The 70,690-nt window shown below is 47.4% G+C and overlaps 1 protein-coding gene across 2 annotated transcripts; it reads left to right on the top strand.

Moving 5' to 3' along the window:
- The first annotated feature begins 22,381 nt into the window (after positions 1 to 22,381).
- Positions 22,382 to 68,969, top strand: AMOTL1 (angiomotin like 1). Of its 2 annotated transcripts, none has more exons than XM_042839284.1 (12): positions 22,382 to 22,524; positions 24,733 to 25,627; positions 36,837 to 37,119; positions 43,905 to 44,049; positions 45,117 to 45,206; positions 51,973 to 52,118; positions 58,316 to 58,465; positions 61,323 to 61,513; positions 62,791 to 62,916; positions 64,651 to 64,877; positions 65,330 to 65,599; positions 66,225 to 68,969. In XM_042839284.1, the coding sequence occupies exons 2-12, from the start codon at positions 24,792 to 24,794 to the stop codon at positions 66,326 to 66,328; spliced, it is 2,568 nt and encodes an 855-aa protein (XP_042695218.1). In that variant the 5' UTR covers positions 22,382 to 22,524; positions 24,733 to 24,791; the 3' UTR covers positions 66,329 to 68,969. The 2 variants fall into 2 exon arrangements, with proteins under 2 accessions (XP_042695218.1, XP_042695216.1); XM_042839282.1 differs by lacking the exon at positions 22,382 to 22,524 and having other exon boundaries at positions 24,816 to 24,856; positions 24,961 to 25,627.
- Positions 68,970 to 70,690: the final 1,721 nt, after the last annotated feature.

Genomic DNA, 70,690 nt, shown 5'->3' with positions numbered 1-70,690 from the left:
TGTTTAACCTGGTGGCTGGAAGTTTCTCATGGCTGAGCTCATAACTTTGAAATCATCTCCTGAGTACTGTAAGCTGCCAAAGATGATGGTGGTTGGAGTTGGTCTTCTGGGAGATGGAGCTAAAGCTGAGATCTGTTTCCAATTGCCTCACCTGTGACGCCTTGCTATGCCCAAGTAAGCTGGCTGTTTGCCTGTATGAGTTGGAGTGATCTGGAGCTTCACTTCTGAGAAGTCTTCATTATAAAACAACTGGAAAAAGTGAAAAATCTGATAAAATGGTGCCATGTGTGAATGTCTGCTGGAACTGTGTGCTCTGTAGTAAGGCCATATTCATCCTTGCAAGATGGCAGTGTGATCAAGGAGTTGTTTACTCTACATTTTCCTATGCTTGGCATAAGAGACTTTCCTGCCAAGCTCACCTCAGTGGTATTCCAGTCTCTTATGGTATCTATTCCTTTCTGAGACTGTCTCAGGTAGCAGTTGATTGTAGCACAAATCCCTTCACTAGTGCCACCTTCCCCCAGGTGCTTTTGACTCAACAGAAAATGCAGGAAGTCCCTCACCACCCTTATCAAGATGTAACTAGCCCAGACACGGATGCATCACACCATTTCTTCAATTCATATCACTGATGACTCAGCCTCCATTCACCATCATTCATGCACGAATCATCTTGCTTCCCTTCCCCCTGGCCAGAGTCTGTACCGTAACCTGTGCAATTCACTGAGCATTGGGCTCCAGAGGTGCCGCTGCTTCGTCCTGGCACTGCCTGCATAGGGAAAGTAGGAATGGAAGCAGACAGCCCAGTGTCTCCCTCAGATTCATGCTTGGCACAATGCACTAGTGAAGTCTCCACCACACCTGTTGGAGGCGATCTTAGTGGGTCACTGCTGACCTTCAAGGAATTCCAGTGGCTGGTCCTTGTTTTTCCCCTCCATTTCACTTCCGTGGCTTTACTTTCCCAAAGACAATTACATGACTCAGGAAGACAAACGCATACTTCACATACCTGTGGGAACCATAGCGCCGGTAGGTGGGTTAGAGTATTTTGAAGCTCTTTGAACACACAAGAGCAGCTGAATTCCCGGACTTACCTACACAACCCAAAGCAAGTCCAGGCAATGGCTGCATAGTTTTCGTGGAGCCCAAGGAGGGATAAACACCTCCCTGAGAAAGAAAGCTTTGCTCTTGGAGCACAGAGGCGCAGAGACTTTCTGTTGCTGGAGAAATACAGACATTTTGTGAGGTAAGATCTGCCATTTTTTATTTAACTGCTTTTTGAGAGATGGAGTACAAAATCAGGCTGGAGCTGGAAGGTTTCCTATTTGGAACACAAAAAAAAAACACCATAAAGTAGGTCCAGTGCTTCCCAAGAGGTACGTGAACAGCATGGATAAATTATAATCTCTTAACTAGATAAGTGATTATTATGGGTAAAATAACCTGGCAGATAATCGCCTGTGAAGATAACTGGCAAAAATGAGGTGTGGTGTGTTCAGTAGTCTTAGTTTAGCACAGGCAGATCTGTAGAGGATACAAAAGAATGCAATCTTTGCTTTAAGTGCTTTCACATCTGAATCGCTATGTTACAGTTTAATTTGCCGTATTTGGAAGAAAACAGAAGTAAGAGGAATTTTATTCACTGCAGAAGCTCGGAGGACCTTACAGATCTCAAACCACCCAAACCTCAGGCAAGGGCAGTTAGTACTGCAAGCAGCCCTGGGCATCCCAGTGTGTGCCTCGGGGCTGTTCCTGGGGGCTCCTGGGTTAAGGGCTTGGCTGACATTAAGGATATTCTTAAAGCTGTTCAGGCTACTGTTCTAGTTCCTGAGTACCTATGTAGATATGTGTCCCCAGCTAGGATTGGGCTACAGCAGTGAAGTCATGTCATGCAGATAGCCATATAGTTATTAATTTGTTCTTCATCCTTACGGCATGCCCAAAGGAATGCAGAGGAGCTTCTAGCTCCTGCCCTCACCAGTGTGGGAAACTCAAGACCATCTGCCTGAAAAATAACTCCCCTGATACCAGACTGGGTAAGAGACAAGGTGACAGCTCTTTTGGCAAAGGCTTCCTTTGGAGAAGATGATGTGTTTCACAGCTCCTGGATGGGATGTTTTTGCTGAGGCGAGGAGAGCGACACGACTTGTGGAGGATCCTGTCCTGTCACATCTGCTGAGTGTAAACCCTCAGTCTTTATGAAAAAGGCTTCTGTCCTGGGGACTGGGGAGCCTGCAAGTTCTTCTTGGCTCTGGGCTTCTCCCATAGTCGTTGGAAGATCAGATTAATGATGTATTAGTGCAAGATAACTTCTGTGAGATCATGTAATTAACTTGTGATTATGCTCTGCCAGTTGGCTGAAACACGCTTCTTTAAAAAAAAACTCCAAGTCCAGCTACAGATAGAGCTTTTTGAATGATGGTATTAACAAACAGCTCATTAGTCACCTTTGGAGCTAATTAAAGGAGTCTTCAGGGGAGAGGCAATGAAGCAGAACAGCAGGATGGCCAATGTCCATCCCAAGTGCCTCAAATTGCCAGGCTAAGGTTGATATTCTCTCTTGCTGGAAAACAGACTAGAAATGCCCAGCCTCTGCTATGGGGTTTGCAACATGAACAGAAACAGATTTCTCTCATGAAATCATAGAATGGCTTGGCTTGGAAGATCAACTAAAGATCATCTGGTTTCAGACCCCCTCATGTCCTCTCCGGCTCTAAAATGGTGCCTGATACTCAACCCTGCTCTCCTCAGAGCTGATCTTCCCTAAAGATCCCACCTCAGCTGTTGTGCAGCTCTTTCCCAAACCCTGTTTTTTGCACAAACTGGAGCACAAGAGGTTCCCTCTGTCTGCCAGAAGCACTTCTGTGCTGTGCAGGTGATGAAGCACTGGCAAAGGTTGCCCAGAGGCTGTGGGGTCTCCTCCTTGAAGATCTCCAAAGCTTGCCTAGACATGGCCCTGGGTACCTGCTCTGGATGTCCCTGTTTAAACAGAGCTTGGACCAGATGGAGCCAGACGTCTCTCCCAATCTTTCTGTGATTCTATCATCCTCCAAGATGGCCTCATGAGGCAGTACCAGCTTGGCTTGGTGCTGCACCTCTGTCGAGGTGTCCCACACTGCATCATTACCCCAGGTGGAATCCTGCTCTGAATGTTTCTCATGTGAGGTCTTCTGAAACTAAAACAAATGATTCTTAATATAAATAAACATATCACTAAACTACAAGTTCTTGTATGCAGCCCTCTGGGGGCTCAGACCTACAACATGTGTATGGTGATCAGCAAACCTAACCATGCACTAAGAGAGGTGGCACAAGCTTCTCATGGAACTGTGCCCTCCTTCATTCCTTATGCAAGAAAGAAGGACCAGAAATGTTCAGCTTGACCATGCAAGCCACCTGCAGACTGTGGCTTCTGTAAAATGCCACTGTTCCATCCTTCTCATCAAGTAGATAGTTACAGATAGAGCTTTTTCAGCAGTTCTGGAGCCGAACTGTAAACAAGGAGATACAGTGACTCAAATAAATGGGAGATCCCTCATGCAACATCTCGTGTTGGGTCAGCAGTTACCCATTTTGGTGAGCCATGAGGATGGAACAGCTTTTGAGGGCAGTGCTTGGGTGAGAGCTGCCAGCTGCTTGTGCCCTAGATCAAGCCCTGTGTACTAGAGCAGAGAGGGTTTGATTCTGTAATCTCTCGTCTGTCTGGGTTAGTCTCAAGTCAGTAACTTTTATTTTCCTCCTGCTCTGGTAATGTGCATTCTGCAGTTCATGGTACTAAAGAAGTAATTCCCAACGCAGCTGCTGGGTGCCCAGAGATGCTGTGTGGCAGATTGTTTTAAACTGGAAATATTCCCAATGACGAGCCTGAACGAGGCTTGCTCCCTCCCAGCTTCCTACAGACCAGAGGGGCTGTAAAATATTGCTGAAATGGTCATTCAGCACAACACTATTTTATTCTGCAGTTGGAAAGAGCTTTATAGGTCAATCAGAAAAGCGACAGTGGTTTGTGATCCGTGTGGGTGTCAGCTGAAGTATAATGAAGGCTGTGAAGTGAATGGGGTCTTAACTTACCCCTCCTTCCACTACTTTTTTATATTGTATCAAGATATCGTGTTATCTTGGCAGGAATGCAATGTCTTTGTTCATCTTGTGCTTTTGGAGGACTGGGTGCAAGCTGTGGGTCCGTAAAACAAGCTCCCCTGCTCTAAATGGAGTCTGAGCACAGGATCTGTGCAAAAGCACTCTGGAAATACGACATTTGTTTTTTTATCTTCTTAAAAGATGGAGGCAATAGGTGCTGGCTATTGACTGAAACAAGCTTGAGCTCTTTGAAGAGCCAGAGCATCATTCACAGCCCTGCCAGGCACTGGGCTGAGTGGTGATGCCTCTTTCTTACCTTCACATTTTAAGAAGACCTCTGCACACACGCTGCTTGCAGCTGGTGGGCTCTGGTCCCATGTAACCAGCAATTGGACTAGAGCAACTGGACTCAAGTTGCACCAGGGGAGATTCAGGATGGACATTAGGAAATACTTCTCTGAGAGAGTGGTGAGGCACTGGCACAGGCTGCTCAGGGAGGTGGTGGAGTCACCATCCCTGGAGGTGTTCAAGAAACATTTAGACGTACTGAGGGACATTGTTTAGTGGGAAATGTTGGTGGTACGTGGATGGCTGGACCGAGTGATCTTAGAGGTCTTTTCCAACCTTGGTGATTCTGTGATTCTATGATTCTACGGTCCATGCCTCCTCCCTCCCATGCCAAAGTGTTTTTCTTTCTCCTGTACAGAATGGACTTTCTGAATCAGTTAAGTTGGAAATTGTACGTTTGCAAATAATTTTCTGTCTGATGGGAGGTCAGGGCTCGTGCCTACATGGCTTCATGTCTATATGACTGAGCAGAGATGGACAGCAGGCAAAGGGCTGAGGCTGTAAGGTGGCTTCTATCTTCTGTTAGAGCAATGAGTGAATATGGAAAAGCCATTTAATCTCCTCCACTGTGTTGGTAAATTTCCCTTCTGCTCTTTCCCTCTCATACTTTTATTGAACTTGCAGAGCAACTTCTCCCTTGGCAGGTGGAAGGAATACATTGCCAACAGTACGCCTTTATGGGATGCCTTCCAGTAGTGGAGCTGTGCAAATAATAGGTTTTCCATTTCAGTGGCTGAACTGAAAAATAGAAAATATTTTTTGTTTTGGGTCACCCCCTAAAGGAGAACATTTCCTTTCTTCTCCTGGATTTTCTTATTTCTTTTCATAGGCATTGCATAAGGCATTCTAGTTGGGATTATTTACTGTTTTTCCTATCTTAAAAAAAAAGAAAAAAAGAAAAGAAAGAAAGAAAGGAAAAAGAAAAGAAAAAGCAAACTGGGTCACTCTCAGGTGGAAAACATCATTTGAAAGAACAACAAAATATGTTTCATTTTTAAAACATCAGAATGGAGCCTTGCTGATTCTCTCAGAATGCTTTCTCTTCTCTTTCAGCTAAAACTAATTGTGTATTCAACCCAGAGTGTTTCTGCACCTTGTAATTGTGCTTCAGGTGAAACTGCAACATCAAAAAACCCAATCACACCACATGCAGCAGAGACCTGTTCTAGGTGCTGTTCAGCAAACGCAGACGCACAAGGATTTAATTCTGCTTAATGAAGGTGCTGGTTAAGCAAGAGGCCTGCAAAAGTGACCTCTCACATGTCTGTCCAGCCAGGGCAGCACCAGCACAGCCATGATTCACCCCAATGGGACCCACCTGCCTCACTGGGGCATCAAGTCTACCTGGGGCTACAGCCTTAACCAAAAACGTAGCTCTGTGATGTGGCTGGGAGTTACCCATGCACAGGAGATATGGGGGGAGAGATCTTGGCCATGGGGAGAGAGCCCATCTGACTCTTTCTTTACCAGCTGTATTAAACCATGTCCTGGGTATCAATGGGTGACCAGCAGGGCGAGGGAGGTGGTTGTCCTCCCTCTGCTCTGCCCTCATCTGAGGCCCCATCTGTGTCCAAGTCTGGGGCTGTCACTACAGGATGGAGCTGCAAGAGTGAGTCCAAAAGAGGGTCACAAAGGTGATTAGAAGGTGGAAGCATCTGTTTTATGAAGAATGGCTGAGGGAGCTGGGCTTGTTTAGCCTGAAGAGGTCTCACTCTGAGGGTGATGAGGCACTGGAACAGGATGTCCAAAGAAGCTGCTGATGCCCCATCAACCCCTATTTGGGGTCGGGGTTTACCTTGGACAACGTTAAGGAGAGTCTCTGTGGTCATTTCTTCTTCACCTTCCCGAAGATGGAAAAAAAACTCAGTAGTGACTTATTGTTGCATCCCAACACAATTCAAGGAATCACAGAATCATTGGGTTTGGAAGGGACCTCTGGAGTTCACTGAGTCCAACTCCCTGCTAAAAAAGGCTCCCTATAGCAGTTTGCACAGGTAGGCATTCAGACAGGTCTTGAACATGTCCAGAGAAGGACATTCCACAGCCTCTCTGGGCAGCCTGTTCCAGTGCTCTGTCACTCTCACAGTAAAAAAGCTTTTCCCCATGTTGTATGGAACTTCCTGTGTTCCAGTTTCTGCCCATTTATGTTTTATTGTTGCTCACCACCCAAAAAAGTCTGCCCTCATCAACTTGATTCTGCACTTCAGATCTTTATGAACAGTAATGAGATCCCTTCTGTTGTGTGATTCCTCAATAAATTTGTGATTGTTGCTTCTGCAAGGGTTCCGTTGGGTTACCAGGTTGGATTCCTGCTTTAGCAAGGAGATAGGAGTTGATGATTCCCTGCGGTCTCTTTCAACCCCTGCAATTCTGTGTGGTTCTGTATGATTCCCTCCCAGATCTGTATAACCTCGCTTTAAGAAAAGGTGGATAAATGAAATACCCCCCATGTACCTTCCCCATCAGGGGTGCACAGGTTCAAGAGGCCAGGGAGGAAAAATACGAGCCACCATAGCCCTGTGCTATGACTCCCAGCCATGTCTGATGCCCTCACAGTGCACCATCCTCCTCAAAAATAAATCTCTATTCCTACAAATATTGCAAGGGATTAGGAATTTCTCAGTGTTAGAAGGAATTGGAGAAGGTCAAGGGATCAGTAGTCTTTTGACCCAGTCAACAGACTTGTCAATGTGATGGGTTATGGCTCGGCAGAAGCAGATACTCCTTGCTCCAATACTCCCTCTTGAGTCGTGAGATTTTTTTCTTTTCCTTTCCTCCTGAAATATTGACAAGACATTTTCCTCTGCTGAGAAAAGCAGGAAGTGGTATGAAATAGGACAGACATTTAGTGCATTTTTTTTTGTTATTCCCCAGAGAGAGTTGCAGGAGGCATCGCAAGCAGAGCTTTGATGCTGCTGATCAGAGATGGACCTTGGTGAAAACTGGGAGCTGGATGAAGCCAACTGGTTGTCTCATGGTGGGATCCATCCCTTTGTTGGTGTGAAAGGAGGTAGGACATCACTGTGGATCTTAATCTGTTCAGTGGTGATGCTGGGAGCCTTCACATGTCCTGCTGCCCTTCCCTGTGCTTGCGGTAGTCCTAGGGACTACATGAGGCTACTGCCAGCTTAGTGTAAAGGTGGGAAAGGTCTGATCCAAACTGCAGGGGCTGGCAGATTGATCCAGGGGCTCAATTTGCTGCTTGTCTTTATTCTTTGAAACGATCTGCTAAAAATTAAAAATAAAATAAAATAAAATAAAGTAAAATAAAATAAAAAATTAGAATTTACCCTCTGGGGAGCTGATACACCACTTGTGCTAGGTGTCACCACCCTAACTTCGCATGACTGTGGGCAGGAAGGAGCCAGGAGGAGAGCTGGTAAAATATCCCCCTCTCTCTTCAATCACATTTGTGTGGGACTGCTCAGGACAGACCCTCAGGGACACACCTAGTAGTGACAGCAGGAGCAAGGGCCACTGGCTAACCTAATATATCACACCACAACACAGAGGCTCTAAAAATTTCCACAAGTGTTCCTGGGGCAATGGGAAATAGCCAACAAACTGACCTCCTGCATCAGTTCTTCTCTGCCTTATTTCCTGACAGCAGCTGGGATTTGCTTTCCAATCCTCATTGAAACGTTAGGCAGAAGAAGCCACGTGTGTTTCTCCTTCCCCCTCTGCCAGAAGCTTGGGGTCCCCTGGGCCAACCCCAGCATCACCTCCTTTTGCATCACAGCTGAATTAGACAAAGAAATGCATGCATTATGAGTGCAGCAGCCCTGGGTGCAATCTCCCAGCTAAGCACTCTTCTGTAAATGTTATTATTTTGGAAAATTGCACTGAGTTTCTGGAATTCAGCAGCATTTGGGTATTGAATGCAGTTCTGGAAAATAAAGAAATCCCCACCATCTCCAGAAGAGCCATCTCCAAACCCTGCCTGTATTGAGGTCTGCTACCCAAGCAGCTCACAGCCCCTGCCTGCAGTGCCACAGGGCAGTGGGGTGATGGAGGGGATACTGGGGGTCTGAGCCAGCTGCTTAGGGCTGGATCCTGTTGGATCTCAGCAACCTGCAATGGCAGGGGAAAGGCACTTACAGGGTGAGCCTAAAGAAAGTTTCTTCACCTGGCACCTGCACTACATCCTGAGCTGACTTTTCCAAGCATTTCTTCTTCTCCCCTCAGACAATGAGCTTTCCGAAGGTGCACCAGCCCTGTTTGCTCAGGATCAGCTGGGTAAGTCCACATGCAATACTTTTTTTTTACAATTCTTTTTTCTTCTGTGCTCAGTAGAGCAATTAGGAGATGACTCAGTTGAAACTCAGGGCAGATGCCAAATGCTTTCCACTGCTGAAATGCATCATTACCAAGCTCTTTTTTCCATGTTGCTTTTGAACGCCATCCATCAGAGGGAAGGACTGCTCAATGTTAGAGGTGCTCAGCATCCTTCTGTGTGAAATGTGTGCAGAATTTCTCCCTGGTAGAGGAGTTGCCATTTGCCCAGTGCAGTGCTTGTGGGCACTTCTGAGATCTGGCTGGCAATTTGTGACTCTCTGACACCTTGCAACAGAGTGAGGGTTTTTTTTTAAACCCTGGGAGAGAGAAGTAGAGGTGTGGAAAGAAAGCCTAACATCAGTAGGGATCTCTGAATGAATTATAGGTGGGGCAAGGAGATGAGCTGTGAGGTGGACAGGGGAACATCAAGGCATCAGTCCCTCCTGAGACCATGCAGGAAGGTTATGGATGTAGCACATGAAAATTCTCAGGTTAGGTCAGCTGGGGAGGTGCAGGGCTCAGATCTGTGACAGCCGTGGGACTGCCCAGCATGGTGCCCATCACTACTGGCAGAGCATCAGCACTCCTCCCCAGGGAAGGATTCCCTTCTCTTCAGTTCACAGGCGATGCTTTCCCCACTGCTCTTGAAATCCATCTTGGCTCCAGTAAGAAAGCTCAGTGTGCATGTGCTGGGCTGCTCACTGCATGAGGCACATGAGATAGGAAGGTAAAAGTCCAGGAGTCCAGAATGGTGATTGTTGTCTTGTGCATTGGCGGAAATCACTGCTGCTAAGAGCCAGAATCTTGAAAATGTCCTGCAAATACCAGAATGCCCATGAACTGGCTCCAGAAGGGGTGACTGGGTCAGCAGCAGCCCTCACTGGCAGCTTCATACATACAATTGCATTTTAAAGAAGTTCTTGTGAGCCTTCTCCACTTGGTGTCAGGATAGAGACTACTTTAACGCATTTGGCCACATGAGTGTCTAACAGGGAATGGGAATAAAGCCAGCAGTTTCCCCTTGGCTGCCTCATTCACTGCCCAGGTGATTTAAAACAAATGAAGTTACTTTAAAACACATTTTCTGTGACACAGCTTCCACCAGCTCCTTTTCTTCTTGGTCTTCTGCAGCTCATCATCTCCCCTTGGCTAGAGCCTTCCTTCAGGGACATGTGCCCATTTCTTCCAGGTTTTGGCAAACGCAGTGACAAAGACAACAACATTTGGTTGGTTTTAGTGGAGTAGCACATGTTCTAGATGTGAAGAACAAGGTTTATTGCTGGCTTCTTGGTGACACCTAGGCAAGGAGCAGGACACTGGATGAGGTAGGAATGAGGGATGGAACATGGGACAACCTGGGTCCTGGCATCTTCCTTGTGCTAATGGGGGAACAGTCTGAGCCAGCCAGTGTGGGTAGTTGTCTGTGCTGGTGACGTCTCCCACGGCCTCTGCACAGCCCCACCCCCAAAAACTCCTTGGACACCACTTCCCTCTACACAGACATCCCTCAGGCTGGAAAAGATTAGTGAAACCAGTGAAACCTTACATTTCCACTCTGCCTTCCAAATGCAGCACAAGACTCCATCTGAGGTAGACAAAGCATGTGAGATAGCAAAATGAGTAATGGAAAACTGAACTCTCTCCTTGTCTTCTTCCCAGTGGGTGGACTTGCAGCTGGCTCTGCTCCTGACCTTAGTCATACACAGCTGCATGGTGCCAGTGCCAGGCGAGAGGTGGTGAGAACCAACACGTCAGAGGGGTGAAGACCATCTTGGCTGCAGCTCAGATGTACCCTGTGCTGAAGGGATTCTGTAAGCCTGAGAACACCAACTTGGTGCTCTTCTCTGGTCAAACAGGCCATCTAGGCTATTGGAATCATAGAATTGTTTGAGTTGGGTGTGACCTTTAAAGATCATTTAGTCCAACCCCGTGCAGTGAACAGGGACTCCCACAGCTAGATCAGGTGCTCAGAGCCCCGTCCAGCCTGACCTTGGGTGTCTCAGGGATGGGGCATCCACCTCCTTTCTCGGCAACCTGTTCTGGTGCTTTACTAACAGTAACACCGTAAGACAAAACTGTAGTATTGTAACACAGCTTCATTACTCTAAAAACCGCTGAGGATCCTTGCTGCCTGAAGGCAAGTCTCACTGACAAATCCACCACCTTGCTTGGTGAACCAGCCCGTGTTCAGGAGTCCCAGCGGCTTTCCCACAGATTCAGCTCCAGAGTCGCACTGCTCCAAGGGCTGGAAAGGTTTTCTTGGTATCTAATTAAATCTGTAATTTCAGCCAGTTACTCACTGTGCTGCCAAAAGCAGGCGTAAAAGGTTTGTTCACTTTCTCTTCATGTTCCACTGCGTCTTTTGTACTTGAAGGTTCTGACTTTAACACAGCTGTCTGTTTGCTGGATTAAATAACCCCAATCCCTTGTCTCACAGGATGTCTTTTCCAGCCTTGCAGTGCTTTTCCCTCCTCTTTCATGTTTCTCCATGTTCTGCATCTATCCCAAATTAGACGAGCCCTCCAACTGCCATCAGAGGGCAGAGAGCTGCAGTGCCATCCCCTCTCTGCAAGGTCTGCCCTTTTCTCAAGAGTACAATCCTGGCTCATGCATAGGATCTGCAGGTGACACAGAGCTTCTGCTTCAGTTGGCACTTCTGTATCACCAACTCCCATTCTTTTTTCCTCCTTGGCAAGCCTGCCTCAAGCTCCAGCACTGTGTCCAGCATGCTGGCAGTTCATCCCAGCCTGGTGTCCATTGCAAACATAAAAAGCTCTGCTTGGGTTCTGAGTCATTCCTGGAAATGCTGAGCAGCACCAGATTTAGGAGAGGTTTTTGTGCAACCTTGTGGCATTAGTAACTCAGTTCTGAGAAGGGTTTTGAGCAGCCATGCATTTACGTACTCACTTTCTTCTCCCTCTCTCTTCCTCTTACTTGTAATACCACATGACACAATATATAAAGCCTTACATGTATGCTAACATATAGGACATCTGCAGTTCACCCTTCATCTACAAGATTTATCACCTCATCACGGGAGATTGATTTAGTCTGACCAGCTCTGTTCTTGCTGAATCTGCGCTGGCTGTTACCCATATCCTCCTTTTCTGCACATTTGCAAAGGCTTTGATTGTTTCAGTGTTTCCAAGAATGGAATTAACAATGGCTGGAAAATCCCTTCCTAATGTTTTTTTCTTCTTGCCTCTTAAAGGCTGGAGCTCTGCTTACTGTGCCCAACTTTTGGAAACCCCTCCAAGGGTTGCTGCTGTGTGACCAGGGCATGGCTCACCCATACCTCGAGCAATGAGTGCATTTCTGGGCTTCCTGGAGAAAACTCACGGAGGGCATGTAGTGATCAGACAAGAGGTAACAGCTTTATACTGATTGAGTGGAGATTTAGACAAGGTATAAGGAAAAAATTATTCCCCATGGGGGCAGTGTGGCCCTGGCACAGATGCCCACAGAGCTGTTCTGCCCCATCCCTGGAGGTGCCCAAGGCCAGGTTGAATGGGCCCTGGGCAGCCTGAGCTGGTAGGTGGTGTAGAGAGACTTGGATGGCCTTTGAAGGTCCCTTCCAACTCAACCCATTCTATGATTCTTCAGTCCTAAGCAGACAAGGGAGCCAGTGGTGACCAAGGGAGAGTGCAGCTTCCATGAAAGCAGACACTGAGTAAACTACAACTTAGAATCACTGAGTCATTATGGTTGGAAAAGACCACTAAGTTCACTTAGTCCAACCTCAGCCCATCCCCACCGTGCCCACTAACCACAACTCTCAGGGCCACATCTCCACAAGTCTTGAACGCCTCCAGGGATGGGGACTCCTCCACCTCCCTGGGCAGCCTGTGCCTTCATGGAGTGGAGAAGAAACAAGTGAAGGAGGATATGGTAGAAGTACTGGAGTTACGAATGACATGGAAATAAATAAGGAAAGGCTTGAAACAACCCAAAGGAAGTATGCCTTCAAACATCATACAATTACATTGTGCAACCCATTGCCACAGGATGTCCAGGGTGCCAAAAGTATGAATGGGCTCAAACAGTGATTAGAAAATAACATGGAAAAAAATTGTCTATGAAGGGCTCTCAGAACCAATGATGCAGCTCAGGAAGTTCCTGCAGTGCAGGAACTGCTGGAAAATGGGCTCATGTACTAGAGAAAACATCATCTGTGTTTGTACTTTTCCTTATATGTCCTCTGCAGTTGTCTGCTTAGTGGCCATGTCAGAGAGAGGACACTGGGGGCTCTTAAATTTTGGGAAAATGCAAAGTGGTATTTGTGTCTACAGCAATGAACCGGGAAAAAGTCACAAGCAGCCCTCTCATCCTCTTCTTTCCATTCCTCTTCTCTCTGCTCTCCCACTGCTTGGCTGCTGGATTTCAGCAGATATGAGTCAGCCTGTGACTGCTGTGTTCCTTTTGTTCTTCAAATGATGAAACCAGAATGTTTCACACTCTGCGTGGTCCAACAGAGGAGCACTTCATTGTCTCCTTGGCAAACCCTGAAGAGGAACTTCTGGCTTTGGAGAAAGTGAGGTCAGGGAGGGAGAAACTCTCCCCATAGAGGAACATGTGCAGATGGCTCCTCTGCCTCTCCCCCTTGCTTTCTCCCTTCCCTTCTTCCATTCCCTCATCCCCTACCACTTTTCCACCTCCTTCCTTCCCCATCAGAGATGGTTCTGCAGCCGTTCTGGATGAGCTTGTTGAATGGCAGAAAAAAAAGTCGGATTGAAAAGGCAGGGCAACCCCAGGCTGCAGGAAACGCTGCGTTGGTGATACGGTGATACAGTGTGCTGGGGGAATGAACACACAGGGAATGAATCCCATTGGACAAGTAGAAAAGGAAGGAAAAAAAGCCCCGGTCCCCGCACTGTTTGCTCCCACTGCTCAGTGGACATCCAGCTGTTTCTTTTTCTTTGCTGCAATGACCTTATCTCGCACTGGAGTGAATCCAGGAACCAGTGCTCTGCTGAGCAGCCAGTGACCGAGCAGGTCAGGTTTAGGGGGAAATGAAAGCTCTTTGGCAGAGCTGGAAAAACAGATGTGCAGAGAGATTCCTTCAAACACAGCACTGCCTATGAAGCTCCTATCGTAGGGGACAGCAGCTTGAAGGGAAGCTGCTTGCAGGCATTTGGGGTTGCCGCAGGGCCAGGCGCCCTGGGACAATTATTTGCTGGCTTGTTGCATTAGGAATCTGAGTGATTACACGCATGGGTGGGTGCAAATGTAACGAGCATCCATACCCGGGTGTGCCTGCAGTTCAGGACAGCCGGTCCCAGGTCTGGTGGCAGCAGCAGTGCCCAGGTGCTGGAGGATCCTTACTTCCCCGTGCTGGGGAAGTTCTGTACCAAGAGTGGAGCTGCAGCATGGGGAAGGCAGAGCGGTGCTGGCCTGGTGCTGCTGGGTGGGCACGATGCACGTGGCCGAAACCTTCCTGTAGCATTCAGATTCCCTCAACTGCAGAGGGATTACAAAACTCTCTTTCCAGCCTGCTGCCCTCCATGGCTGTGTGGTTTATAGATCAAAGTGGAATCAAACAGGAAAAAAAGGCTGTGAAAACCACTTGGAAAGCTGTTCCAGAAAATGAGGAATTTTGCAGAGAATTTAAGCATTTAAAAGCTTTAATTTGGGACTAGCTGTAGGTGTCCTCACTCGCTGGAGAGGAGTTTCACTAGATGGCCTTTTAGGGTCCCTTACAGCCAAAACGATTCCACGATTTTAGAAGTGCAAGGGGGAGGCGACGCTTCCACCCCCTGCGTGCTTCCTAGGATGGAATTCAGGTCCCGCGAGCACCAGCCCCCACCCCCATGTATAAACTCCGCCCCCACACCCAGACCGCGCCCACAACATCTAGGCCACGCCCACTACAGCCCGTTAGCCCCGCCCCTTCTCGTGGCCCTGCCCCTTCGCTGGTGCCGCCCCCGCCCCGCCCCAGCGGAGCGCGCCCGGGGGCGGCGGGAGCGGCGCGGATGGCCGCGGTGCTGCCGGGGGCGGCGGGGCGCGGAGCCGGAGGTGAGCGCCGGGTGGTCTCGGGATCCGCGTGTGTGCGCGGTCGTACTGAGCGGTGGCGGGATGTCGGTGGGGTGGCCGGCGTCGTGCCGGGGGATCCGGGGTGAAAGTGGGCTGCTCGGTAGACCCTTCGGAGCCCCGTCTCCGTGCTTTTCCCCGGGGCGCTTGGGCGACTTTCTCTCCGCTTCGCCAGCAGAGGTGCGAGACGGCTGCATCCCGAGCGATGGTGAGGTGCTGTCCCGCACGAACGCGGCGGTAGGAGGAGGGCTTCCAACGGGGCTGTCCGCGGGCGGTGCTGCGCGGAGCCCCGCGGGGACCGGGAGCGGCTCTGCGCCGTCCCCAGGGGTCCGGCTCGGGGCTGGGGCCGCCGGAGAGCCGGTATTTCTCCTGCACGGAGAGAGGAGGTCGAGTTCTATGTAAAAGCGAAACGCGTTGAGACAGGAGGAATAAATAAATGGTACGCGAAGTCAACTTCTCCCCCTTCCTAGCCCTCCTGCCGTGGTTTGCGATTCGTGTTGAACTACAGGAAGGTCGCTGCTCGCCTGTTTTCCTCTTGCGATGGAAAGAAGTGCACTTTTTTTTCCTTTTTCCTGGACCGGGAGCAGCTGCGGGGCCGGGGGCAGCGCGGGGCTGTGCTGCTGTTGCCTTGCGAGTAATACGGCGGGGGAGATTGGCGGGACTGGGGAGGCTTTGGAGCTGGGCAGTGGGCTCGTTTTCCCGCGGGCAGTGCCTGGCTGTGCCCTGCCCACGTAGAGGTTTTCACGGACACCTGCATGTGTGAATGAATATTTGGTCGTTGGTAGTGAGCAGAACAACTCCAGTGGGGTTCAGTCCTCAGGGACGGCACTCTCCCAAGTGAATCTTTCAGATAAAAATGATTTTATGATAATAAAATGTCATATAGAATCATAGGACAGCTTCAGTTAGAAGGGACCTCAAAGCCCTCCCAGCTCCAACCCCCTTCCGTGGGGTGGTTGCCCCCCACCAGCTCAGCTGCCTGGGGCCCATCCAGACTGGCCTTGAGCACCTCCAGGGATGGAGCACCACAGCTCTCTTCCAGTGGAGGAAGGACATTAACCAGCGTGGCTTTGGCGAGGAGGCAGAGTCACTGTGTGCTGGGATGGTGCGTGGAGGCAAGATGTGCCCCCCCAGCCTTGCCTTCCCATGGGATGCACTGCAGGAGAGCAAGCGTGCCCCAAGGCCCCTGGGGATGGCAGCATTTGGGGTCACCCCCTTGATTCTCATTTATATCCCTGCATAATGGCAGTGCTTGGGGGTCCCAGCGACAGTCCCTGCACTGCTTGTCATGGCTCAGTGCTGAGCCCTCCCTCAGCAACAGGTCTGTCACAACTGGAGCAAAGCACGTGGTGCTGTGCCCAGCACTGTGGACTGGCTCTGGTGTGATGCTGCTCAGGGCGGAGGCAGGAGAATGGGAGGATGTGCCTGCTGCACCTCCCTATGCTGGAAGCCATCAGAGGGCTGCGAGCTCATGTTCTCACTCAACTTTTTGTTGAAACATCATGCTCGTAGGAAGAGGTTTTGTTTCTTTCTTTCTTTTTTTTTTTTTTGGTATTGAAGTGACTTTCTCAGCAGGTCGGGTTTAGTTGTATTTTATAGGCACAAAGGGGGAGAAGGTCTTAGCGCTGTCGTCCTGCTGCGGGTGAGGGCGGGAGCAGCGGGATGTGCAGGGGATGGATGCTGCTCAGTCACTTGGGAGCAGGAGCTGAAGGCAGTCACCTCATTAGCACCTTTGTGTGTAGCACCTTTATTGCGTTCCCGCACTTTGAAAGCGGCTGACTCTAAATTGCGAGTAATGATTTAATAACAGAAGATGCATAATTTTAATATATATTCTGGTGGGAAGAAGGCTTAATGTCTTTTCCCCTTAGATGGGGCGGTTAAGATAAGAATAAGGCAGCGGCTGTGCATAGGGTTGGGTTATCGCACAGTTCTGTGTGTGGATGGAGCAAAGTGCTGGCTGTGTGGCTCGCTGTGTAAAAAAGGAAAAGCTTGAGAAATATGAAGATGCATAAGATAGAGTTCAGTGCCTGCATTTTCAGTTAAAGAGTACTGTACGGTCTTTGTACTATTTTTGTTCTGTCCGTATCCCAGGCTCCTTTGTACGCTTGCAAGTTTGTGGGAATGACTCAGGGAGAAAGCTATTTAACCTAAAGGACACCACTGGCAGGAAACTGCCTGGAGAAAGAGCAGCACTGGGGACTGAGTGGGAACCAGGGGGACGTCTGTTTGCTGGAGGAACAGGAGCCCAAAGCTGCTCCCAAATGGGAGGAACTGGGGCACAAAATGCCCACATCAAGGCACAGCCCATGCACTGCAAGAAGGGAGTTTTATGACGTGGTTGCTGGAAGTGCCCGGGAACCAACCTTAATGATCCCAGTGTCTTTGCAGTCCTGGGTCCTGTTTCACTTCTGTTTAATTAATGGAAAGGCTTAAATATCCGATGAAAGTGATCGTGCCAGGGCATTTCTGTAACGAGATCGCTTTTAAAGGCAGTAAGTACAGCACAGTTAGTTGTAGCTTCAGCTCCTGCTTGGTTGATGCTTTGTCCATGTTGTGGCTGGTTGATGCTGATTCCCAAGCTCCGTGCCAGCCTTTGTGCTTCACTCCTTGTCAGAGAGTTCCTTCCTGTGCTGCTTTGGCTCTGAGCAGCACCTCACCTTTTAGCTCAGAGCAGCAACGCCAACACAAGTTGTAATCATGGCGCTTTGATCAAAGCAGAAATTTCAATTATTGATTCAATTCCTTGAATCCTTATTATTAATCCAGGCTGGCTCTGCATTGTAGACTCAGTGCTGTAGCCTCAGAGGTAAATTTGTACCTTATAATAAGTAGAGACACGTTTTTTTCTGTAAGCCGTAATGGAGCTTTGTAAAAAGCATGTCTCCTTGCTCCTCCCAGTGCAGGTTACATGGCATCCCTCTGCAAGTCAGATACCCCATCTGCAGCCCGCCTCTCCACAGCATGCCAACCTGGGAGGGTGGAAGGGAAAAAAAAAACAACCCATGAATTATTAAAATTTCATAAAAATCATGTCCCAGCGAGATGAAAGCACTGCTGCCATCTGTGCCCCCCACACGCCCATGCACCTGATCTGCGGGCATCCGCTGGGCAGGCAGCCTGGGCCCTGCGCTCACAGCATCCATGTGATCTGCTGCCAGCTCTGTGAGCTGCCTTCCAAGGGTGGTTGCTTTGCTTTGTTCCTAACTCTGGGTTCGGCCGCTTTGTTTTTGCTGAGGGGAAATGTATATGAAAATCAGTGCGTTGGGCTGAAGTTAAATGGAAAGCGTTTGGTTATATATGCATTTAAATTTCGGGGTTTGCTGCCCCCGTTGCCTCTTCTCATTAACCTTTGTATCACGGAATCACAGAATATCCCAAGTTGGAAGAGAGCCTAAAAGATCATTAAATTCAACTCCCAGCTCTATGCAGGACCACCCAAATCCAAATCCAGTGTCTGAGAGTGCCGTCCAAACGCTCCCTAAGCTCCAGCAGCTGGGGACTGTGCCTGCTGCTCTGTTGTATGCCCGCTGTCCCGTGGGGCCCGACCTTTCCCTAACATGCAGCCTGACCCTCCTGTGAGTTTCTCCCATTGTTGAGTGCTCTCTTGGGTAATGGCCTTTTTGGAAAGGGAAGTGGTAGTGCCCAGCTAGAGTCTCCCAGAGCTCTTTTAGGACAGGGGAACAGCACAATGCTGTGAGCAAAGGTTCCTGTCCCTAAGTTGCAGAGGGACTGGGTTCTTGTGCATCCTGCCCAGCACAGGGCTGGGTGGGGCATCTCGTGTCTGGGACATGGTTGTATCCCATTGGGAAATCATAGCCCAGTCTTGGTGTGGCACCAGCAGTGCTTTAACTGTCCTCGTCTCATTTTCCTTCATCAATACTTTTCTCACTGACCCGAGATAAGTGATGAGTACTTCATCCTTGGAAATACTCAAGGTCAGGCTGGATGGGGATCTGAGCACCTGATGGAGCTGTAGGTTTCCCTGTTCATTGCGGGGGATTCAACTGGGTGGCCTTTGAGGATCCCTTCCAACTCAAACTGTAATTTACCCAGCAACAGGGCAGAGGAAATATTCCAAAGGTGGAATGAGGTATTTATATTTCTTGCTGGCTTGGCTGTGAGACAAAAGGACAGATGTGGGCTTTGAAACGGTGTCATTTTTGTTCTGTCATTTTTGGATCCTCTTTACAGACCATGGATGAGTTTATGGGAAAGCGCAAAGCCGCCTTACTCCCTTCTTAATTTCAGATGGCTGCTTTGGAAGGTGCTTGAAATGCTCCAGTCTCTTTTTGAGCTGCAGCACAGCTTGGGAGGAGATTATTTGGAGGACACCCACTGCTTGTGTTTGGCAGGATGGAGGATTTTGGGAGCGGTGAATGATGGTGGAGGAGCCGCATGGAAAGCAGTGCCCAGTGCTGCATCAAAATAGCAGCAGGCCACGCAAAATGGGCATTTTTGGGGTGTTTCAGTAAAGATGTAAGTCACAGTAGGTTGGCTGGAAGAACACCGCCTACTCCAAATAGCTTTTGAGGAGGAAATGTGCTTCCTGGAAGTGCTGGTATTGCTATGAAGACGTGGCTTTCCTGTAAAGTCACAGCAGTATGCTTCCTATGAGGTTTTGGGTTAGATCCCTTTCAAAACCAGACCAAAACCACATCAGAAACAGGAAATATTTAAGCATCTGTGGGTCCTTGCAGCATTTCCAGCATTAATCTTAGTGAATGATTCATTGAAATGGTTACGAATCTTGAAATGAATTGCGTAGCTGTATCAGAATGATATGGTATAATTATGTGCTTATCTTCGACAAAGGAAACATGAATCGGTGTTGGGCAACCACTGAGATCTGGGAGAATTGGTAGTGAGGCAGAAATCATAGAATGTCTTGGGTTGGAGGGGACTTGAAGCCCACTCAGCCCCAATCCCTGCCGTGGGCTGATCGCTCCCCACCAGCTCAGGCTGCCCGGGGCCCGTCCAGCCTGGCCTCGTGCACCTCCAGGGATGGGGCACCACAGCTCTCTGGGCAGCTGGGCCAGGGTCTCATTGGAAATGAGAAATGAGGGAGGAGCTCGGCGAGGACTGACCAAAGCAGGAGATGTGATCATGTCTTGGAGGTGGATGCGATAGATATTGGGTATACAGCAGCTGAGAGGGTTGTGTCTATGGACCAGATTGTGTATAGACACTGTTGCACTACAGTGGTGGTTCAGATCAATCAAATACAGCATGGACTTCCAGCTGTTTTTAGTTTTTTCCTTGATGTTTTAAGTTTGGTTTAAGTTTATGGTTGGTCAGCACTCCCACTGCTTGTTAGCGAACAGAGTGGTTTTGTGGAAAGGTTTTGACTAATTGTGCTAATGGGTTTCCATAAAACTACTGTTTCAGCCATGCATTGTATCTCCCTCAGTTTTATCTTTAAATGAATTTAAAGCATTATATTCACCTAAAGTATTACAAAATTATGAAATTGTCAGTGCGGTCCTCTAGACTGAGGTTTCATGAGAAAGAGAGGCTCAGAGCAATGTCTCACTGCAGCATGAGCTGTGCTGGAAGAAGGTCTGTTCCAAGTGCATCCTCTGGGCAGTGCCTCAGGTCAGGGTCCTCCTGCTGGGAGCATCCTCATCCCAGTCCTCTACACGGGGGGTGGACTCAGTCCCCTTCTGAAGGTGAAGCTCCTTCTAATGACTGAAGGAGCCTGTGCTAACCAAGATATCTAAGCAAGAACTAATGATGGTCAGGTTCTAAATCCTTAAGTCCAGGATTTTTTTTCTTTGGAGGCTTCAGTAACACCTTCCTCAGCAAAGTGACAGCAGTGGATGTCGCTCTGCTTGTTTTTTCTCAAGTGACCACAACTCTGAGGAATTCTTTTGATTTCTGTACTGACCTTGTGCATGGGTATTGCAGCAGAGGAGCCTTTTCTTTGGTCCATTTGGCTATCAGAAGTTGGGTAACCCTCACTCCAGGCAGGTTGCCTTTCACTGGAACCCTCCTGGCCCAGCTGAACTGCTCTGGTGCTCAGGACATGCCTGGATGTGGGTGGCATTCCATGGGTGCGCCCCATCTCATCTCACTCCTTGTCTTTAGCTGTGATTCCCAGCAAAGCCATCTTGTTGTGCATCTCCTCATGCGCCCTTTGCTGCAGATACAGCACTTGAAGACACAACCCGAGGGTGTCTAATGACTCAAAATACAGCAAGCAGATGAATGAAAGCGAAATTTTAGTAGCAGTTTTTCTTTTAGCTTTTGTTTGCCGAGTGGTGACGCCTAGCTGATGGCTGTTTAGGTTGTCTGTAATGCCTGAAACCGTTTTTTTTTTTACCCTATGTGTTTCATCCCAATCCAGTTTTTAATTTGTAAAACAAGCCTGGGCTCGCAACTCTTTGTTTCAGGCAGAATTCCCGGTCTGAGGGCAGGGCTGTGTGTGTGTGCAGGAGCAGTGAAGGGTGTCTGGGATGTTGTTCTGTGCCACAATACAGCAGTCATGTTGGAAAATGGGGTTTGGAGGTTTTCCTTGCATCTTTATCAGCACAAATGCTAGAACAGCCTTCTGTGCTAATTTTGACAAATATATTTGGCTTATATTTACTCAAGTGAACAATCTTCTCCTCCTTGCTCTCTAAATATAGATAACTGCCTTACAAATCTGTGCATAACATGAATGGTGAAGCAATGAATTCATTAAAATTTTGCACAAACGCCTGTTTCCTCTCCTCTGGGCATAGAAGAATATAGTTTTTACAACTTTGTGCCTGTAATCAGGATGGGCTAGATACTGCTGCCCTGCTTTGTGCAGGGGGTGGAGTCAGCAATAATGTGTCAGAAGAATGTGCTTCTCTGCTTGTGCAAGCTCATCCCCATATTCATGGGCTTCCCGTCCTGCTAGGATGGACAGATGCCCTGCTGGTATGCATGGGCACTCTGCTGGTGCCACTGTGACCTGGGTCACTCTGCTCCTGCTGGACATTTTCCTTGGGTTCTCAGCTACATCCATGTTAAGAACATCTGGACAAAGGGATTGGACTCCCTTGGGGTTGTTGGCTGTATTTTATGTCCTAGTAATTTTCTGTCTTACTGAGCCGTTATTTGTGATCAAATTTTGCAGTAAAGTCTTTCGCAGACTGTAGCCCCGCTGGACATGTGGCTGTGTCCTCACCTTTTTCCCTCTTCTTTACCCGTTCCTTCTTTCAGTTTTATGCCAGTTCTGTTTGCTTTGTGTCCTGGGGCTGTGACTTGATTTGTGACCTTGTTGCTGTTCACAGAATGGTTGGAAGGGCCCTCTGTGTCCATCTGCTCCAACCCCTGCTCCAGCAGGGACACCCAGAGCGGGGTGCCCAGGGCCAAGCCCGGGCGGCATTGGAAGACCTCCAAGAAGGAGATTCCACAGCCTCTGTTGGCCAACCTGTAAGCCTGCTGGTTCTTGTAAGCCAGGCTGGGTTAGCCTGGCTGTGTTCCTGGGGTGGGCTGGGGCGTGAGATGGCACTGATGATTCATTGCCTCCTGGTTGTTCCTCAGCCTGACCCCAGCAGGGCCTCTCAGGCACCGAACAAGGCTCAAAAATTATTTGAACTTCTGTCATTAATCCGGGCTTTGTATTTTATCATTCAGATAACTTATTTACTGACATCCCACTTTTCTTCCTTGCAGGCTCCTCAGCTGCATGCTACAAGCCCACCAGCCCAGGCCAGATACTGGAGGATGCTGGCTTTCTTTATCAGGACCACCAGTTGTTTGCTGGCAGGCATGACATTTCTCCACTAACAGCTGAAGCTGTCAGTGCTAAAGAAAAAGCTGGTGAGTGAGTTGCCACTCTTCCATATGAACCCATCACAGTTATGTCTGGGTTTTCCCTAAGCATTAACTAACCAGACATCATTTTTAAATATTTACTGAGATGAAGGTCACCTCCTCATCCCCAGCACAGGCAGAAGGCAGGTTCCTTTGATGGAAGTGTTATAACCCGCTGTCATTTGTCACCTGTTTCTATTTGTCCTTCTGGATGTGGTTGCTCTTCACTGAGCAGCAGGACTGAGGTGCATAGCTTCTTGCCAGCAGAACAGCACTGCTGGTCCTTCTGAACCTCAGAAACAGGCCACCGAAGTACATCCCCTGAATACAGGGATCTAATGGATGACTAGTGCAGGAGTGAAAATCCTTCTGGTGTTTTGAGTATGTGACGTTGGCTTTATCTGCTTTCCTTGCTTATAGTCTAATAACTTGTACAGTGAGCTTTTTTGCATGTAAGAGAGGTTTTTTATTTCAAGTCTGCAAAACGACTATTATGGCAAGACTCCTGTGCAGTGTGATAACACAAATACAGCAGTATGAGTTCACCGTAGCTTCAGGGGCATATGTGGCTGGACGTTTGGCTATTGTGCAGCTAGCTGGGTGGGTTTGTATCATTGGAACTAGATGATCTTTAAGATCCCTTCCAACCTAAGCCATTCATCTTGTTGGCTGAAACACTGGTTCAGGGAGCTGGCAGACCCTCTGAGTTATGGTGGCCAGGTTGCCACCCCAGCCAGTCAGGTACTTACTGATGTTGTTCAGGGAAGGCAGAGGAGAGATGTGTTCTGCAGGGCGGATGTGGAGTGGAACAGCCTCCCCCAAGCTTTACAATCATTGTTAAGCTTTTATGGCAAAAACAGTGTTAGTGGAAATGGCCAGTTGTCACAGAATAAGAGTCAAGGGTTTTTCTTCTCCTCTGGCATCCAGGTTGTATACAAGTTGTCCCACATTATGTGCAGTAACTGGTGAAACATGGGAAAACAGCAGACCTCGGGAGAAAGTTTTGCTTTTTAACAACTTTTGAACGCCAAGAAAACAAATATAAGTACTGCTGAGGAGCTCCTTTGAGAATTGGAAACAGCGGGATAGAGAAAGAAAGTTGCCAAAAATGACCTCAAAAACTGAACTCAGAACAGCACCTCCTCCTCCTCGCCTAGGAAAATGGGAGGACTCTGCAGAGCTGAGGGCTGATTTTCACCCACCAGGAGCACTCCTCTGGATGCAGACACAAATGTTTTACACCTCTTTGGGATGGGTTCATGGGATTCAGCTGGGAGGGATTATGCCATTAGGTGCCTTGCTCCAGGCAAGCTTCACTGTGTGCATCACTTTCTATGACTTATGCTCATAGTGCTGTGTAGAACAAACAGGACTAAGATGAAGAAGGGAGCTGGAGACTGTTTTGGTATTTCACCTAACCCCTCAGCTGTGTGCCTTCACTTCAGATACAGCATCTGTAAGACCTTATCCCGTACAAACGCATCTTGTGAGGCTGGGTGAAGAAGTTATATGAAGTTGTCTCTGTATTACTTCAGTCTATGTTATGGTTGTCTGTCTGATCTGTGATGCTTAAAGCTCTGGTACTACATTGCAGCCTTAACGTCTTCCTTGTATTCACCCAGCAAAATTACAAAAGTTGGTACTGACTTGCACAGAATTAGTGTTATTGGCCAGAAGGGAAATTGCAGTTTTAAGAAAGAATGCCAGAGCACAGATTCCTCTTTAATTACGCTCCCAGAGCTCTTTTATTTTCAGTAGGATTTTAGGCTTTTTCTGTGACACATCCTGTGTTGTATCTTATTGTGGCATGCAGTGCACTTGTGAGGGGATTCAGCTCTCTAACTTCAGCTGTCAAAAATGTGCTGATTTGGTATTGCTATGGAGGCTCCTCTGTAATCTGTGCCAGGCATCTTCAGGGAGAGATTTACCCAATTCCTGTCTTAGAGGAGATCACGTTTCCCTGTCCCACCATTGACTGAGGTTGGAGCCATGGGTATGGGGCATGTGGAGAATGTTGAGGGGAGGGCTGGGGAAGGGATGGGGTCACTTAGCTTAATCAGAATTAGGGGTGAGCTGCCATAAGGAGATGAGAATGGTACAGCCGTGGGGGGTAAGAGGAGCAGAGAGAGTGAGGCCTCTGAAAGTAGAACGGTGCTGTTCTCAGGCGGCCCAGAACAAGGTGTTCTCCTAACCGCTGCCTTCTCTTCCACCCAGCCGAGGAAACCCTCTGCACCTTGCACCCTCCAGCCTTCCTCCGGAGCTCAGAGGTGGAGATGCGAGGCTCGGAGGAGGTGGCAGCCGGCACGGTCCTGCAGCGTCTGATCCAGGAGCAGCTGAGGTATGGCAACCCCAGCGAGAACATGAACCTGCTGGCCATCCAGCACCAGGCAACGGGCAGCGCCGGCCCCTCCAACAGCACTGCCAGCACTCTCTCTTCCACAGAAAACCTCGCGCCCGAGGACCCACAAATGGTCCAGCCGTCGGCGCGGCAGGAACCGCAGGGGCAGGAGCACCAGGGGGACGGTGCTGCGATGGAGAAGCAGCCCCGGGCCGCGCAGCCCCCACACAGCAGCGAGGAGCTCCCCACCTACGAGGAGGCCAAGGCCCAGTCGCAGTATTTCCGGGGGCAGCCGCCGGCGGGGCCGGGATTTTATGTCGCCGGCACCTCTGGCCAGAAGTCCAGGACGGAGGGGAGGCCGACGGTGAGCCGGGCCGGCAGCGGGCAGGCGCATAAGGACGATGCGCTGAAGGAGCTGAAGCAGGGCCACGTGCGCTCGCTGAGCGAGAGGATCATGCAGCTCTCACTGGAGAGGAACGGGGCCAAGCAGCACCCGCCTGCCCCGGCAGGCAGCAAGGGGCCGAAGGCCGCCCCAACACCCAGCAAAGGCATGGACCCGCGGGGCCCGCCGCCCGAGTACCCCTACAAGGCCAAGGTGGCGGCGGCGGTGTCCCCCAGCAGCAAGGCCCCTGATCATGGGCTCTTCTATGGCGAGCAGCACCCGGCAGGGCCGCAGGACGTCCTCAAGGCCTCCTTTGTGGCCCCGCAGCCCTCCAGGACCGAGGTGGCCGTTGTCCGTTACCAGCCGCCCCCAGAGTATGGGGTGACCAGGTAATGCCCGGGGTGCGGGCCTGGCAGCCTGTGGCCACAGGAGTCTGGTTGCCTTCAAGGCTTCCTCTTTCACCACCCTTTTAGTTCTTGGTATGGAAAGGGGGGAAAATTCCTAGCTGTGCAACCAACCTCGTGTCCAGCTCTCGTTTGGGTGTTGAAGTGCCAGGGTGGCAGCTGGGCTGTAACTGTTGTAATTCATGTGGAAGAGTTTGCAGATGAGATTTCACCTGTAACTGCACGAAGGGCGCTCTCTGAGAATGTGGGAGCTTATAACCTAAGCCCTGTATCCTTGAGATCTTCAGAACCCCAAACTAAGGAAAGAAAGTGGAAAACCTGCATGAAGCTTAATTGTGAGATAGAGACATCTCTTTATTTCAGGCCTTTCTCTTTGCTCGATGGGGGGGGGAACTGTTCGCTTTACAAAGAAGGCTAGATAAAGTGTATACATCACTTAGGCCCTACTTAAATCCTCCAAACAAAGCTTACATGAGACTTTTATGGAGCTTGGCCCCTTGTGCTGGGCCTCTGCATGAGGATGGTTTTATTCCAAGCGCATTACAAATAATCCACAGTGTTTATTTCCTGTGAGCTGATTGCTGAGAGCCACACGGCTCCTGCCAGCACCGCGCTGCCTGGCTCTAAGGCAGGGGCTGGCCTGTGCCATGTCACAGCTTCCTTCATCATCTGTCCATCCAAAGCTGTTTTTCTTGCTCTTCCTAAATGCGAGTGATTCTCCATTTCATCCTGCAGCCTCCTAGGCAGTATTTTGCCAGCCTCGCTGGGTGGGTTCAGAACCTGTGTTGTGCAACTGTGGTTTTCATTTTAGAGGTTGCTTAATTAGGTTTTCACTGACACAAAATCTGCAAAGATCTTGATGGCTCTGACTTGGTGCACTTGTTTTTCTGTAGAAAAATCAGGGAGTAAATGCTCTTGTTGGAAAAGTGAAGCTTTTACTTTGAACCAGGTGTGAATTTGCTTCAGTAAATGCTGCAAAATGGTTGTAACTTGGAAAAGACCTGTGCCGTCCCTCTGAGTGGGCAGTGCTGCAGGTCTTCCCCTGACAATCATGTTTTGCTTACCAGTGCTCCCTGCACAGAGCCTGGGTAGTTTTTCAGAGCAAAATGATATTTTAAAGAGCTAAATGAAAATCTGTTTATTCTGAGAGACATCTATAGGAACTTGAGAGCTACAGGGTCAAGTTGAGGCTGTGCTCTCTGGAAGCCCTAGCAAGGCTACAGCAGCTGTTCATTCTGCTAACAAACTAACAATCTAACAAACTAACATTCTGCTAACAATCTCCAGCACTGGACTCATCTGCACATAAGAGCAGTTAGTTTGGGGTTTTGTTACTGCTCTTGGAAGATGCGGATTCAATAACCAGTTCTGCTGAGCCTGTTCTGCTGAGTCCATATAGCCAAGCAGACCTGGGCACTGTGCTCACTTCTGTGGCTAACTGGGAATGGCACTGCTGTCAAATAAGGAACCCTTTGATGCTGGTGTCAAAACTTTTCCAGGGACCTGGTCAGTGGGGCTGATACTGAGAAATCTCATCATTGAATGCAGCTTTGCATGCCAGAAAAGAGGAAAAAAGCACAAAGCTGCATTGATCTGTAGGAAAAACCCACAGATATCAGGATTGGAAATGACCTGTAGGGCCATTGATTCCCTGCCTTGCCCCACAAGTCCTCATGTGAGGAGGGAAGTGTGGCTAGGGACCCACACATATTGGCAGGTAACTGCTGAGGGAGATGGAATAACCACAGCTGCTGCTTAATTTGATGTTTGTTTGTTCTCCTGTGGCTGGTTGTCAAAGGGAATGCTGCCTTTATAGTCACAGTGGTGAAATCTCATAACTTGTCTGTAAATAGCAGTAGGACTGAAAACAGGGTGTAGGATTTGATACTACAGACACGAGTAGTGGGGTTGGAGTAGATGATCTTGGAAGCTCCCTTCCAACAAGGCCTCTGAGATGATCAGAGGGATGGAACACTCTCCTGTAAAGAAAGGTTGATGAAACTGGGATTGTTTAACTTGGAGAAGGCTCCCGAGAGACTTCATTGTGGCCTTCCAGTACTTGAAGGGAGCATATAAACAGGAGGAGGAACAGCTGTTTACGTGGATTGACAGTGAAAGGACTAGGGGGAATGGTTTTAAACTGAGACAGGGGAGGTTTAGGTTAGATATTAGGGTGAAGTTTTTCATAGAGGGTGGTGACGCACTGGAACAGGTTGCCCAAGGAGGCTGTGGATGCCCCATCCCTGGAGGCACTCAAGGCCAGGCTGGATGTGGCTCTGGGCAGCCTGGTCTGGTGGTTGGTGACCCTGCACATAGCAAGGAGGTTGAAACTGGATGATCTTTGAGATCCTTTTCAAGCCAGGCCATTCTAGGATTCTTTGAACTCAACTATTCTATTCTAAATCTAGATACTCAGTGTTATTCTGAAGACCTCTTATTCGTAGGCTTCTGCAGAAGCCATGGTATTTATATAAATTACACTTGGTGACCTGTCCTTTGTGGAGACCGTGATTGTAGAGCAGAGCTTAAAGCCTGTGGCTTAAAAGGCCAAAAGCCCATAAGGCAAATAAAGAGGAGCCAATATTTATTCTTATTTTAAATTATCAGTATTTTTCAATTGGTTATGGTGCCTTGTGCCCTGACTCACAACTTCTGAATGCTTCAAGTTGGCCAAGTGTAATAGTCTTGAAAAAGCTTTTCCTTTCCTCGTTGCTAGTTTCTAGCACATCTGTTCCTGAAGAATATCCATGCTAACTTTCCTGAGGTGCATGCTCAGAGAGGTCACAGCTTGTCAGGTAAAAGGGGTTTGAAATAATCTAATTTGATCACACAAAACCACAAATTAATTTCGGTTTTCATAACGTTTGGTCTGGTGGTTGTAACATTCTCCAGCTGGAGAATCCATCACAGACTTGTTCCACTCGCTAATTGCCCCTTCTGGCACAGATCTGTGTCTTAGTTCCAGCCTGTATTTTCTAGTTACCAGTCTGGATTTTGCAATATCTTTGTCAGATAGTGAGGAGTGCTGTGCTGTCCTTTCCTTAATGCATTAAACAAATGGAGCCTGGAGTCCCTTAATTATTTTACTGCTTTCAAAAAAAAAAGAAATCCAACAACCCAACCCATAGCCTTTTCTCATAGAAAACTTAACCAGACACGAGGCAAATAAGACATAACATCACCTCTGCAACACGGCTCCATGTTCCTTGTTTGTGTATCTCATAAACACTTGCTGTGTCAGAGGCCGGCCTGTGAGGAGCCCACCATTCAGCTTGTTACCCACTCAGACATGTGAGGGTAGTGGCAGCCCAGGATAGGGTTCCCCACTCTTTGCTTGTAGCCTGCTGTATTTATTCCTGAGTGGATGAGCTTGTATTTGGACGTGCACAAGTGCATATTGTTTCTTCATGCTCTGCTTAAGCAGCGATCCACATCGCTCAGGGTGAGCAGTGAATCCTTTTCATTGCCCCCCGTGGCACCAGTCCAGTCCTGTATGATTTCCTCATGCAATTAATGTGAATGAGGCCTTAAACTGAAACAACACTCCTTGCTGAGGGGTCTTCATTTGTGGTGATGTGAGGAAGTCTTTCATGTGGTCATCTTTTAATTCTGATTTAATCCATGTATTTTAAAAGACAGCATGAAACTGACAAATGGACTTAGGCTATTTTAAAGCTATGACACTGTTTTATATACTCAAAAACATTCCACCTGGCCTGGATATAGAAGCCTATACTTAACTGCTGGGACAGCCTGTGGCTTCTCCAGATGTGTGTGTATTTAACCTGCCCCACACGTCACTGCTGCTTTCAGACAACCTGTTTATAGTTACTCATTCAACCACATGTCTGCACCCACCGAGGAGATACAGTGTGGTCCTTTCACTCCTTGAAGTGCCCAGGAAAGTGAGGGTTGGTGGAGCTGAGGGATGTCACTGGCACCAGCACCAGTGTTGGGCACCCACACTGACTTTGGCCGATGTGTTTCAGTGAGGTAAGCAGCAGTGTAAGCATGGTTTGAGGCAGCACTGCTGGCTGGTGTGGATGCTGGCATCCACAGGGAAGGCTGAAGGCTTGCATCATGTCCTGGAGGCTGACAGTGTCCCTGCAGAAGAGATTTCTATCATCTCCTGGTCTAGTCTGTCTTTCAGTAAAATAAAGAAGAGATGAAACTGTTCCAGCAGCTTTTGTGAAGCCAGTGTCATTTCTCATTCTCCTCTGCTTTTATCTCAGTTGCATCTTCTGTGAAGGTGCAGAAAAATGGGGCTGAGGAGCACACCTTTTCCTTTGCTGGAAATTAACTGGGCTTTAGAAAGGATGTTTATTCTTCATGTGACTCCCTGTGAAGAAATAAGGTATCCTTTTTAACTGTGGAGGATATGTTTAATCGCAGAATCATTAAGGCTGGAGAAGGCCCCTAAGGTTACTTAGTCTAATCCCAGCCCACCCCACCATGCCCACTTACCACATCTCCACGGATCCTGAACACCTCCAGAGACAGTGACTGTACCACCTCCCTGGGCAGCCTGTGCCACTGCATCACCACTCTACCTGAGAAAAAAATGTTTCCTAATATCCAACCTGAACCTCCTCTGGTTCGACTTAAGGCAGATATGGTGTGTCTTTTTAAATGATTTTTCCATGCAGAACATAACACAATCACCTCCAAAGTAGTTGGATGACAACTTTCCAGCACTAACAGGCATCACTAACAAAACAGTGAATTCTAGAGATGAGTCCAAGTGTGCAAATTGGTTTTGAAATAAACCAGAGTGCTTGGACTGTTGCTTTTCCCATAAAACAGGATATTATAAAGACTGTGCTTTGGCTACTGAAAGTCTTCTCCTGTTTCTGGCAGCATCAGCATTTAGTAATGGATATCTAGGCTGTTTCCTTGCACCATGACCAGCAGACTGGGCTTACTGACTTCTCTGATGTCCTGCCTTTTCCCCATGTGTAGGTATCACTGCATTTAGGTGCAGCATCCACAGCAGATAAGGATGTGAGGTGAAATGCTGTGAAAGCTGAACAAGCCAGTCTGCCCTGAAGGCTAGGGAAGGCAAAGCATTCAGAGAAAGATAAGCTACAGAGATTGGAGGGGCATTTTAAATACTATTGTAAGTCTTAGAATGGTTTGGGTTGGAAGGGACTTTTAAGATCACCTAGATCCAGCCCTGCTATAGGTGGGGACACCTCTCTCTAGATCAGGTTGCTCGCAGCCCCACACAGCCTGGCATTGAATGCTTCCAGGTCATCACGGTAGGTTGCAGCCTACATCCTTACTCAGCTGTCTGTTTTCTGTCCCTGCACAGAGGTGACCTGAGTTGTACCTGAACCAGTACGAAGGTAGACTTTCCCTCCCAGAACATTCCCAAGGATTTTAGTTTCATTACTTCTGAATGCTGCCTTGCTTTATTGAGCAGTAGCTTTTCTGTATTTGTGATTGCCTGGGAGTCAGTGAGTAGACTTTACCATTAGTTGGTTTCTGATTCCTTTATTCAGTTACACATTGCCCTCAGCAGTCTTGTGTTGACCTTTCTCTTCCCAAGGAGTTCCAACAGGTGTGTTAAGGCTGTGTCTGAATGTAGGGTTGTGGATGGCCTTGCTGAATTCTGTGAGATTTCTTACGGCAGTGAGGTCCGTGGTGAAGAGTTTTGCTGAAGAAACTGTATTGCAAGCTGTTACATATGCTGCAAGCTGTATATCATGTGAGACAGTGCAGCGTAGTGATCCTAGGGATCACAGGTCTGTCTGCCTTCTTGTGTCTCTCTATGCTAGAAGCCAATTTCTTTCTTTTTTCATTTTCTGCATTGCATTGCAGAAATTAACATTGCAGAAATTAATAGAAGCCCTATTTCTAGAAGAATGCCAGCAAAATTATGTTTTCAATATAAATGTTGCTGCGGTGTTGCAGCCTATCCAAACCTTGGGATATCCCCCAGTTTCATGCTTTTAAAAAGGACAATTTTTGATGGAACTGTGCTTGGCTGAAAGGTTTTAGCCTGCTCTAATGTAGAGCAAGATCAGTGTTTAAAGTACAGCAAAAACATTTTGAGAATGTCATTCTTTGCTAAGTCCAAAGGAGTTCAGGATAATCCTGATTGCTTTGTTTCTTTTGAGTTCTAAAGAGGTCGAATGTGAACAAAGCTCCTATTCCTACAAATATTGATTTATTAACTTGACTTGCTGTGTTGATTTCATCGTATACACATTGAGGCACTTCACCGTTGACTAAGTCATAATTAAACTAGGACAGATTAAATAAGTAAAAGGGAAGCTGGAACTGGGTAATGCCCATTATGTTGAACAGCCATGCTTCAGAAGGAGCTGTGTGTGTTCTGGTTCTATGTCCCAAGTTGGAGAACGCTTCAGAGAATTTCTCCTGCAGCCCCAGCTGTAAGGATGCTGGGGTCTGACTGTTGCTGCTAACCTATAATAACTCAGTGTGTGATTCACCCTTCAAGAGAATGGAGGTCCTGAGCACCTCTCCTCACTCTTGGGAATAAAGCCAAGCAGATGAAGCGTGTGTGAAAAGGTTAGTGATGGGAGGTTGGATTTCCCACAAGTACAGTCTCAGGTGTTCAGAGGGTGTATCTACAACAGGAGATCGCAGTACTTGATCATGAAAAAGGAAAGAAAAATCACTGTATCTCACCTGGATTAGATTCAGAGATCAATTGAAAAGTGTGTTATGTTGCTCAAAGCTATTCCCATACAGAAGTGAGAAAATCTGTATCTGTAGCGTGTCCTTCATAGCAATATAACTGTGCCCAGACAGCAGGGCTTTTACATGTGTTAAACCAGCTGCCTTTTGTTTTGACAGAGCTAGCTCCCACTTAGCTGCACTAATTGTGGTAACACACCACAGTGCAGACTGGCTGTCAGCTGCATTTGCACAAGTTTGTGGAGCACCTTTTGCATTGTGAGTGACATCCCTTGTTCCACTGCTTATGGTATTGTTTGTTGTGCAGTTTTTCAAGTGAACAGTATTTCAGTCCTGCATGAGTGCAAGATCCCTGTGAAGATACTGTGAGGGCTGTGCCACGTGGTGTTGGTTGGTCTCAGGGAGATAAAACAAGCCCTTAGCTCACTGTGACCCCTGGAGCAGCTGCTGTGAGGCCCAGACCCAGCTGCAGGCAGAAGCGGTGAGGACGGAGAGGACTCAGCTGCTGAAGATGTTTGCATGAGGCTGCTCACTGTGTACATGCCTGATTTCAGTGTGCTTATGGACTCTGAGAAACAGTGCTGTTGGGGCTTTAGCCTCACAGACTTTTTGCAGGACATCTTTGTGAAGGGGAGATGGATGCTTCAAGTTTCCCCATGAATCCAGAGGGAGCAGAGCCAAGCAGCTACGCTAACACAGTCCTTACAGCTTCCATGCTGTACCCAGTCTTCCTGGTGATCTCAGTGCTGCCTCCACCTCCTGTGCTCTGAGCAGTAAGAAATTTCCCTGGATTAAAATGGTCTCTGCAACTAGCAGCTGAATCAGATCATAGAAACGTTAGGGTTGAAAAGACCTTTAATATCACCTGGTCCAACCATCAGCCCATCCCCACCATGCTTACTAACCACGTTCCTCAGTGCCACATCTCCATGGGTCCTGAACACCTCCAGGGATGGTGGTTGCACCACCTCCCTGGGCAGCCTGTGCCAATGCCTCACCACTCTTTCTGAGAATAAATTGTTCCTAATACCCAACCTGAACCTCCCCTAGCACAACTTAAGGCTATTACCTTTCATCAGTTATCTGGGAGAAGAGGCCAACCCCCACCTTACCACAACCTCCTGTAAGTTTTAGAGTGATAAGGACTTCCCTGAGTCTCCTCCAGACTGAACAATCCCAGTTCCCTCAGCTCCACAGACTTGTGCTCCAGACTTTTCACAGATTCATTGCCCTTCTGTGCAACAGATACTGATCTGTTCTCCCTCTGTGGGTCTGTTTCTGCACAAATATTTCAGCTGGCAGCAGATATTTTTCTGTAGATCCAGTGGATTTAGAGGAGCAGTTACTGCCTGTCTTGGCTAGGCATTGTATCCTTGTCCTTTGGCCATGGCAGCAGCAAAATCCATGCCAACATGGCTCAGTTGTGACAGAGCACTGGACAGGCTGCCCAGAGAGCTTGTGGAGTCTCCTTCTCTGGAGATATTCAAGAGCTGTCTGGTTGATTCTTTTGTAACCTGCTGTAGAGAACCTGCTTTAGCAGAGGATTGGACCTGATTGTTTCCAGAGGTCCCTTCCAACCCCTGCAACCCCTGTGATTTTTTCGTAAGGATGTGGTGGGAGCCAACCAGCTGAAAGCAGCCTGGCAGGAAAGGACCTGGGAGACACCAAGCTGAACATGAGTCAGCAATGTGCCCTTGATGCTGAGTTAACTCTTGATGCTAAGAAGGCTGGCACTGCAGCATCCTGCACTGCATCAGGCAGAGCGTTGCCAGCAGGGTGAGGGAGGTGATGCTTCTCCTCTGCTCAGCATTGGTGAGGCCACACCTGGAGTCCTGTGTGCAGTTCTGCACCCCCCAGAACAGTAGAGGTATAGGCATGCTGGAGAGAGTCACCAGTGTGATGAGGGAGTGGAGTACCTCTGCTATGAGGAAAGGATTACATCTGGACTGTTCAGTCTGAAGAAGGGGAGGCTCAGGGATCTCACAGAATGGCCCGGGTTTAAGGGACCTCAAGGATCATGAATCTTCAACCTGCCTACCACAGGCAGGTCCAACAGCCTCCCCATATACTAGACCAGGTTGCCCAGGGCCCCATCCAATCTGGCCTTGAACACCTCCAGGGATGGGGCATCCGCAACCTCTCTGGGCAGCTGTTCCAGCACCTCACCACTCTCATAGTAAAGAACTTCCCGTCTCATCAATGTCCATAAATACCTGAGGGGAGAGTGTAAAAAGGATGGAACCAGACTCTTGTTAGTGGTGCCCAGTGTCAGGACAGGAGGCAGTGAACACAAACAGCAATAGGGAGATTTCAGAATTTCCAGGATGTGCTTCAATGCTGTATGGTAGATGGAGGACTGACACAGTTTGCCCAGAGAGGCTGTTGGGTCTTCTTGCAGACACCTAAAAGCTGTAAGGGAGCTGCACCAAACTTCCAGCGGTCCCTTTCAACCCCAAACCATTCCATGGTTTTGTGACTGCCTGCAAAGGCAGCAAACTGCAAAAACAGGTGAGCAAGTCCAGCATTTTAACCTGGTGTGTAGCTCTGGAGCTGCCTCAGACCCATCACACTGAGGACATTTTAATGGAAATTGGGGCTCCTTTTGCAGCCCAGGCTTTGCTGAGCTCAGTCTGAAGGCTGTGGCCTGCAGGCCCACCGGCCAGGAAGTCACCATGGGAGGGGTGCGCACACTCCTTTCCTTTCTGGCGCTGTGGCTGATGACAAATGCAGGGGACCGAGGCCTCCTGGCACACTGAGCTGGAGTGGCACCCTGCCTCCACCGTGCCCCTCTTTGTGCTAAGGCAGCAGACCTTCCTGCAGGCATGGCTGAATGCTGCGCCCCTCAGAAGGGGACAGCCAGCCTCAGGGCAGGGCTGCTCGGGGCAGGTGAAAGCCATCCTGAGGCCGGAGGGAGCTCATTTTCAGTCTGTTAGCTTTTAGGGCAGGATTTTAAAAGTGTGCTCACTTTTCATCTTGTTCTGCTGCAATTGCAGGTAGTGATGGGTTATTATCATTGGAAGCAGAATGAGGTCAACGCTGGGAGTTTTTGAAAACCCCTGTTTGAGATGCTGTGTACACAGCAGTCATCATATTTATTATGTATTTATATAGCACAAAACTGTCTGCCTGCAGAACAGTCTTCATAGATCTGTGAGGGTAAAGGCATCCATCCGCTAGATCTCCTTACGGTATGGAGATAAGGGCAGTGTGGGCTGTGCAAGGCCGACAGCTTGCGATGAAGCCAGAATACACCTCTTAAAGAGTGCTTGATTGCTGGACTTCAGGTTGAGCTAGAATATGCCTTGTAGGTCTTGAGGTAGAGCAGAGAAAATGTGGCCTAGGCTGAGCCACTTAATGAGAAATTATGTTGATTTTGGAGCCTGTGTTTTAGTTTTGGTGTCTTGGCTGAGGAGCTCTGCGTGTGGCTGCCTACCTTGGCCAGGTCCCCAAGGTCAAAACTGGCCTGGCTGGGTGTGTCTGGAGGGATGGGAGAAGCTTTGAGCTCCTCTCTGCCTCAGTTCTCCCTTTGTAAAGAGGGTTTGTGTTGCTTGTTGATCTTGCAGGAGTGAAAGGCAGAATGGAAGTCAGGGAATGACTTGCACCCCCTCTCTAGAGGTATTGCCATATTGTTGGAGGTGTTCATGGTCAGGTTGGATGGGGCCCTGGGTGGTCTGGTCAAACGCCTAATTTAATGGGTGGCAACCCTGCCCAACTAGCTAATCTTTGGGGTCCCTTCCAACACAATCCATTCCGTAACTGTGGTCCTACCTGAGCACCAGCTTCAGGATTACCCTCCCTGCCAAAACGTGCTCCTGGGTTATCCTCCAGCCACTGCCAACTGGCTGTGGAGGATTAAAGAGCAATCTCTCACCAGGAAGCACAGCCCACAAGCAGTTTGCAAGGGCTCTTCACCCTGGTATAAGGCTGGTGGGTGATGGATGCCATTTGTCGTGGAGTGACACAATGAGGTCTCACCCAGCTTTCACTGCACGGGATGACTGATCAGGCTGTGCTTCCAGCAGCTCTGCAGCAGCCCTTCCCTTTGATGCTCACTAAAGTCGTACAGGGACACTGCTTTGCTCACATCACTTTCTTTCACCTCCAAATTTGGCTGCTCAGCCCCTCGGCTCGCTCCAGGCAGGGGGCAGTTTTTGAAAGGTGAGTAATGCATCCCTTGTGCTCCAGTCACAGCCGTGGGCTTAAGCTACTCTGTGATGGGGTTTGTGCTGAGGTGGGGGCAGGGAGAGGCTGGCAGAGGGCTGAAATATTAGCTGTGCACCTTGTTAAAAATGCTGCTTTTGACTCAATGCTTCCTTTATCCCTTCGCACCAGATGCATACATCAATGTCAACAACAGGCGAGGAGACAATTTACCCAGTGCCTGCTGCGACTGTTGGTATTTAGGAGCGACTAAATCATGACTGTACAGTTATAACCCTATTAATAAACCCTGCAGTAATTATATGGAAGCCCGTGTGTGCATCTTGAGGGTGAGCAGCTCTAACACATCCCTGCCTGTGCTTTCCTGCAGCCGACAATGCCAGCCTCCCTTCCCGCCGCCGCCGGCCCAGCAGCACAGCCCCATGTCCTCGCAGGCCTCCTCCGCTGCGGGCCCTCTGCTTCCAGGCTCCTTGCCTCCACTGCCAGCCCCCTCCACTGCCCAGCCACCTGTGCCACCTGGCCAGCAGCTGACACCCGACGCCTTCGCCATCGTGGAGAGGGCGCAGCAGATGGTGGAGATGCTCTCCGAGGAGAACCACGTGCTGCGGCAGGAGCTGGAGGGCTACTATGAGAAGGCAGACAAGCTGCAGAAGGTACGTGAAGGTGTGGGGATAGGGAACAGTCTCAGTGCTCCTGCATTTGGGTTCCTCAAGAGATTGTTCATGGCTCTGTCGCTGCAATGGGAACATACCAGTGAGCAGTCTCTCACCACTGCCTCTCAGTGGTGGTGTCCCGTAAGCGTAATACCGTGCCCCGGTGCCCACAGGCTCCTCTGCCTGTAGGGTGTAGCAAGGCAGCTCATCAAGCATCCTTCATTTGGGAACTTTCCATCCTTCTCTGATTGCTCAGAAAATCATACAATCATAGAATGGCCTGAGTTGAAAGGACCACAATGATCGTCGTGTTTCAACCCGTCTGCTTTGTGCAGGGTCACCAACCACCAGACCAGGCTGCCCAGAGCCACATTCAGGCTGGTCTTGAATGCCTGCAGGCATGGAGCATCCACAGCCTCCTTGGGCTACCTGTTCCAATGTGTCACTACCCTCTGGATGAGAAGCTGTGAATGCCCCATTCCTGGAGGTTTTCAAGGCCAAATTGAATGGGACCCCGATGTACTGGGTGACAACCTGACCTTTAGCAGGGATATTGGAACTAGATGATCTTTAAGGTCCCTTACGACGCAAGCCGTATGTTCCGTGACAGCTTTGCTGGAATGTGCCTCATGCAGGCAGGGTGTTCTAGGGCAGCCAAGTTGCACAGGCAGTAGAGCTGTATACAAGAAGCATTTGAAGAGCATGACCACGGCTATCCTGAGTGTTTCATACAATGAGCTAGCATGGCACTCCACTCTATGAAAGCTTAGCAGACAGTGATGGGGTTGATGTAGTTTGAAGATTGGTGTGGTTGGACAACCAAAAGACATGGTTTGGATAGTGTGATTATCAGAGAGGTCTTCAGTGATTGCTCTGAATTCCTAAAAGCTAATCTTAGATAGCTGTGTTTGAATGTTTTGGTTCAAAAACAACTGTCACTTTGTCTGAATGAATCTGGTAAATATTTGCTCAAAAAACCATTTGTGAAGAGCTCCTGTACCCTCTTTCCTGTATGCACAGTGGGCATTTTCAGCGAAGAAAGGTGATGTCTCATGCACTGCCTAGGTTGACAAGGAAAGACAGTTGAAAATTAGATAAAGCAGATGTTGTTTAAAAGTGAGGTCTCACCAAAGTTGATACAGAGGTGCTCCCAAGCCTGCTGGCTTTGGGTCCCTGGGGCCCAGGACCATATGAATTATTTACATAAACTGGAATACCGTACTGCTTTGACAGGCAAGTCTGGGAAATTTCTAAAGCATACTGAAGATAACTTCCTGTCACAAGTATTTAGTAAGCCAGCTAGGAAAGATGCCCTCTGGGATCTGTTTCTTAAGAATAGGGAAGGCCTTGTGGGAGATGTGGAGGTAGCTAGGTTCTCTTGGCAACAGTGATCATGGATTAATTAGTTGAGTTCAAAATCTTTGGAGTAATGAGAAATAACAGTCCCCAGGATTGTCATCCTGGATTTTAAGAGAGCAAACTTTAAGCTTCTCAGGGAACTCATTTGCATCTGCTCTGGAGAGTCTAGGGGTCCATGAAAGCTGATCAGTTTTGGAGAACCACCTTCTAAAAGCCCAGGAACCAGCAATCACCACTGTGCTACAAGGCAAGCAATTGGGACAGATGACTGGTCTGGCTGAATAAGGAACTCCTCCTGGTAATTATTAGGAAAAAGAAAGAATATGATCTCTGGAAGCAAGATCTGGCTTCACAGGAAAATTATAGAGCTGTGGTTCTCATCTGCAGGGAGAAAACAAGAAAAAACAAATTCAGTTTGGATTGATATTGGCCAGTGTGGTGTCAGACAACAGAATTATGTCAATAGCAAAAAGGAAACATTGAGCTGATACTTTATGGACACCTAACAAGTAAGGATGCCTTTTTGCCTTAGTAGATCTTGAGTTGCCCAGTCCTCTGAGTTGGAGGATTGTGACTGAGGGGAGCAGTGACTTTTCATGTATGGTCATGGAAATTGTCAGGGACCAGTTGTATCAGCTGATGGCTTGTAAATCCTTGGAGTCGGATGGCATTCATCCCAGAGTACAGAGAGATTTAGCAGATGTTATAGCTGGATCCCTCTCAACTATTTACCGAAGGTCCTGAGAGTCCAGGAAGGTTCCTGCTGATTGGAAGATAGCAGTCTGTCTACAAGAAAGACATGAAAGACTCTGGAAACTACGGACCTGTTAGTGTAAACTCAGTACCTAAAAAGCCATGGAGAAAGTTATCCTAGGTGCTACTGAAGGGCACAGAATAAGGCTATTGTCAGACATTGTCGACATGGCTTCATGATGGCAAAGTCCTCCTTTAATTAAATTTGATCTCCTTCTATGGTAAGGTAAGCTTGGTGAATTAAAAGAAGGCAGTGGTAATCTTTCTGGACATTAGATAGAGTACCTCATAGCAGAATATCCTTCTGCATGGATTGTCCAGCTGTGAGATGAAGAGGTTCACCCTGTGCTGGGAAGGGAACTGGCTGGAGGGCAGAGCTCAAAGGGTGCGAGTGAATGGGTCCGGTCACTTGTAAGAGAGGTCAGATACTAGGACAGACTTCCCACTGAAGTGGTTGATGCCCCATGGCTGTCAGTGTTCAAAAGGCATTTAGGTAATGCTCTCAATAATACACTTTTGGTTAGTCCTGGAGTGGTCAGGCAATTGGCCTAGATGGTCTTTGTAGGTCTCTTCCAACTGAACTATTTTAATTCCCATTCTAATTTAGGATCCTGTGCTACTTTTTCATTTATGACTTCTCACCACATAGGCAGAAATGACATTAGGCTTCTGGTCTTCTCTCTCTGAATTTAGGAGTTCTGTTTTTCTGTGCTGTGTTATATCAGAGACACATTTCTACAGGAGAGCCAGCACTGAGAGACCATGTCTCAAGACCCAGATTTGGGGAAATCTTTGACTAGAAAGTCCAGAAAGGTTTAAAAAGAGATATGTTGTTTTGTAGCTGCTGCTAATTTTGCAACCTCCTCTGTGCTGTATTCACAGAATTTCCTAAAGTTAGTCAAAACATTTTTTCAGCAGCATTACTTGTGAGTATAGCTGTAAAGGCTTCCCCGTGGCCTTTGTGGGCAAAAGTAAATATTCCATTTATTAATTTCACAAAAGCTGCGTTGTTCAGTAGAAGCTATGTATGATGCCCTAAAAACATTCAGCTTCCCTTTCACACTCCTAGAAATGGCTTGCTCTTTATTTTGGATGCCCTGCAAGCTGATTGCATCAGACACCAACAGAAAGGTATTCAGGCATGGGGCTGAAGTCTCACTTCAGTCAACAGAGCGTGGACTCGAATCCCATTGACTTTGCGGGAATGTAAGCAGACTCTTAAAGCAAAACACGTGCTCAAGTGCATTCTTTCTTCAGGAAAATTTCCTGAACCAAAACCTTCACACACATTATGCTATCTGTGGGTTTTTTTTCCGTGTTTGAGCACGTGGCCAGGGCAGGTCCTTCTGTGTTCCCACAGCTGAACACCACATCTGAAAAACCAATGGAGTTGAATTCTGTATGTTGGGTGTGGAAGGTCTTCTCTGTTGCTGAAAGTGGAAAAGTTATGAGAAGTACTTCTTTTTGTCTGTGTGTACCAAAGTTATTCTATGTAGGGCAACCCTCCCTGCACTTCTATTCTCTTAACAGAATTAGGAGAAGAAATCAGAGAGAGAAAATCAGCTTGACGCAGAGCTCCCCGAGCGTTCACATGAGCGGATCAACCTAGAGGGCTGTCAGATTCTAAGTCATGTCTGAACAGACATTCTGCAGAGAGGCAGAGGCAACGATTAATCCCTGTGCTGCTTGATGTGGTGTCTGGTTTTCTTATCAAAAAGAGCTGGAGGGGAAGGGCGCACATTATTTTTAGCTTTTTCAGTAAAGCAGAGCATTGCTTTTTCTGCTGCTTTTTGGTGGACAAACCTTGCTGAGCTTTAATTGCTGGGCTGGTGCTTTCCCATGTGTTTCTGGAGGTTGTTTGAGTAGGTCAGTTCTAGATGCAGCCTCAGCAGAAGAAAAGAAAGGAAGTCTCAGAGCTGCTCAGAAACGTCAGCATAACTTATAACTGTTCTGCTGTCCTGTAATTTTATTCATTGCTGATGGAGGTTTTTGCTGAAGTCTTTGCCTCTGTGGATGGAGGCAGCTTGCATGGTGACGCCCTTTGGGAAAGATGGGTATCTCAGCAGAGACTGAGCAGAGCAGAGCCCCCACAGTAACCAGCAGTGTGAGGCAGGGCTGTTGTGCTGGGGAAATCCCTGCTGTGTTGGAAAATCTGCTCTGCTGTGGTAGGAGCTCTCTGGAGCAGGCATCGTCTGCTTCGGATAACAGCTGAGTGTGAGAAGGAAAGCACAAAAGATCTTGGGGCACCCAACTGAGCACGGTGTCCTCCTGGGATCATGTTATGAATAAAGGGGCATTCCTTGAAAATTAATTTTGCTGAGCCAAATCTTTGTTCCAAGGGAGAGTTAGAGAAGCTTGTTTTCTGTAAATGGTCACAGAGAATGATGCAGGGTAGCTTGAGTATAGATAGCCTCTAACTACTTGCAGGAGTAAAGCTATCAGAGGTCACACTGATCCAAAGGAAAAGCCATAGCCCTAAGTAGCTGCAACTGTGCTGTTATTTGAGTAACTACTTGATATGCTCTGATTCTGCAAAATTCACACAAAACAGATTTTCTCATAAAGGTTCATGCTTGTGTAAGCTTGTGTTGTTATGTGTGTGAGGAAAAATACACATAATTACACTAGAAAGGTACTGGAGTGGGGCTCTTTATCCAGAAGTATAGTGATAAGGCGAGAGCTAATGGCTTTAAGCTAAAAGGAGGGAGATGTCAATGAGACTTTTGGAAGAACTGCTTTATTTAGAGGGTGGCAAGGTACTGGAAAAGGTTTCCCAAAGAAGCTGTTGATATCCCATCCCTCAAAAAGGACAGATTGCACAGGGCTTTGGGCAACCTGCCCTAGTAGAAGGTGTCCCTATCCATGGTAGGAGGGGTGGAACTCGGTGGTCTTTAAGGTCCTTTTCAACCCAAATCAGTTTTTGATTCCATGCAAAAGAGAACTCCTTGTCTGTTTTTGAACCACAGTCAGATTCAGGCTGAGTTTTAAATGAAGATTTTTTCTAGTGCATGATATTTTTAATACTGATTTCTTGTTGATGGGAAATAAGTTCACTGCCAGGAAAGGATAAAAGGAATCTTTGCATGTGCTTTACAGCAATGCAGGTAGGTTTTACGCAGCGTTCCTCTGAGTGTGCTGTCCCCATGGGGGAAACACATTTGTTGTCTGTTCTTGTCCCAGCGGAGTGGAAGAAGGAGGGACCTACTTTTCTAGGTTTGATCATCTGAAATGTAGCAGGACTTCCTGGTGGTCCTGCTTTGAAAAACAAAAATGGAAAGTCAGAATAATAGTTTGTAGTTCACTCAAGAAAAAGTGTCACAGTATGGGATAAAACCACTTCAATCTCCTCATGGAGCCACAGAGAATTACTGGCTGAAATTAATGTGCCTATGGTTCCAATGCTGTCACGCATTTTGGAAAGCAGCTTGTGTGTGTGAAATACCTGCAAGCTGGTAAATCACCACCTGTGTGAGATAGGTGATGTGGTGTGAGCAAGGTCAGCTGCTGATCCAGAGGTGCGGGGGTCACAGGGTGGTCTCAGTGCTGGTGTCTTTGGCTTTGTATCTTCTCATTTGTTTTAGTTTTTGTGCCTAAATGAGCTGACAGCAGAAATCTGGGGAACTGGGCATCCCCAACATCCCTTAGGTGCAAGCTCTACAGGCTTTGCTCTGTGTGTGGATCAGAGGTGCCTAAGGCTGTGTCTGGCCCTGGCATCAAGGAAGTGTGGGTTCAGGCTGCTGTAGTCTGCCTGTAGGTTCCTGAGGGGTGACTGCATCCCTGGTGCTGGAGCTTGTATTCTGCTACTGCTGCAGCTGGCAAATTAAAGCTAAAGCTTAATGAGCCCTGGAGAGAGTTAGGTAGAGGTGGGCCTGCACTCTGGCTTCACAAATCACCAGTCCATCCCACCAATGGCTGAAGGAGCTAAAAAAGCACCAGATTTAGAAAGGTATGTGGAAGGCTATATATATCTCTTGGTTTTCCAGCCCATGCACATTATCAGGCTTTTCTCCACAAACACAAGAGTGAGGCATGCAGGAGCAGATTCCCACCTTGATGTTAATCATTCCTTCAGCGGTGAGTTCAGCTGAGCTGTAATACCTTACGTTAATCTAGCTGATTAAAAGAGCTGAATCTGTTTGACCAGAACAACAAAAGCCTGCCTGGAGTTGTCCTCCTATCAGTCTTTTGGGTTTAGGTTTTAAGATACAAATTTTCCAGAAGTCAAGGAGATTGTGTTTAAAAGATTGGAAATCCGAAACAATTGTTTTGGTCTGTTGTAGAGAGTTTCTTCCTTTGCGGAGCAGTCTTCAGCCAAGGAAATAAAGGATTGGTCTACAGTAGTTCAGAGCTGAAATCAGGTCAGAGTCAAGCCTATAACATTTCTGGTGGTGTGTAGGATTTCTCATTTTAGAGCCAGTGGTTGGTGTGACATTTGGCACAGGTATCACCCCAGCACCTGTGCCCCATCAAAATGCTCTGGGAGAGTGCCAAAACCAGGTTGGATGAGGCCCTGGGCAAACTGGTCTAATGGGTGGCAACCCTGCCCATGGCTGGACCTGGATGGTATTTATGGTCCTTTCCAACCCAAGCCATTCTATGATTCTGTGAATGCTAGAATGGGATGCTTTCCTACTGGGCGTTCATGGGAGCTCTCTCTCCTCTTTCTCCTCTAGTTTGAAATAGAGATTCAGAGGATTTCAGAAGCTTATGAGGGCCTGGTCAAGACCACTACTAAGAGGGAGTCTCTGGACAAAGCGATGAGAAACAAACTGGAAGGAGAGATTAGGAGACTTCATGATTTCAACAGGGATCTCCGTGGTATGTTAAATTTGTGTGTTTGATTTTTTCCACAGCTGACGTGGTGCTTCACTTTCCACAAACTCCAGAGTAGCAGGCTTTAGAGGAGTATTTTCACATGTTTTAGATAACCTTGAGAAATCAGGTCCTGCTTATTGGCATAAGACAGAACTGCTGTCACTCCGCTGGTTGTAGATAAACCTTCCGGCAAAATATGAAAGGCAGCTTTGAATGATGCCTTTGCATGTAGTACTTGCAATTGTCAGTTTGACCGCCAGTCCCAAAGTCGCATCCAGCCTTAGTGAGCTTAGTGAGCAAGTTCCTGTGTAGACCAACACTGTGTAACCCATATATCTCAAAGTTCAGCATCTTAGCAAAGAAGTAGCAAGTATCAAAGGGTATCTCTTTTTAGTACTGAAAACAAATGAAATTGAGAGCATATCCTTTTGGGAATGAAAATGGAGTAACTGTTACCTGTCCAGGTGCCTGATGGATTACATGGATACGTCTTCGTGCAATGAAATGCTTTGTGTAGACTCCTACGAGGAGTCTGACTGGTCTGTTTTGTGGAGATGGGTGCCAAAAGGCAGCTGGCAGTGGTTCAGGGAAGTCACGTCCTTCTTCTAGCTGCCCTTCCAATAGAAAGTCATCCCTGGCTGCAGAATCCCTGTCATGGCAAAGGAGCAGGATCCCAAGGATTGGTGTCACCAAGGTGTCTGCCTTCCCCCAGGGCATCTAGCAGCACCACATTCCACCGTAGAAAGTTACCCATCTCCCTGTAGAGCTGGGTGAAGTCAGATGGCAAGTGTATTGCACATTTTGGACAGCATGAGAAATGAACTGCTTGGACATATTAGCTGCAGATGGCGGAGGTTCCCCCCCCTCCCCAGCTTCTGTAAGTCTGAACAGCACAGCTTCATGGAAGAGGTCAAAGGTCTCATCTTTTATGAATGTGTCAGCCTCCGTTTAAACACTCTCCTTTAGAGAGTCTATTTATACTGTACTGCTGGCACACATCTTATTTTTTTGGTTGGCCTACAATTTTATATACATATATTTATACTTAAATTATTTCCTGTTTTGTGTAGAACGACTGGAGACAGCCAACAGGCAGCTTGCCAGCAGAGACTTCGATGGGCATGAGGATAAGTCAACAGAGGGCCTTTATGTCACTCAGAGTGAGTACTGTGTTAATCTATTTTCAAGGTACATATGTGTACACACCCATGTATATGTACTGAAGTGAAGGTAAATGCCTTGCTATTAATTGTTATTCTCCTTATGGCTTGGTTCTAGTCAGCTAATTCATCATATATTCTGATTTAAGCTGCAGACTGGATTGTTTTGGAGTGTTTTTTTTTATCTGAGCTCCAGAATCAGGCAGTGGGAGTTAATGGTATCATAACTTAGTTTATTTTTGATGAATATTTATCTGAAATTGCAGAGTGTTGCTTGCAGGAATCATCTTTCAAAGAACATAATTTTTAGAGATGCCAAATTCTTCTCTTGGCTGGGAAAAGCTCAGAGCAACCTCTTTTGACTTGTCAGTGCCATGGGTTGACTAGCAGGTGGAAGAGCAGAGCTGGGCCTTCATTTTCTCAAAGGGCTACAGAAAGAAAGATTTCATGGTTTCTGCTGCCCCTTCTAATCAAATTTTAGGCTTCCTTAATGACTGAGCACAGTTCTGCAGCATGTCCCACTGTGTGCTGATGGTGACCAAGCAAACCAAAACCTGAGCAGCTGGATGCTGTCTGACACATATCACCTCTTACATATCCTGAGCACCTGTAGTATGCATTCTGAAAGGCTTGGCTTGACCAAGCCCTTGTGGGCTTAAATCCTACTGAAGCAAAACCCAGTGTACAGCTCATCCTTCTTGTTTTATTTACTACACTGAGAGCTTTCTTGGAGGATGAGCTGCAACTGCAAATTGTTAGCTGAGAGCCAGCCATCTCCTCTAACTGCGGGTTATTAAGAGCACTCAGTGTGCCTTGCTGCCAGCCCAAGTGCAGGTGAACCTCCTCGTAGCTCCTGCCTGTGCCAATGGCACCAGCACAGCAACACTGTGAAGAGAATAGAAGAGAATCTAGTTATCTTTTCTATGACTGTGTTAGCTTTGCTATATTAGCAGATGCTACCAGAGCGTGTAGATACTGCTGTGCATCTACGTGGTTGGTCTGTTAAGAAAATAGCATTGCTATGTCAATTTGTCTCCTTTGGAGTTTAAACAGGGTACGTTGCACAGAGCAAATTGCAGATTGAGATCTGCTGTCTTCATATAGAGATAGCCTGGCAGTAGTTGTGTGTGATGGTATCAGCAAAGGGAGGTAAATCCCCAGAATGCACTGAATTGAGTTGTTTTCCAGCATATAAACATGCTCTGTGCTTCTAATGTTAAATATGAGCAGTAAAACTTCGTGCTGTGCACTTGGCGTATTGCTGCCATCAATCCTCAGCTTATGAGCAAATATAGCTTTTTGGATCCTATCACGTAAGACAGGCTGAATGCTTGGAGTTCTCCTGTCCAGGCCAGAGAGCTAAATGTTACCAATGTGATGCAGAGCGCTTCCAAGAATAGAAAAGTGGGCACATGTAAAGCAGGTTCCCCTTCAGTTGTGTTCTCAGGGCTGCTGTGGCATACGGTGATGAGCTCAATAGCAGGGTATCAGCCTCAAACATTCCTCTGAGGGCTCACAAGTTTATAGAAAACGACTTGAAAACATGGCCCTTAACATCCCCAAACCAAAAGCTGCATAGAAAGACTCCAACATTAGCACCTTCCTAAATGTTACCATTTTTAAGCCGGTCTTGTGCTTGTTTTGTTTTTTCAACCACAGAATTAATATTGTGCTAGCACTCTGCTAATAGGAAAAGCACCCTGAAATATGCCTTGCAGGCATCACTTCTCAGTTCTTTGCAGCAGTCCCTGTCAGCAGTGCAGCAGTGCGGCGCAGTCATGCACTCTGAGATGGGGACAGAAGGTGACAACAGCTCCTATTCTTTGTCATAAGCCAGGCTGCACACCTCAAAGAATTAAGTGCTCGGCATTTGTGTGGAATGAAAAATGCTACCATAGTATGTGGCACAGTAGAGAACTCACAACCTGTTAGTTTCATCGTAATTATGTGATGTTTTTTCAGTTAAAAGGGCTCATTTAAGGAAAGACATGAAGCAGTGACCGATGAAGGTGTCTGGGCCCATACAGGCATCAGAAGGAGGCAGAAGGCAGACAGGTGCTGCAAAAAGGGAGAGACTGAGGATGATTTCAAAGGCACAGGACAAAGAGAAAGCTTAGGACGTGCGTATCACAGGAAGAATTTATTTTGGTGGAGTCTGAGAATTTTGTGTATTTTTCTGGGATTTCTGGACTTAGAGCCCCTCTGTCAGAGCAGGGGTTCCTCCAAGGGACTGTTTTCTCAGGTGTCTGAGGCAGACTGGAGACTGCATCCATCTGAGTTTACCCTGCATGGCTCTGGGCCCATCAGTGGGGATGTGCAGACAGTTTTCATAGTATCGTAGTAAAGCCTCGTGCTTCGTGGCAGTGTGCTGTGGATGTGCTGTGCAGCACTTGTGCACATATCTCCAGCCTAAAAATCCCAGATGAAGAAATGTTCCCATCAAATGAACCTAGCAAAAAAAAACACTCAGTAGATGTTTTTCAGAGTGGTGTTCTGGGCAGACTGAAAGTCCTTTGGTATTAAAATAGGAAATAATCAGTGCAAGTTCTGGGAGTTAAAGAAGGGGAAACCCTTGCTCTGTTGTTTCACAGCCCTGAGGAGCACACGTGGAAGATGGGAAAGCTGCTGCTCTCGTTTCCCCAGAACAAGGGCATGTGCACAGGGAGCAGGAGCCTGAAGAGAGTGTGTTGTATAAAAAAAACCCATCTGTTCCACATGACTTCCCCTGCCCTCCAAAAGAAACTGGAATGGAAGACCAGTGACAGTTTTCAACTTGTGAAGGTCAAACTCTCCCTGGCTTCTGCTTCATGACATAGAATCATAGAAACATGGAATGCCTTAGGTTGGGAGGAACCTTAAAGCCCACCCTGCTCCAATTCTCTGCCATGGGCTGTTTGCCCTGCACCAGCTCAGGCTGCTCAGGGCCCATCCAACCTGGCCTTGAGCATCTCCAGGGATGGGGCATTCACAGCTTCACTGCTACATGGAAATGGCAGTGCCCAACCTGTAAATCAAAGCATCTTTGAGCTGCTGGATTTACTTCTGTAGGATAAGGAAAGCTACCATACACTGGCCATGCAGTGACTTTCTCTGATAATGGAGGACAGAGTTGAAACTTTTCTGCATCCCTTAGGTCAGTGACCATGAGTAACCACACACTGAACCACTTGTTAAATACACTGAAATTCATTACAGCTATTAATTCCACCAAAAAATCCCTGTTAATCACCGTATGAGAAAACGAATCCAGAGACTTCAACTCCCCCGAGCATCAACTCCTACAGCTTCTCAGCCTTTCCTCGATCTTTACATGGCAGAAATTTGCAAGAGCTGCCAGGAACGTGCCATTTATGAGCAAAACTGCAGGAGGAGCATTTTGTAGCCAGCTCCTCTGGCATTTGGCCAGCATGCAGGGGTTAATGCAGCCCTGAGAAGAGTGTGGGGGAGACCTGTGTTGTCTCATTTTGTGCAGCACAGGAGCCCAGTTTGTACGAATGCAGCTGCATTTGTGGCATGCACACAACAGCCAGGGCTCAGCCTGCTCCACGGGGAGCTGCTCCTTGCAGAGGTGTTTGGGGTGAATGTACAGAGAGGCTTCATCCTTCCCATCCTGGATGCTGGATGAGCTGAAAAGAGATGGTGACTCATTTGTGCTCCTGCTTTTCAGAAATGTTCTTTTGAGAGTGAGCCTTTGGTTATCCCTCCCGTTAAATAGATTGCCCAGATAAATCTGGGGAGCCCATTCTTATCTTCTTTTTATTTTTGTTTTGTGTGGGATTTTTTTCCAGTTTTCTCACTGGGACTTGAGAGTGAGAACAGAAAGAAATGCTTCATTTCTCAGTCCTACTTTACAGCTTCATGCTTGGCTTGGCCCAGATTATCACTACCAAGCTGCAGAGGGCAGAGGGACAGATGAACATTGGCTGTGCTGCTTCCATGGACCTGGCAAACCTGGTCAAAGTCTTGACCTGGCAACATGGCCCTGGTTAATGTGTGAAGAATCTACTAAAGCTACGAAAAATCTCCTTTCAGTACAGCCAAACTTAGTGAATGGGATCTATTTATTCATTCACTCTACATATTTTTGGGATGATAATCACTAATGTCTTTAGAATGGGCAAGAAGGTCCTGTCCTCACTTCAGATTTTTACCTGTCCTTCTGCTGATCACTGCAGGTGGAGTCACAGGGCCACCAGGGCTGCCCTAGTCTTGATGGAAGTGGATGAGAAGAACAGGCAGCTCTGGTGCCTCAGACCATCCTGGTGAATCAGCCAGATTGCTGGGGACTGGCAACTGCTGCTGTCATATAGGCCCATACTTGTGGATGTCAGGCAATGGAGCTCCTCCACTTGCTTGCCATGTTGGGAGTTGCAAGACTGATGGGAGTCTTAAGAAGTCTCACAGGTTTTGCTTAAGAAAGTCATGGTCACTGGAGCACCGTTGGAATTAACAGCTGTGAGCAAAGAGTGATCATGGAGAAATATAAACCTGTGTACAAGAGATTGTTGGAAACACCTCAAGGAATGTGGTATGCGAGGGATTCCTGTTTTCAGCAAATCTCTTGCAGGCAAATTCTGTTCTCACTGCTGTTATTTGATATAATTTCTTCCGCCAGCAGCAGTCATTCCACAGGAACAAGGAGTGTCCTTAAAGGCTGTCAGTGTCACTGCTTTGCAGTATTGCAGCAAGGAGAAAAACAGCTCAAGGCATACTGATATGGTTGCTAAGTTAGGCAGATAAGTTGATATTTAGATATAATATAGTGTTTAGGTATGGGTAGCTTTGAGGGCACTCATTCAGCTGATGTAAGCAAATAAAAACATTTCTCTTTTTCTTTTCAACACTGATGTGATCAAAAATTTTTGTTAAAGCATGAGGTCTGTGTGCAGAACTGTGTCAAAGGCCTTACTGAAGTCCAAATAGATGATATTAGTGGCTCTTCCCTTGTCCACTGGTGCAGTTACGCCGTGATAGAAGACCACTCTTAATGGGATGTGGCAGTGGCCCATAAGAAAATAGGAATAGTTATTAGCTGGAGTCTGTTGGGTAAAAATCACATGTCAAAATTGAAGGGATATACACAGTGTAGTACAGTAAAACTAATTTTTTTACTTACAAGGATGCCTTGTATGTATGTGAGAATTTGAGGTATATTCAGTGAAGTCCTTTCTAACTAAAAATTAATGCAGTGTAGGAAAAGTGCTGCTAGGTAAATTTTTCTTGCCAGCTTTCCAGTGGGTTCAGCAGTCATTCTGTGTACAACATGATCTTATCCTCATTTTAGGGGAGGGAATAGAAAACTTACTTGGAGTGCTTTGGATGAGAGTCGTAAGTGTATGTCTCAGGTCCTGGTGTTGTGCACTGTCCTCATATGGCAGATTTCAAGCTCAGAGCACAGCAAGCATGAGATGCTTGAATGCCACAAGACTGAAATAGCATTTGTCTTCTGGCTTCTTCACCCTCTAATGAAATGAGCTGCTTGATCGTTTTCCCAGATTTACACTTTCATACACTTACAATAGACAGTAATGTTTCTTCTGGTGAATCAGACCAAAGTAAATGTGTTGAATGATGAGGCCTGTGTGTCAGATTTAAAATTCCTGGCCAATGTGGAAAGCCAAAAGCCATGTCCTACTCAGATGGTTCCCAGTGCTGGTCGGCAAAGTAGAGTGCCCAGCAGTCTCAGTGCTATGCAGAGGCTGATCTGCTGTGTTGCTTCTGGATCTGTTTTTGTTGAGTGCTCTATTTCTTCTCCTTTTAGGACAAACAGAGAGGTGGCCAGATGGGTTTGAGCTCACCTGAGCCATTCGTGCCTTGCTCCACATGGCTCAGCTCGTATTCATCTCCCCTCACTGCAGACACAATGAAGAGGGAGTAAATTAATGCTGATCGTATCCTGCTTATGATTAAGGAAGAATAAGGTCCTTCAAGGGGCAGTTTGTTTCTGAAAAAAGCCATGTGAGGTGTCCTGTCCCTCCTCAGTGACTGGTGGGGAGGTGGCTGGAGGGCCTTCGTGACTTGAGTGTCCCTGCTGGGGGGACTGGATGTTAGAGGCAGATCTTCCACAGTTTGCTGGTTTTGGAGCAACTTTTTGCTTCAGTGAAAAAAAAATGCATTTTGTAATACCGGGTTTAAAAAAGTCAGAAGTCAAAACAAGGTTTAATTGGTGCCAAATTAATTTTTGGAGAAAATATTCTTTCTTGGAGGCTTTCCAAATGCTCTATTTTTGCCATGATTCAGAACGAAGGCCAGATTTTGAAATCTCAGATTTCACTGAATGAAACTTCCATCCCCTGTTCCTCTCCTTATTAACTGTTTGTAGTCTGACACTGGAGATCCAGCAGTCAGATTGCAATATTTGTATTTCCTGAAGTGGTTTCTCAGTGCTGTCAGAGCAGAGATAGATCACAGAATCATAGAATAGCTTAGGTTGGAAGGGACCTTAAAGATCACCCAGTTCCCATCCTGCTGTGGGCTGGTTGTCCCCCATCAGCTCAGGCTGCCCAGTGCCCGATCCAACCTGGCCTTAAGCATCTCCAGGGATGGGGCACCACAGCTCTCTGGGCAGTCTGTGCCAGGGCATCACCGCCCTCTAAGTAAAGAACTTCACATTGGTGGAGCTGAGCTTTTCAGTATGTAGGTTGTCAGCAAAATTGATGGTGAGTTTTGTTGCTGAGGGAAAATTGCGAGAAGAGCTGACTGAACTTAGCTTTATTTTTTGATGTCATTTTAAATCTTATCCACAATGTTCTTGTCTTTCTTCCAGACAAGGAACACTTGAAAGAGAAGGAGAAGCTGGAGATGGAGCTGGCAGCCATGCGCTCTGCCAATGAGGATCAGCGCAGGCACATTGAAATCCTTGACCAGGCCCTAAACAATGCTCAAGCCAAAGTCATCAAACTGGAAGAGGAGGTGAGGCGTGGGCATCATTCCTCTGCTCTGATGCTAATGGTAGCTTGCAGATAAGACTTATTCCATCCCAGTCCGGAATCTATTCTGGCCATCATGTGGCACATTTTCCTGCTCCCATGTGGTGTCTGTCCAGCAGAGAAAATGCATAGCAGTACAGCACTGAGCCAGGAAAGCAATTAAAGGAGACTACAACCATAGATGTTTTCAAGGCAGAGCTTTCAACATGTAATCGGGAGCATTTCTAAGCTGAAATAGTTGATGGCTGAGGTATTGGTAGGGCTTAGAAATATCAAACAAAAATCTGACTCACTGATTCAGAGCTGTGATATAAACATGTGATCCTGGTACATCCCGTATCTCCTCAGAGAATTCCAGGACCGCAGCACAGCAGTCTAGGGCTTAGCAACTTTGCATGTGAATTGTGGTCTTCAAAGAATGAGCTAATCTGGCTACAGGCAAGACCCTCAGGATTTGGAGCTACAGTATTTATCCAAGAGCTGAAAAAACCTGTTGTACCATAAGACTCCCAAAGTGTCATCTATGCAAAACCCCCAAGGCATTCTTAAAAATGGTCATGTAAGCCCAATAGTGAAAATCAGTATTCAAACGGGAGGACAAATCCTAAGAACAGAGGGCTCTTCAAACTGGCAAATACAGTACAACATCTAGTAGCTGGATCTGAAGCTAAGCAAGTTCAAAATGGAAATAATGCTCGGTATTAGCAATAACCAAGAGTGATGTCAGTTCTCTGTTACTGGAGATCAATAAGTCTCAATTTATTGTTTTCCTTACGGACCTTCAATGAGAAGTTGCAAATAATAGTTAGCTGAAAGCCTGTGTGCTCTGGCAGATAAGACAGGACTGTTGTAATAGGACTTTTTGACCCTGAAATATCAGTCCCTGGGACCAACAAAGAAGGAAGATGTTTTATGGGGAATAAATTTAAAAGTTTTGACTGTCTGAGCAGGCTCCATCAGTGAGGGGAAGAATGCTCACCTAGCACAGAATGCTGGCATGGTCATAGAATCATAGAATTACTCAGGTTGGGAGGGACCTCAAGGATCATCAAGTCCAACCGCAGCCTAACCATAGTACCCTGACTCTGACAACTCTCTGCTAAATCATATCTCTGAGCACCACATCCAAACAGCTCTTAAACACATCCAGGGACGGTGACTCAACCACCTCCCTAGGGAGCCCATTCCAATGTTTAACCACGCTTTCTGTAAAGAAGTGTTTCCTAACGTCCAACCTAAACTTATGTTGGCGCAACTTGAGGCCATTTCCCCTCGTCTTGTCACCTGTCACCAGTGAGCAGAGACCTACCCCGCTCTCACTGTAAGCACCTTTCAGGTACTGGAAGAGAGGAATAAGGTTGGTCAGCTCTGTTCCCTTTGGTGCCTCATTTCCTAGCTGCACTCTCACAGAGGTTGGCCTGGGGATGAATCCTGCCAGTTGTCTTGCGAGGAGTGGGCAGGTAACTTGATGCAGTTCAAGGCAGACCCTCCTGTAGGCTAATTAATGATAACTCACAACCTGGTGGTTTTCAAGTACTGAAGGTGAATGCTGTATCGTTCCTGGCCACTAGACCATTCTGACTTCTTGTTTGAAAACATTTTTTAAAACTCCATTGCCTCTGGCAAATACACTCAGCAGCAGGAAGAGGATCCCATTAAGATTAAGCGCTCTGTTAAACTGCTCATCTTCCCAGTGTATTTAGGGCAGTCCCTTTGGGATAGCTGCAGGAGCTAGTATAGCTTTCATCTGTCCATTATTCACTTGGTACTGTTTGCCTTAAAGGTAACCAGAGCTTTTCTGTTTACATTTTCTTATAAAGTGGCTGAATAAAGAAATGCTTTAGGTAGCACTACCTGCTTCTGCAAACACAGCATCACACAGGGAATGGGAAGAAACATGTTTAGCTTCTGGCTGCTCCACAGTGTCAGTGTGATACTGGCAGGTAATACCAACTTGCTAATCACACACTGGTGAAAGCAGCAGAAGCATAAACACAGATTTTCAGGCAGGTGGTATAAAAAGCTGTCCTTAACCTGTAAATACATTTGCAGTCTCGAGGCTCTGTGTCTTAAAGCTTTGCAGTTGCCAGTTCCTAGCCTAGTCTTCCAAGAAAAATATGCCTTTGCTGGATGGGAATTACAAGTTAAACTGAGAGAGGACAAATATTCCTATGAAGAGATCTGGTAAGGTCCTACATGTTTGGTGTTCCTCAGGAAGTGATCTTCTGCTCAAGGTGGGTTAGGGACCTTCTGCCCAGATCGTGTTAGGTGTTACTGAGGTGATAACCTCAAGGCTGGAGCACAGTAGGTGTTACAGAGATGATAACCTCATGTCTGGGGCATGTTAGGTGTTGCAGAGGTGGTAACCTACATGCCCTAGAGCATGTTAGATCCAAGGGCTGACAGTGAATGAATGTGATGCAACCACATTCCCCAGAGTTAGTCAGAGCCCTCAGCCTCAGCAGACCCATGTTAAGCTAGTAGTGCTTACCTGGTTTTCATTCTAAGAAGAGTTAAATGAGCTTTCTCACAGCTACTGTGGTTTCAGTGCAGTGCAGTGCCAAGCAACTTGGGCAATGCATGGTTAAACTGTGACTGTCAGCATGTACCCAAACTCCTCATTGCACTTTACCTTGCTTTTGGTCTGTTCCACCACTAAAAGAGACCACTATTTGAACGATCTCCGCTTGTTGGAGATCAGTTTGACACATATGCAAACCAGATAATCTTCAAGTTTTGAGTCTTCATCTCAAACCAAGTATTCTTGTTGTAATTTGGGATATACTGAAAGAAACAAACACATAAAGGTGATGATTATTATTGAGTTGTACCTCATGCACTGCTTTGTAATTCCACATAGATTTCTTGTAGCACCAAAATGTAATTGAGTTTAAAAGCATTTCAAATCAAGAGAAATAAGCAGCAGCTGCTAAGTTGAATTAACATAATATACTATGTAAATCTACATTATCTTGAGTGCTTGTTAGTAGAAGGATTTAATTCAAAAGTATGTAGGTGGTATTACCACCACATGTCATTTAGACACTGCTGCTGGAATTGTGTCAGAGAAACAACTGAATAACTGGAGAGAGGTCAGGAAAGAGCCATAGAATTTATTTGAAGCCCAGAAGATGTTCTTTGCTGTGAATAATTAAAATTAAGAGATGGCTGAGCTTGGGTCCTTATACATGAAGATTAAGAAGAGATTGCTGTCTGCCAGATTAAACATCGCTTTTTAACATGAGGTGAGATAATGAGATGCAGTGTTTGGCAGCTAAAGCTGAGCAAATCAGGCCAGAAGAAAAGAGTCATTAACATGGAAACAACCTACGTAGCAAGTCAGTGAATCCTCCATCTCTTACAGTCAAATCCATAGATTTTTCCCAATCTCTGTTCTGTAACTCAAACCAGAGTTTAGTTCCCAGAGCAGAAATTTTTTCATAAGACCCACTGGTCTCTCAGACTGTTTTGCTTCATGGACACAAGGTTTGGATCAGCCCCTTTTGGCCTTTGCTCTTCATCTTTATTTTCCTAACCAGTGGGACAAGAGCAGCATTCAGACAAGTTTGCTGATTTTGTGAATACGTGAATTGTTTCATTAAGTGCTTCTTGCTCTAGTAGATCACACTTTGGAAGCAGAACAAGAAGTAATTTGCTTAAATTGCAAAAGAGAAAGCCAGATTAGGCATTAGGGTAAAAGTTTTCAAGCAGCAAAGGAAAATAGGTCATGAAGTCGTTTGTAGGGAAAGGCTGTGGTGTCCATGTTCCTGGGGGGTTTGCAAACAGATTATACAGACGTCCACCAGCTTTTCATACAATCACAGAATTGTGGGGGTTGGAAGGGACCTCTGGAGATCATCAGGTCCAGCCCCTGCTAAAGCAGGTTCCCTAGAGGAGGTTGCATCCAGGTAGGCATCCAGGTGGGTCTTGAGTATCTCCATAGAAGGAGTCTCCACAGCCTCCCTGGGCAGCCTGTTCCAGTGCTCTGTCACCCTCAGAGTAAAGAAGTTCTTCCTCATGTTTTTATGGAACTTCCTGTGTTGCTGTTTGTGCCCGTTGCTCCTTGTCTGTCACCGAGTACCACTGAAAAGAACCTGGCCCCGTTGAAAAGACTCCAGGACTATCCATTTGATTCTGGCCCTTTAGTTATTTATAAGCATTGATAAGATCCCCTCTCAAGCTTCTCCAGGCTGAACACTCTCATGTCTCCCAGCTTCTTCTCCTCATAAGAGAGATGCTCCAGACTCCTCTTTGTCTTTGTGGTCCTCTGCTGAACTCTGTCTAGCAGTTCCCTGTCTTTCATGAACTGGGGAGCCCAGAACTGGACACAATACCGCCGTTGTGGCCTCACCAGGGCAGAGTAGGAGGGGGAAGATCACCTCCTTCGACCTGCTGGGTCGACCCAGCTCTCCAGCCTGTGACGTAGGTAGAATTGATCCTATCTGGTAGCAGGAGGATAGACTGGTACCTGCTGAGGTAACTTCCAGCCATTTTTCCTTTGAGCCTGGGACTCCACAAGGCAGTGGAGCTTAGAATCATGTATTTCTGATTACAACCTTCCTCCCTCACAGCAACTAGCAAGCCCATTAATTTCAGTGACAACATGTTGTACTTTGCTTCTTAAGTGCACGTGGATGAAATATTTCTTAGAAATCTGCAGACAGGATGAAAAAAGGTCAGATTTGGTTCAAGAACTTTCCTATAAGTATATGAATGTGGGAACTGTCTTGTTGCATATCTAACAAAATTGATTGCTAAGGCAGTAAACGTGCTTGGCCTCACCCACATATACATAGGAGCACTCATACATAAGTAAGTGAATCCTGAGCCCTAAAAGGCTGCTGCAAGGCCAAATTCTGGCTGACGTGGTATAGATCCTGCTCAGCACCCAGCAGGATGTGGGGACATGGATGAAGGCTGGGAGCCCACGTCACCTCTCGGATCTGTGCTCACACAGCTGGGAGATGGCACAGGCACTTTTCTACTTGCAAAACAGCATATTCACTAAGAAGCCACCAGTGTGTCTATTTTGCTCCCAAGGAATGCAGTCTTCCTACTGCTGCCAAACACCAGCAGGGATTATAATCACAGTGCTTTTCTGCAGTTTGTGGGAGTATGAGCATTAGCCCAGATTACAGCAGGGCTAGGGAGGTCACACTGCAGGTGGCTGGTTCTGGATGGGAAGCCAGAACTTTGCTTCAACCAGTTTTGCTTTCGCTGTGAGCAGTTTCACTCCATCTGTGACCTGGATGGATTTGAGATAGTGGAAGAAGAATTTTAAGAAAAATCAATTTTATTATCACTGTAGTTGCTGGGAGGAAACCTAAGCGAATCCAGCATCACACAAGGAAAAAAATGTCTGTTGGAACTCACATTGCAGTTCAGTAGCAATTCAAGTGTTTAAAAATAAGATAGGCTCCAGAATACTGTCTTGGCTCTGGCCTAGCCAGCTCCCAATCTCTGGTATATCTAGTAGTACACCAGCATCACTGAGGGTTAATGCATTTTTCTGCCTCCTATCTTGCTTCTGAAAAGCTTCCCAAACAAGTGCGCTAATAAATGAGAATAGAAGCCCCAAATGGGATCATGGTGGTTGTAGCAATGACCCCAAACACCCCTATTACCACCCAGGTTGCAGATGGGCCTGACTGGTGTTGGCAAAGTTCTGGCATTCACTCTCACCAAATCAGAAGTTTAAATCAAGTTTCAAGCTTGAAGCTACAATCCCCCAAAACTTTCAGTATCAGTGACAAAATTCATGACAGAAAGCTGGGGTAGAGGAGGAGAACCCACACTTTCTGAGGCTGGAACAGGTTGCCAGAGAAGCTGTGGATGTCCCATCCCTGGAGATGTTCAGAGTTGGAAGAGGCTTTGAGCAGCCTGATCTATTGACAGCTGTCACTGCCCATGGTAGGGGCTTAGGCTAGGCGATCTTTGAGGTCCCTTCCACCTTAAACCAACCTTTGCTTCCTTCAGTATGAGTTCAGGCTGGATATTGGAAAAAAATTCTCTGCCCAGGGAGGTGGTAGAGTCACTGTCCTTGGAGATGTTCAAGAAGTGTGTAGATGTGGCACTGAGGGACATGGTTAGTGGGCATGGTGGGGATGGGTTGATGGTTGGACTAAGTGATCGTAGTGGTCTTTTCCAGCCTTAATCATTCTCTGATTCTGTGACCTGCAGCTGCGTAGGAAGCAGGCCTATGTGGAGAAGGTGGAGAAGCTACAGCAGGCACTGACACAACTTCAGGCTGCCTGTGAGAAGAGGGAGCAGATGGAGCGACGGCTGCGCACACGCCTGGAGCGGGAGCTGGACTCACTGCGCATGCAGCAGGTGAGGCAGGGATAGCCTGTGTGGGACTCAGCGCAGAGCCTTCTCTCAGCCTTTCTGAGAGTCACCTTGCTTTAGGGCTGGGATTGCCCATCGAGCCCTTGGTTTCCACTGGATGATGGCTGAACTCTGCTGTGGGGCTGCTGGAGGTAGCTTGTGTCTTATGCAGTTGTTCTTTTGAGTGGTACTCTGGACTCTTCTTTCTCCCCAGTCCCCAGGCGCAGCTATCTGTGAAAAGGGGGAAAAAAAGCATGAGGAGGTTTCAGGGAGGATTTCCAGTTCACAGCCAGCACCAAGTAGCCAATACACGAGTACTGGCTTTAGTGCAGAGTGAGCAGATGCACCACATTTATCAAACCTCTGCCTGGGTAAAAGACAGCAACATAAGTAAGGCTGATTTTCTGTAACTCCTGGAGGGCTCACTCCTATATCTGTCAAGAAACTCATGTGTTACAACAACCTTTCCTGGGGAGTTTGCAAACAGATTATACAGACATCCTCTGGGTTTTCACAGAATCGTGGAATTGTATGCTGTATTTCAGTAGCTCTTCTCAATTGCTTCTTAGCCTGCTCTTCTCTGACTTAAAAAATAAGTCACTCGGGGATATAACATGCTGATGCTGGTGGAAAGGAAAGATCATTTGAGAAAAATAAATGTAGGCGAAGGTAAAACTGGATGGATGCCCCATCCCTAGAGGTATTCAAGGCCAGGTTGGATGGGGCCCTGGGCAGCCTGGTCTGGTTTTAAATGTGGAGGTTGGTGGCCCTGCATGTGGCAGGGGGTTGGAGATTCATGATCCTTGAGGTCCCTTCCAACCCTGGCCATTCTGTGATTCTGTGTGGAACTAGAAAAGGCTTTATTGGCTGGGACAGAAGGACAAATGGATAGATTAGGTAACTAGGATGGACTCCCACCCAAGTCCTGGCTGCGGGAGTTCTGGCTGTGTCTATGATTTTGTCAGAAAAATGCCTCTGTATCTTGCCTTCTTTGTGGTTTTTTTTGGATCTGCAATTAGCAACTGCATTTTAGGTTGCCATAGCTCCTGCATGCCTACACCAGTCCTCTTTAAAGAATTTGAAGAACAAAGATTCTTTGACTTCACATCTCTTATCAGTATTGATGGGGAGACTTTGGGATATTTTTATACTTCTGGCCTTATGAGACACAGCATTACAACAAATCATGGTGCTTGCAGTAATGCCCCAGTGTTTTCAGTCAGATCTGTCTCTTAGCAGAGTTACATCTACTGAAATTGTTTCTCAACACAGAGGAAAAGAGCTTTTTTCTCCTCTTCACCAGCAAGAAGAGATGTGGTATGCAAGGAGACAGTGAGCCAGTCTCTTCTGTTCCCTGACCCAAGCGAGTCCAAACAGCATATTGTCATTGTCTTGACAAGGAAATATCATGTCATTGACCAAAAAAATATCCTTTTGACTTGGAGTTGCAGGCTGAGCATGCAGGGCTGGCAGATGTTTTGACTGCGAGTGAAGCACCGCAGGGCTCTGTTTTACAGCCCATAACTGTACTTCCAAAACATTGCCTTCCTGCCGGGCGTCTGACAGTATCTGAGTGCACTGGCTGGTTTGCAGGAGTGGTTGCAGCAGTTGCTCCTAAGGGTTATTCCCTACTGCACTATTCCAGAAAGTATCTTCCAAACATGTCATTACTGCATGAAGCCAAAAGCTACAGTCTTGCTCTGCTGTCTCTTCTTTTCTGTAACCAGGAGATAAATGTCTAGAAGGAAGAGCTGAACATGATTTTCCCCTTAGCATAATATTGTACACTGTGAACTGTAACAAATTGCTTTTTTATTAAAAAAAACTCACCATTTATTTATACTGACTTCTGACAGAGCTTTGTGCCCATCCTCCCAGTATGGGCTCATTCCACCCAGCCTCTGAGCTCAATCTTATCACTGAATCATAGAATGGTTTGGGTTGGAAAGGACCTTAAAGCTCATCCAGTTCCAACCCCTGCCATGGGCTGTTTGCTCCCCACCAGCTCAGGCTGCCCAGGGCCCATCCAGCCTGGCCTTGAGCACCTCCAGGAGTGGGGCACCATTGCTTCTCTGGCTCACCATCCTCTGAATAAAGATTTTTTTCCTAACATCTAACCTGCATTTCCTCTCTTTTAGTTTCAAGCCATTCTCCCTTGTCATACCACTATCAGACCATGTAAAAAGTCAGTCCCGCTCCCGTTTATAATTACTAGAAGGCCATAATGACATCTTCCCAGAGCTTTCTCTTCTGCCCCATCTCCACCAAGGAGCTCAGGGCAGCTTTACTTGCAGCTTGGGTGCTGTAGTTAAGTGCCTGTAACAGAGCAAAATAAACCTGTGTAGATCTGAATAAATCCAGAGTGCTCTTCCACGTTCATGGCTGCATGTCTGCCTCCTGTGGGAACCACCTCACAGCCTCTGGGGATCTTCTGCCCATGTGGGTGGAAAGTCTCCTGCTGCCCTCACAAAGCATCTCCAGGGACTGCTAGACTGGGATGTACCAGCAGAGGCAGGCAAGAAGAATATGTTTTAAAGCTTTATTCCTTTTTGCCTTGGTTTGGTGCATCCCACAAAATCCCTGTGCATCGAGGGATCTGGCACCCTGGCAGCCTGCCCAGACTCCTGCAATCCAATATCTTGTGCAGGTGGCTCAACACAGCCCCTCTGGCGATGTGCTAATGCAAGGCTGAGCTGTCCGTATGGAGAATGAGGGCTGGTAGCTCCTGTGCGTGTCAGGTGGTGGTCCTGTCCTGTTTGAATGGTGCTGTGTGGAGTCAGGAGTTGACTCGATGATGCTTACGGGTCCCTTCCCACTTGGGATATCCTGTGATTCTATGACCTGTGGCTGTTTGCTCCGGCAGAGGCAGGGCAGCTTCCAGCCCAGCAGCCTCCCCGAGTACAATGCGCCGGCACTGATGGAGCTGGTGAGGGAGAAGGAGGAGCGGATCCTGGCCCTGGAAGCCGACATGACCAAGTGGGAGCAGAAGTACCTGGAGGAGAGCACCATTAGGCACTTTGCCATGAATGCTGCAGCCACGGCTGCAACGGAGAGGTGAGATGGTGTTGCTGTGAGCAGGCAGCTCTATTTGCAGCAGAAAGTGTGGGGGAGGAATAAGGAATGTGTATTTCCCCAAGGCTGGATTTTGCTTTGCCTTTCCATGCTGTTTCTCCAGCAGAGTTAATACATCTCCAAGTGAGGTGACACCTGTGAAGTACAGTTTGGTTAAAGACAGAATTTACCCTTTTGGTCATGTTCCAAAAGTTTACCAAACTCAGGCACCAAGCTCAAACCAAGCTAAGGATGCCAAATTACTCAGCACTGGTGAGGTTATTCACAGGTTATGCACAGCACACAGCTGGAGCTACTGGTATCAGCTGCATCCAGCCCACATTCTGCTGCCTGTTTCTATAACCTCATTTTAAAACCTGTAACAAGGGAAGCGTTGTGGCCTAAGTCTTCTGTTTCACTGCTTCATTAAGCTTCAAATTAAAAAGTTCTCCTAACATTAAACTAAACCTCTTGGCTGCAGTTTGCTTCAATTTATTCTTGTCCTTCTCAGGTGTGCAAGATGAATAACAGGTCACTGGCAGCGTTATAACAGCCTTTTAAATGTTGGAAGACACAAATTCTTTGGTGTATCTTCCTGGCCTGAACTAAAGCCGCTTCCTCCAGCCATCCCTCATGCGTCCTGTAGGAACCCCTTCCCATTCCCAGTGCTTTTGTTTGGGTAGTCTCCAGTTTGTCTGTGTCAAAGTGTGGTGCCCCAAAGCGCACAGTGTGTTGCAGCAAAGTCTCTGACAATGATGGGTCAGGATAATTAATGTCTCACCCCAGTTTCTTTAGAGCCAAATCCCCCGAATACATCCTAAGATGAGATCTGCCTTGTTAAATATGGCTGTGTGCTGATCTCAGTACAGTGCATTCCTTTTGTGCTTCAGTCTGAACAGCATTTCCTCTGTTTTTCACTTTCCTAAGCATGCAGTTTTGTTTCTCATTCATGGTGCAGCCTTGGTGACTTTGGGACTGCTTTCCTGGTGGGTGAATCAGTCCTCTTGATGTCTCACCTCATCCTGCAGGATGGCTGTTAATCTCACAGGGCTCAGCTGTGATTTTAGCATTGGTCCTAATTATTAACACCGTTAACAACTGACCCAGATCTGAGGGTACACCACAGCAAGACAACCAATAGCCATCCATTTCAACAGTCAATCATTACTCTTCAAACGTGAGATTTGGCTTGGGTTTTTTTTGCAAGCACCAACCTCTCTTGCAAAACCCATCCTCACAGTCCATGGGGCCCAACTGACTGTGTCCCATCACTTTGCCAGGGACACCTCGGCCCCCAGCCACTCACACAACGGCAGCTATGGCGAGAGCACACTGGAGGCACGGGGCTGGCAGGAGGAGGAGGAAATTGTGCAGGCCAACCGGCGCTGCCAGGACATGGAGTACACGTAAGGAACTGCTGTGGGGCTGGGACTGGAGTCACCCCACCGGGCTCCTTCCCTTGGGTGGTGGGGTGGGGTGTTGGGAAGGGGGATCAGGATGCACTTTGGTTCCTCGCTGTCCTTAGATAACTTCCTCTACTTGCACCAAAGCCTTGCATCCAAACTGACCTTCTTGAAAAATTGAGGTTGTTCCAATATTAAAAGTAGGTTGGCATGCAAGGAAGCTAAATACTTGCCTAATCTCACTGAAAATCCCCCTCTGGAAACAAGAGCATCTCTTTGTAAAAGCTGAAGTTGTAATCCCACTCCTACATAATCAGCAAGTAGAGCGTCTGCTCTCCTTAGTTGCCTGCTTGTTGCTCTTTCCGGATACACTCCATGTTGAGTGGCATTCACATGGCATTTAGCAGTAAGCCTGCAAAACTTAGTCCCCCAAACACCTCTAAATATATATATATATATATATATATTTACCAGCAGTAGAAGAACGTATAGCATACACTTCTTTGGACACAGGTAATGTTCAATGGCACTTCTCCATTTTCAGGACACCAGTGGAAACATGGCTGTGTAGATATATGGGTGCTAGAGCATGGGGCTGCACTTGTCATCCCAGCTGTTCTTTGGAGAAAAGTGGTCTGCTGATGAGTAAAGATCCCTTGGGAGTGCTTGGGGATGTCTCTAGATTTTTAATGAAAAATCACTTGAAATCTGTGCTCCATTTTTGTCTTTCCCACAAAATGACAAGTCTGCAGACAATTCTATAAAACAGTGTATGTGTTGCTTGTGGAAAGTGCAGATGATTGTTTCTACTGGATTTGGTTTCTGTTTTCCACTCACACATGCAAGCTAACCCTACTTCTAGCGAAGCAATAGTTTTTGCCAATGACTTCATGAAGAATGGATTAGGATTTTGTGTTTTCATTGCAAATTAGACATCTGACTATGAAAACTAAAGGCATCTTACTGTCTGTCTCCCTTGCATGTGTAAGTTTTTCAGATGTGGCGTTTCAGCTTTCACTGCTCCACAGAACGTAGTTGATTTGACCGTATGTTGCACATCAGCAAAGATACAGTAAGATTAGTTGTTAATAATTCCCAGAGAGAATTTTCAGATAACTTTTTCCAAGGTCTTTGGGGTCCCAGCTTTGCACACCACAAACAGATGATTTCTGCAGGGCTTAAGTGGGATCCGGGAGCCCAGCCCAGCTGCCATAGGCACCAAAGGGAACTCCTTCCATCACTTTAGCAACAAATCTTTCCTCCAGCTGCCAACAGACCTGAATTATGAGGTTAACTCAGGATTTTCATTCAGATAATGCTGAGGCAAACTCCTCCCTGTGGCAGTCTGCCAAGCGAGGGATTCCGGATTTGGTAGCAGTGGGGGAATGTCGCTTGTGTTTTTGTGTTATTTCAGTGAAGGTAGCAATCCACAGCAGTCAGGATATTGCTCCCATTGCTTCTCCTGTGTTGGTAGAGCCACAGCAATAGGTGATTTCATCTAACCATGCAAAATAAACCTGTTTGGGGTTAATAGCCAGAAATGCTCCCTGTTTCAGGCTGCGTAGTTATCCCTTAGAAGCCCTGTAGTGAGCTTCCTCATCCAGGTCACGTAAAAGCAGAGATGACAGAGCAGCAGGGCATGTACCTGGGGAGCGGTCCTGCTACCCTTGGCTGCAGATTGCTGCCCATATAAACTTGTTTTCCAGCCCTGTAAGCACAACATTTGTATTTTGGCAGAATAAAGAATCTCCATGCAAAGATAATCGAGAAGGATGCCATGATCAAGGTCCTTCAGCAGCGCTCACGGAAGGATCCCGGCAAAGCCGACAGTGCCAGCCTGCGACCCGCTCGCTCCGTGCCCTCCATTGCTGCTGCTGCGGGCACACACTCACGCCAGACCTCGCTCACCAACAACCAGATCACTGAGGAGAAGAAAGAGGAGAAGATCTGGAAGGGAAGCATAGGTGAGTTGTGGTTTTGGTTAAGCTTTGGCTAGTCCATCGCTTCAGAGAATCGTAGAATTGTTAAGGATGGAAAAGACTTCTGAGATCAACCCCAGCCCACCCCCACTACGCTCACTCACCACGTCCTTCGGTGCCACATCTCACAGTTCCTGAACACCTCCAGGGATGGTGACTGCACCACCCCCCTGGGCAGCTTGTGCCAGTGCCTCACCACTCCTTCTGAGAAGAAGTGTTTCCTCATACCCCACCTGAACCTCCCCAGCGCAACTATAGGCTGTTACCTCTCATCTTACTATGCATTTGATGCCGTGTGCAATGGGGGTGTGAAGGTGTGTGTGCCTGCCCCACGGTACGGCTGGGATGGATGTGCAAAAGGGGGTTGTAGCTCCGGGATGAGTATGGGGCAGTACCTGTGACTGAGCTGGATATGGCTGTGCTCGGTGTGTTTTCAGGGCTGCTCCTGGGGAAGGAGCACCACGAGCACCCGCCGGGCCCCACGCTGCCTCCCCCTCTGCCCTCCTTGTCGTGTGCACCCGTGCCGGCACCAGCAGCCTCCCACGTGAAGACGGGCAGCAAGGACAACAGCACCCAGACTGACAAAAACACCGAGCTCTTCTGGCCCGCCACCGCCTCCTTCCCCGGCCGTGGCCGGCTGGGCACCACCCCGACACACAGCCCGGTACCACGGCCCCCGGGGGCACGGCCAGCCGGGGAGAAACTGGGTGAGTGCTGGCAGGAGCACACCTGGGGGCAGCAGGGCCAGCGGTGGAGTGTCAGCTCCCCTGACCTGTTGGCTTGTTCCCCGAGATACCTCAGGGTGACAAATGTCGTCATTCATGCTAATGAGGATACAAACCAATGGTTAAACCATGGTTAGTGAAAGCACCACCTGGTTTTTAAAAGAAACATATGGCTAAAAAGTAAAATGGAGAATGTTTTGTTGTTACGGTTTGGGTTTTTCTGTAAAGAAATACAACTTCAGTTATTCTTGGAATATGGAAACTGCTGGCATGCAGCCTTATCAAGGAGAGACATATTTTGCAAATGCAAATTTGAAAAAGTCAGTTTCTTATACTTTTTTCTACTCAAAAGCAAATCTCCCCTTAGAAACTTCCTATTTGCCACTAGTAAGGCTGAATACCTTAACTGCTTGAAACTTTGGGTTACTGTGGCCTTCCTTGTGCTGGGAGGCTTATGGGACTCTTGCCCTCCAGTTGGCCTTCAGTCTTTAGGCCATGCAGTTGTACCTCTCCCTTGGAAAATAAAAAAAAAAGGTCTTGTATTTACTTGGGGCAATTCGTTACTGGATTTGAGCTGAAGACTGACTTTGCCTTGTTTCCATTGCAGAGAACTCCAGCCACGGAAAGCTGCCTGACAGCAAAGGCAGGGTGAGCAGCTTGCTCCACAAGCCTGAATTTCCAGACACAGATATGATGGAAGTCCTCATCTGAGCAGAGGATGGTGTCTGGGCTTTCGTGGGCATACATCCACGTCCAAGGACATCGTTGGTGTGCCAACCTTAAAAACTGACTCTGAGAATTTGAAGAAGGAAGGAGAAAGTTTGTGCCTGAATTGAAGCTTGAGTGTTACACAGAGACTTGGGACCGGGTGAGAGATAAAGAGGACCCAAGAGGAGAGATGAGATGAGTGTTCAGGACTTTCTGAGTGGAAGGGGACTTTGAAAACTGAAGGTGGCCCAAGAAGATGGTCATTGAGGAAAGAGGAAACTGCATTTTCTGGTGGAGAAGGAAGATTACAGACTGGGTGCACAGGGTGCTTCTGTTTTGCTGCCTCTGCAGCCAGGACAGGAGCCAAATCCTGGCTTTTCTGAGGCCAGCAGAGCATCTGACAATAATTGGAGAAACTTGCATCTTCCTCAGTATTGATTCCTTTCTCAAAAGTATTCACTGCTGGATTTTAGTGAATTATTGGTGTGTGGATGTACACGGCAGGTTCTTGTAAGTATTCATTTGAAGTGGTGTGGTGTGGTTTTCCTGACATGCAGGTCAGGTGCCTCTGCCTGGCCAGGCAAGTATTACTCTTGGAGCCGGATTACAGTGCAAATATTCGTGTCTTGCAAACTCCGAGTCTGCTGAGACTTCTGTTTTTTGATAGGAGCAGTTGTTCATTGGAATTTCCACAGAGGAAGAACGTGAAGGAGGGAGATTACCCTGCTGTTCCCTTTTGTAACATTGGGAAAGTTTCAGGAAGGAAAGTCAGAGGAGGATCCAGCCAGTTCCACCACGGGGCTGTGCAGGGCAGAGATGGAAGAGGTGAGGTGCCTCAGTGCATCTGCTGCTGCCCCAACGCAGAGCCAGATGCAACACATAGGTTTCAGCAAGTGAGAATCTGAGCACAAAACTGTAACAGAGTGTAGCCCAAGGAACTCTTCAGGGCTGTTTACACGGGAGAGATGGGAAGAAAACAGAAACCACTGATGCCTTCTGCGGTTATTTCAGTGAACTAAGCCAAGCTTGCATGTGAGGTCAGAAGATACTTCTTACTGTGCAGTGTCTGCAGACAGGACAAGAACAGTTCCTTATTTTCAGTCTCACATTCCCTGTGCAAACAGACCTGCCTTTTGGGTTGACGTGGGACTCTGCATTAAGAGGTGCAGGACTGAACCTGGAATGTTTAACTGCAAAGCAGTACATGAGCATCACCTGTTGTGTGCTGAGCTGTGGGCTCTTTTCAGCCTGCTTCACCCAAGACAAAACGTTTCTGATTTTTAGCTAAGCCCTTGGTTTCAGTAGGAGGTAGCACCTGTCTGTAAGACAGCCAGCTCACAGCAATGTTACTCATAACATACCTTCTGTTTCCTAGTAGGGGAAAAAAAAAAGCTGGTAGGGAAGTTTTCCTCTCCAGGATATTTTTCTATTGGCTTTTCTCTTCCCAAATCTTCTAGTGTGCCCCTATGGCATCAGGAAGAATTTAGCTTTGGCAAAAGGATGGTGGGATTTTATGCCAAGTTGTGTAGAGTGGAAAAGCAATGGGTGCTCCTGGATACGTGTGTGTGCAGGACTGGCTCAAGGCTCTCCCTTCCTGTAGGCATCAAGAGGAGGAGAAACACTGAGAGAACATCAGGCACTTTACCCTGTACTTTTGCTGAAAACTGAAGCCCTTGCAACCCCAAAGGCTGCAGGTGCTGGAGCCCCATGGCTGTGAGATACCTTCATTGTAAAACAAAATTGCTATGCTGAGTCCATGCACTTATCTGAGTGTGTGTGTAGACAGATGTGTTGGTGTTGCCTTCCTTCTGGTTTTTGCACTTGTTAACGCAGCAGTGCTGGGTGGGTCGTGCCGTCAGGAGAGCTGTGTGTTTCGAGTAGTAGCAGCTTTGCAAAACCAAATGTGTAAAACTCCTTTGAAGATGCTGTGCCGCTTAATATATGCCTTGTGAAATAATTTTATTCTTCCTCTAAAGTTAATTTAAAGGTCCTAAGGAAAGGCCGGGCCTGTGTGTGGCTGTGGCTGGCTGCAGGTGGGCACCTCCCAAACCCACGCATGCCAGCGCTGCCCAGCTGGGACTGGGCCTGGAGGAGGGCAAAGCGAGGGGATGGCAGGAAAATGACAGTAAATATGCCATCATTTTGCTCCAAGAAATAAGGATACCCAGCTGCTTGGGAGTCCCACAGCACGTCATTACTGGCTGTATTATTTCTTTGGATGGAACTGCTTAATGACTTCTGTAGAGGCAGGCAGCTGGATGTGCCATCAAAGGTGTGCTCACAGCCAATGCTGCCCCACAGACCATGAATAGTTTGCATGGAGCACTGCTGCCTTCCTGCTGGGTTTCCCAGCTCCTGGAACTGAATGGTGGTTTGGGAAATGGTGCTGTAGTCGTTCCAGGCAGTGTTGGGAACTCGTTGTAAAATACTGTCATTCTTTTATTGTTGTTGGTTGTATAGAGGAGTTGGTGTACAGTGTTGTACAGCTGGAGGGTCGTTTGTACATAGGTGGGTAAACGAGCAGCATTACGTGTCACCCACAGCAAATACAGATACTGTTGGTCAGCCAAAGATTTCCAATTCTTTGCTGTTTAAACCCGTGCCTTAATATTGTATATAATAAATGTATAAACGTGTTTCTTTCTTCACTTTTCCAACGTGAGTATATTCGGTCCCTAAGAAGAAAGGAATCTGTAAAGAATTCACTCAGTGTGCTAAGTGAAGTGGTCAGACCTGGCTGACCATAGGCTGCACCTCCTTTGTTTTCCATGGCTGTTGGCACCAGTGGTGTGTGGGCACCGAGTCAGCAGGTCTGTAATGCAGAGAGCTTTGCCAAGCCTGAGATGGTTTTAGTCAGATCAGCTTTACCTGAAGGAAATCAAGCTGGAATGTCAAGGTGCTTTGGTGAGCATCAGAATATACTTTGGCCTTATATTCCCATTAAGATATTCCCATTAAGCATAGCACTCCCATTGTTTGTAGTTTTTTTTTCATTATTCCTGTGAGTCTGGGACTTCTTTGCTTGACAGGCATTGGATCGATGTGGGAAAGATACCTAAAATCCTCCTATATCTGAGTATTTGTGATGGCCTTTTACTACCAAGAATAGAAATCTATGGTTGCTTAGATTTTGGCTTTTCATCTTTCTTTGAGTCAGGATTGAGCAGCAAGGCTGGGGAGTTAGCTCCTTTTATTCAGAGCTTCTTTTCTTTGTTTTCTCATTGAAGAAAAAAGAAAAAAAAACAATGGAGGCAACAGCAGAATTGGGGTGGGAAAAGCCTCAACACCAGCTGCACTCAGGTATGTAGCTGTAATGGTTCATCCCGTTTTTGCATTGTGCCTTCACCTCGGTAACAGGTGAAGGCTGCAGGTTAAGTACATTTTGCATATTACCCTCTGGAAAAAATAGTGCAACAAAGCAAACTTCCAGAGGTGATCTGTTGAAATGTCAAAGTCACTAATGACTGAGGCTTCCCAGAAGTAAGCGAGGCGCAGCGTCCTCTTAGCACAGGCAGGGACAGAACTCGGAAGAGCTAAAGCCATCAACAAAATCACCATTTAGAAGCATTCCGAAATCAAGAGCAATCCAGCCCCAAATGAGGAGACCTTTTCATGAGCCACTTGGATTCAGCATGCTGCACAGCTACAACGTCTCTCCTCTTCTGGTCGGTTACTGAGATAGAGGCTTTCTCCTCCCATGCTGTAATGGAACAAACGTCCAACCACCGGTGAGCTGCATTCTTGAGAAGCTCTGATTCCTCGTGTCTTTAAATAGCTCTGAGCTGGACTTGACGGAGCACATCACCCACCGAGGTTTGTGCTAGCACCGCCAGTGCTGTCAGCACCATGGTAGAAACACTCCAAGCATAAACATCCCTTGCTGGGAGGATGGTCGTTGCCAGGTGTCCCGAATCTGGGAGCTGGATGCAGCCCAACCTGTGAAGCTGGGCTCTGAGCATCCTGCTGGGGGCTCTCAGCACCCTCTGACAGGGGTACTCTGATGGATTGCCTACCCAGAAAATGCACAGCACTGCCGTGGGATAGCAGAGGCCTGTGAGGAGCTGAGACCCTTTACGCACAGACTCTGAAGCCCATCTCCTTGTGCTCTGTTGCTTTTAGGACGGAGATCTCAGTTGGCTGGGAAGCACTCATCCTTGCCCACATCTGAAAGCGCAGCAGAAGGTGCACAGCTGTCACTGTGCTGCTGTGATTAATGGTTATCCAGACTGTAAGCTGTGCCTTCACAGCCCTGTAACACCAACCGAGCTCGCAGGCATTCCTGAGCTATAAAAGGAGCAGGAATCCATTGACTCGAGGCATGAAGCCCCACGGGGTGTTTTCTTTCATACCAACCACTTCAGCTCC

This window comes from Centrocercus urophasianus, unplaced genomic scaffold (assembly GCF_019232065.1).
Source record: "Centrocercus urophasianus isolate 14NV4802_14NV808 unplaced genomic scaffold, USGS_Curo_1.0 seq_9, whole genome shotgun sequence".
Classification (NCBI taxonomy): Eukaryota; Metazoa; Chordata; class Aves; order Galliformes; family Phasianidae; genus Centrocercus; species Centrocercus urophasianus.
Note: the sequence above shows the minus strand (reverse complement) of the source record. Positions and strands in the feature narration are given on the sequence as shown.

Excerpts from the sequence above, each read along its gene's own strand:
- AMOTL1 (XM_042839284.1), top strand. The coding sequence starts at position 24,792 with ATGCGAGGCTCGGAGGAGGTGGCAGCCGGCACGGTCCTGCAGCGTCTG. Across the intron at positions 25,628-36,836 it reads CCAGAGTATGGGGTGACCAG|CCGACAATGCCAGCCTCCCT; the intron begins GTAATGCCCGGG and ends GCTTTCCTGCAG. Across the intron at positions 61,514-62,790 it reads GCCACGGCTGCAACGGAGAG|GGACACCTCGGCCCCCAGCC; the intron begins GTGAGATGGTGT and ends TCACTTTGCCAG.